General features: G+C 42.3%; 5 protein-coding genes and 1 long non-coding RNA gene across 9 annotated transcripts; 5 read left to right on the top strand and 1 right to left on the bottom strand.

Annotated features, from left to right (window-relative positions):
* On the top strand, nt 3,824–9,520 carry LOC8062831 (red chlorophyll catabolite reductase). The gene is made up of 2 exons (XM_002464937.2): nt 3,824–4,311; nt 8,819–9,520. The coding sequence occupies exons 1-2, from the start codon at nt 3,973–3,975 to the stop codon at nt 9,434–9,436; spliced, it is 957 nt and encodes a 318-aa protein (XP_002464982.1). The 5' UTR covers nt 3,824–3,972; the 3' UTR covers nt 9,437–9,520.
* LOC8062832 (pentatricopeptide repeat-containing protein At2g01860) lies at nt 12,128–14,022 on the top strand. The gene has a single exon (XM_002464938.2). The coding sequence runs from the start codon at nt 12,324–12,326 to the stop codon at nt 13,791–13,793; it is 1,470 nt and encodes a 489-aa protein (XP_002464983.2). The 5' UTR covers nt 12,128–12,323; the 3' UTR covers nt 13,794–14,022.
* LOC8062833 (protein trichome birefringence-like 12) lies at nt 14,223–25,491 on the top strand. 3 transcript variants are annotated; one of them, XM_021447815.1, is made up of 4 exons: nt 14,223–15,525; nt 24,146–24,312; nt 24,614–24,863; nt 24,952–25,491. In XM_021447815.1, the coding sequence occupies exons 1-4, from the start codon at nt 14,995–14,997 to the stop codon at nt 25,237–25,239; spliced, it is 1,236 nt and encodes a 411-aa protein (XP_021303490.1). In that variant the 5' UTR covers nt 14,223–14,994; the 3' UTR covers nt 25,240–25,491. The 3 variants fall into 3 exon arrangements, with proteins under 3 accessions (XP_021303490.1, XP_002464984.1, XP_021303498.1); XM_002464939.2 differs by having other exon boundaries at nt 14,224–15,521; nt 24,172–24,312; XM_021447823.1 differs by having other exon boundaries at nt 14,227–15,525; nt 24,172–24,312.
* Nucleotides 18,740–20,292, bottom strand: LOC110430314. The gene is made up of 4 exons (XR_002447654.1): nt 20,264–20,292; nt 19,699–19,758; nt 18,852–18,924; nt 18,740–18,771 (listed from the first exon to the last, which is right to left on the bottom strand). It is a non-coding gene; the product is annotated as an uncharacterized LOC110430314 (long non-coding RNA).
* On the top strand, nt 30,860–41,389 carry LOC8062834 (tetratricopeptide repeat protein SKI3). The gene is made up of 23 exons (XM_002464940.2): nt 30,860–30,994; nt 31,075–31,155; nt 31,247–31,480; nt 31,583–31,705; nt 32,871–32,954; nt 33,059–33,109; nt 33,203–33,295; nt 33,460–33,600; nt 33,686–33,766; nt 33,867–34,114; nt 34,213–34,384; nt 34,455–34,576; nt 34,675–34,732; nt 34,847–34,912; nt 35,156–35,374; nt 35,486–35,537; nt 35,678–36,051; nt 36,152–36,246; nt 36,351–36,593; nt 36,672–37,318; nt 38,325–38,528; nt 38,614–38,795; nt 40,496–41,389. Exons 1-23 carry the CDS (start codon nt 30,983–30,985, stop codon nt 41,183–41,185), a joined length of 4,272 nt encoding a protein of 1,423 aa, XP_002464985.2. The 5' UTR covers nt 30,860–30,982; the 3' UTR covers nt 41,186–41,389.
* LOC8062836 (protein NEN1) lies at nt 49,217–51,908 on the top strand. Of its 2 annotated transcripts, XM_021456026.1 has the most exons (7): nt 49,217–49,679; nt 49,765–49,922; nt 50,136–50,182; nt 50,285–50,348; nt 50,675–50,869; nt 50,951–51,186; nt 51,280–51,908. In XM_021456026.1, the coding sequence occupies exons 1-7, from the start codon at nt 49,382–49,384 to the stop codon at nt 51,506–51,508; spliced, it is 1,227 nt and encodes a 408-aa protein (XP_021311701.1). In that variant the 5' UTR covers nt 49,217–49,381; the 3' UTR covers nt 51,509–51,908. The 2 variants fall into 2 exon arrangements, with proteins under 2 accessions (XP_021311701.1, XP_002464987.1); XM_002464942.2 differs by having other exon boundaries at nt 50,675–51,186.

Raw genomic sequence — 70,848 nt, forward strand, 5'->3', positions numbered from 1 at the left:
AATTTGTTCATGTTCTCATTTATATTTTTTCAGAAAATATCAAATAATGTTGATTCTTCGTAATTTTAAAATAAATTAATCTTAACTTTAAAAATTCTTCAAATTTTTAGGTAGCCTCCATATCATGTGTAGTAAGTTGAAAATAATTTTAAACTTCAAATTTGAATTGTTTTTGTTAGAGATAAAATTACATCTTTTGATAGAAAAATGCAAATTTCATGATTTTGCTATGATTTTAAAAACGTCCAAAAATTATGAAATTTATTCTTGTACTGTTTTATGAAATGATGAACTTCTTATAAAATTTTGAGCTCAATTAGACAAGGTCATGCCGCGCTCAACCTTGTGCTCTCTTTTATCAAGCAGGACTTTTAATTATGTGATGCTATATAATGCAGACGGCTATTGGATGTACAATACTGATCGCCTCTCCACAGAGTTCATTAAGGGCATGGTTTTATGTGATGTCCATGTGCCATGTGTATGAATTTGAAAGAATTTTGTAGCTCAAGAAGTATTCACTTGTACTTGTTCAAGTCAGGTTTCATGCCAAACTACATTTGTTGGACCAAGCACGGAGAGACCGGGGTTATGATGGAAGAAGGTGAAGAAGAACAAGCAGACCCTGACGATGTTTTTGCTCAATACGTGACTTCGCGATGGAGGAAGGTGAAGAAGAGGCGGATGGAGAAAACACTATCGCTGAAGATGACGATGCTCTTGGTGATGTCATTCACGACGCACAGAGAGATTGTGAAAGTGAAATAGAGAAGGCTAAGTTTGACCAAATGCTAGAGGATCACAAGAAGTTACTATACCTATCCGCCGAAGATGGGCAGAAAAAGCTAGATACAACACTAGAGTTGTTATAGTGGAAGGCAGAGAATGGTATATCTGACAAGGCATTTGGAAAATTACTGAAGATCCAAAGATGCTTCCTAAGCCTAACGAATTGCCCACCACTACATACGAAGCAAAAAAGATCGTCTACCCTCTAGGATTACAAATCGAGAAGATACATGCATGTCCTAATGATTGCATCATGTACCGTGGCCAGCACGAGAATTTAGATGAATGCCCTGTTTGCAATGCGTCACGGTACAAGATCTTGCTAGATGACCCTGGCGTGGAGATGACATCAGAGACGGTGACTACTTCCGTGGAGATGACATCATGTGGGTCCAGTTTAGTGAAGTACACCAACTTGTCTATATGGATGCTCTAGACAAGTCTCTCATAAGCTGCTACCGTCTGTAAGTGATTCTTTCTTTTAATCAATAATCTCACTCTAGCATATGTATGTATTCGTAATAACTATGCTCATGATGTGTAGACACATGATGAGAGAACTCAGATTGAAAGGGGACGATCGGATTGGTTTTATTGATCTGTATGACGTGTACAAGGACATAAAGACTAAAGATCAATTCGATCTGAGACCCAAGGAAATGGAGAGGAACCACCAGAGGTGCTTTTTTAACCAAAGGCATAAAGAGTTGATACTCTACCCTTACAATATGGGGTAAAGTGTTGTGTTATATCATGTCTTAGTCAATCTAGCACTAAGATATATATATATATATAAGTTGAGTCTATAAACAAATACAGGGATCACTAGATACTCATTGAGATTAAGATCAAGGAACAATGTATATGTGTCTGGGACTCAATGAGAAAAGAGCTAACAATGTACCAAGACATAATAGACATGATCCAGAGGTAAGTTCTATCATTCTTTAATAAATATCGATGCCTACTCTTCTACTTTAGTATTCTATACCTAATCAACGACCGATTTATTGGGCAGGACTTGGGCTTGGTTAAAACAAAGATATCATATGGATCTGAAAGCGCCACTTCCCGCTCCTATTCTATATAGGTGGGTGGCCAGGAAGCCCTATGGAACCAATTTATGTGGATACTACGTTTGCGAGCATACAGGATTGCCAATTTACTACTTGCAAAGAGGTGCTCAAAGTAAGTAACATGTGTATATAGTAAATTTATATCTTATTTATTTATTGAAACTAAATAAATCTTATGTGTATTAATGTCTTTTTCTTTAATTAATGCAAATGGAAGGAGTGGGAATTGAAAGAACAAGTTTTGGAGGACACAATACTCACCGTAGTCTACGAGACGATCGCAGGTTTTATCAACGATCATGCCATCCCGGAAGACGCCGACTTCCACTACAACCCTAGGTTGGGATTGAAGAGTCCAAACAAGGACAAACATGTGTATGACCTTTGAGTGGCAGGTAAACATTTGTATAACCTTTAACCGGCGGCCGAACACTTGCTTACTTGTATATTATTGTAAATGCAATGTGTGTGTATATATATATATATATATATATATATTCATACTTTATTTGTGTGCAATAACGCTCACGTATAGGTGTAATGTATACGGATAATAGCAGCGAAAAATAAATTGGAAAACGTATATAATTGAAAACCGAAATCAATAATGAATTGAAAAGAAAAATAAAAAACTTTTAGTCCCGGTTGATAATACTAACCGGGACTAAAAGGAGCTTCACCCTGTGTCGACGTCTGGCGAACCCTTTAGTCCCTGTTGATATTATCAACCCGGGTTAAGTGAAATCCCAACTCGCAGTGCGGAACTAAAGGTTCTTTTCGCCCGGGACAAAAGGCCTATCGTATAGCAGTGACCGTATACGTGGCTGAAAATAACAACTTTATCTATAAATATATTTGTAGAGACTACTCGCTTCCAGACCGATTTGTTGAGACAGCTTTCTCTATTAAAAAAAGTGGTGTTTGCTAAAAAATCAAATCTGTAGTAGTACAAACGGCACCGTATATTACTGGAAACTTGAATATTTATATGTGTGCCGAAATTTTCTCGCAAACACAGAAGAATTCGAGTTTCACTGTAGCCCAGCCTGGCAACTGGCATAGACTGTCGTTCGTCAAATCCCTATTTTGGAGTCTGCCTGCGCGGAGTGTGTTGGCCCGTAGCTATCGTGCTGCTTCTCCTTTGAAGCCGTCGCCTTATTTAGGGAGAATTGTGTGGAAGAGAGTTCTTTTGAACGAATATATATGTTGTGCAAGAGTTTGGAAAAAGTGTGCAAGACCTCGCAACCGATCAGTCGTGCTCCTGCGCACAGCATATATATTGTTTACACTTGTGCAAAGTCGTCACCACCTGTATGGCTGTTTGTATCTCCAGTATGTGCGGGCTTTTGTCTTCATTGAGAAAATGAATTAAACCACGCAGGCAGCATAGAAAAAGCCTGCCTCCACTTGGAAAATTCGTACACATATATGAAAACAGGAAACAGTAGTGAAGTGACGGCCAATGGACGCTAGCTAGCTATGGCCTTGTTTAGTTTTAAAAAAATTTTAAGATTCTCCATAATATTAAATCTTTAAATACATACGTAGAGTATTAAATATAGATAAAAACTAATTAATTATATAATTTTATATGTAATTTGTGAAACAAACTTTTTGTACTTAGTTAGTCTATGATTAGACAATAATTATTAAATACAAACAAAAATGATATGATGTCTAAATTTAAAAAAAATAGATCTAAACAAGACCTATGTATATGGAAACAGTAGTGCGTCAAGTTGATGCATTGCTGCTGACTATGAGGAAATGAAGAGACGTGCGCCATGCATGCGTGAGACATGTGGTCTTGCGCAGCACGGCTGAGAGCCGACAGCGACTCGGTTCGCGCGCGGAGGCTGCTGCTGCACGCCAGTGCTTTGCTCGCAACGCGTGGTACATGTGCCGCCCCTGCTATATATACTCATATGTCCACCTCGCGAGTGTAGTGTAGGCACCACTTTTGTTGTTGTAGCTAGCAGCGGCGCGCGGCGGCCGCGCCGGGTGCCGTCGTCGTCCTTGGGCGCGCACGCAGCCACCCGTGTGCCGTGACACGACTATATCATATATACTCCACACGTACGGCCACACGGCGGTGCGCGTATACTATATGGCTACGCTTCCCGCGCCGTGCATCATCAACAGCCACCAAGGCCGCCGCTGCCGCCGGTTCTCGTCGCCGGCGGCAACCCCCCATGGCCATTCCACCCATCTCCGCCGCAAGGTGTGCGCGGCGACGGCGTCCAGGAGGGAGGCTGCGGTGGCCCGGATGCCGCGGCTGGCGCACAGGGAGGTGATGCTGGAACTAGCGCACCAGATGGAGGCTCGTCTCGGCCCGTGGCTGCTGCCCTCGGAGGTGCCCGCGGACGTGGCCTGCTTCGGGGATGCCGCCGTGCCGGGGGCCGCGCTCGGATCCGTCGACGTTCACCGGGGCGCGCCTGGCTCCTCGGTACGCTTAATTGCTTGACAACCTGCCGCTCTCGCCTGCTTTCCCAGTTCCCAGTGTGGTTGTATTCCAAAGAGAGAAAAAAAAACTATTCAGCTCACTAGCTCATTCCAATATTACTATGGTTATACTCCCTCCGTCCCTAAATAATGCTATTTTTAGGAGAAAAATTTGTCCATAAATACTGCTATTTCTACTAGCATACTCAGTCCACCGGTCCATTTAATTCTCCTCGGAACTTGCGTGGTCCACCAACTCATTTAATTTCTTCTAGGGAGTAGTACTTTGGCGCATGATAATTGTTTGAGTCTATTCAGTTGACATTAAATGCAGCTCGTTGGAACCAGAGAACCATGGCTTAACGTGCATGATTAAATGGTGGAACCTAAATTAATTGAGGGTAGAATGATTTTTTGTTTGTCACATTAATCTGTCTGAAATCTGCTAGAAATAGCAGTATTTGGGGACGGAGGGAGTATTCATTTGTATTTCAAAAAATAGTAGACTTTAAATATTTAACTTTAACTCGTTTATTTTTAAATTAGATTTGAAAGAGTCTATAATAAATAAGAATGTATCCATTGCCGAAATCTTGCCTTCATACATGCATAGACATTGATGTACGACGATTGAACATATTTTTGTGTGGGGTTAGAGATGTCAATCAAGAATTCCTGTCACCATTAGGCTTCTATCCCTGATCCTGTGGGGGAGGGGCCCTATCTGCACGATTGTCTTCGAGCTCACTTCTTCCCCATCTCCATCTCGGTCAGCGAATTAATCTTTTAGAATTCTTGGTCCCCACTTAAATCTCTTACCAATTCCAATAGCCAATAGGATAAGACCATCAACTCATCGTCAAAACTCATTAAATTCTCAATATATCTGCATAAGACCACTCAGGCCTTGTTTAGCTCAAAAAATTTGCAAAATGAACACGGTAACATTTTTGTTTGTATTTGGCAAATATCATCCAATCATGGACTAACTAGATTTAAAAGATTCGTCTCGCAAATTATAAGTAAATTATGCAATTAGTTATTTCTTTTATCTATATTTAATACTTCATGCATGTGCTGCAAGATTCGATGGGACGGAGAATCTGAAAAATTTTGCAAAACTTTTTGGGAACTAAACAAGGCCTCAATGGTGTTTCATTAGAGTTTTATGAGCATTAAATTTGCTGATGTGGCACTGTATTAATGAAGAGAGAGGTGATAAGAGTTTTATGGGAGTAGAGAGGGTTTTATGGGGATGAAACTCTTCTGCACTATTTTCAAAATATAGATGCTTTGAAAATTGGGTCATAAAACCCCACTGGAGATGGCCTAAGTCTTGTACTAGCTACACACAAATATATCATTCATAAGAATAATATATCAACAACACTAGATTGCGTAGCCATAGAAAACGGTTTGCATGGTGGGTACATGGATACAGGAATATATTCCCATCCCTATCCCCACGAAATGGATGACAAAGAGTAGGGATAGGGAACTGATATATTTTCAAAGTTTGTGGCCCTACGCAACCCTCTTTTATTTACAAGTTTAGAAGTAGCTCATGCATTCAACTCTTTTATTATTTTAAAGTTGGGCAAAGCCCAATTAATTCCCACAAAAACAAGTCCCGATCATTACGCAACAAATTGTATATGTCGTTGCAATGTGTGGAAATGTTGCCACAATCTATCTATAGTTGTATTTAATATTAAAGAGCACATATTTCTTGCTTGATCGCTTCTAAAAAATCATCTTGGGTCCTCCACATGTCAATAAATCTAACCTAAATCTAATACGATAACCCTGCTCTTATCTCATCCATATCTCGTATGTGACATGAACTCACGATTTATGGTTATACGAGTTGAAACAACTCCTCAAGTCCAACATACGATTCCTAGACGTATTGAATTCCGTTGCAAACATATTGCATTTACTAGTCTATACCTATCTATAAAAAGCTAAAATTTCAGTCTGCCCCTGGTATTTTCTTCTGCTCCCGTCCGTTTTCGGTTTCCTTAGCCTCCTCCGTCTAACGTTTATAGAAGAGAAAAAGAAAATAAAAAACTTTCTAGGTTCCCAATGCAAAATATCCTATTACTTTGCCGCTCCCGTCGGTCAGCCCCCATGCAAAATCTGTACGATGGACGGAATAAAAAATTTTCTAGGATTGCCAATGTAAAATCTCCAATTTACTTTAAATTTATTCTTTAAATCGGCTAAAAATTGATAAATACGTAGTAATTCATAGAAAAATCTAAAAATTATAAAATAAATTTTATTCAGCTCCACATATGTAGATCCATACAGTAAATAAAAAATCATAAATTTTAGTACACTTTTTTTTTTGTTAGAAATGCTTGCCTATGCTTTTTAGTGTAAAATTAAAATTATAGTTATCTTGCTCCAATTATTATAAAAATTTTATGGTAGCCTATTTAATGTGATGCTTGATTCATATTTCATAGCAATCCTAATCTAAATAAAAAAATAATGCTAGCATCAAACTTCTCATGTTTTAATATAATACTGAGGTATATTAAAAGGTAATATTAGAGTGAGATAAGGTTTAATTAATTTCTATTTTTATTATTAAATAAATATGTCTTCAAGCTACGTATTATTGTAAATATTAACTATCTAATACCATAGATGTTATGGTATAACATCATATCATCACTTTCTAGGGTCATTTGATGTTTTTCTTCCGTTGCAACACACGGGCATATTTGAGGGAAAATTTCAGTCTGCCAATATTTTTCTGGTGCCCTGTTCGTCTTCCGTTGCCCGGAAACCTCCGCTCGTGCCCTGTCCGTCTTCCGTTTCCAACGCTGGTAAGAGAGAAAAGGATAATAGAATATTTTCTAGGTTCCCAATGCAAAATCTTCTATTACTGTCGCGGGAAGAATCGCTAGCCTCTGTGTCCCCGGAAGAACCGCTAGCCTCTGCCGTCCGCTTGTAGAAAAGAAAAAGAAAATAAATTTTCTTTCAAGGTTTCAAATACAAAATCTTCTATATCCTATTAGTTTAGTTTAGCTGAAAATTAATAAATACGTAATAATTCATAGAAAAATCTAAAAATTACTAAAAAATTTTTTGTTCAGCTCCACATATGTAAATCTATGTAATAAATAAAAAATAGATGCAAAATGTCCGTCCTATTAATTTGTTTTTCTTTTATTCTTTAATTCAGTTGAAAATTGGTAAATGCGTAAAAATTCATAGAAAAATTTAAAAATTACAAAACAAATTTTGTTCAGCTCCACATATGTAGATCCGTATAGTAAACAAAAATATCACAAATTTTAGTATATTTTTTTGTTGGAGATGCTTGCCTATGCTTTTTAGTGCAAAATTGAAATTGTAGTTATCTTGCTCCAATTATTATAAAAATTTTATGGTAGCCTATTTAATGTGATGCTTGGTTTGTGGTAAAAGTTTTAGCACCATTCCTGCATATCTCACTGATTTACTAATTTACCTAAATTTATGCTTGCTAAATAGTTTACAATCAATTTAAGTATGTAAAAATATAAAAAAGATGTTTCCACTACTTTTGCACGATGTGTTGTTACGTTATATGAACACTTCATAAGCCTATGTGTTCATAATATACATACATGTAACTTGTATATCATATTTTATAGAAATCATAATCTAAATAAAAAACTAAAGCTAGCAACAAACTTCTCATGTTTTAATATAATACTGAAGTATATTAAGAGATAATACTAGAGTAAGATAAAATTTGCCTAATTTCTATTTTTATTATTAAATAAATATGTCTCCAAGCTATATATTATTGTAAATATTAACTATCTAATACCATAGATGTCATGGTTATCAATAAAATAAATTATGGAATTTAAATTTTATAAAAAGGATAAATATAAATAGATTGATGTTTTTCTTCCGTTGCAACGCACGGGCATATTTGCTAGTAATATTAAAGAGCGAATGCATTCTTCTGTTCATCTTTCTTAGCTTTGTGTCTTTTCTTGTCTTGTCTAGGATCCCAACTCATGATTCGTGCTCATGTAAGTGAGAACTATGCATCCAGCAATGGTGTGAAGTCTGATTCCAATGCATATTGTAGTAGATGGTGCAGGCGCTACGTAAACCTCCAAGACACGAGACATTAAGATCACCGTGCAATAAGATATATGTTCTGATGAATATGTTTACTTATTTTGTGTAGAAATACAAATTTATCATAATTGTGTCGATGCTTACCCTGTAGCGGGGTGTTGGTTTTGGGCTCAGGAAACTTGTGGGAATTTAACTAACGATGTTATAATAAATCAGCAGACTGCAGAAAATTTATAAGTATATGTTCATGAGGTACTTGCTCCCTTAGGCCTCGTTCGGTTGAAGGGGAATGTGCTCTTTGGAAATATTCCAGCAGAATTCGTTATACAATTTGAATACGCTTCAGTGAGGAATTCCTGGCCGGGATTCAACTGAAACGAACGAGCCCTTATTAAAGTCGTTGATGGTTTTCTGTGCAGATCGACTTCATGCTGGAGGCCTGGTTCCACCGTGCGCTCCCGACCGGAGGCGCCATCGACATCACCTCTCTCGTCGTGTTCCTCAACGGCACCACCGACGCGCCCCATTTCCTCATGGAGCTCATCCAGGGCGGCCCGTCCTCCCTCGTCGTCCTCCTCGATCTCTTCCCGCGCAGAGACCTCCCGGTCCACCCGGACTACATCGACAAGTACTATGGCGCGACCAGCGTCGACGCTCATCGCATCAACATCGAGAAGATCCCTCAGGTCCGGCCGTATGTCTCGCCGTCGCTGCTGGTCCGGAGCCTGTGGTCACCGACGGCGGTCGTCGTCGACATCCAGTGCGGGGAGCAGGGTAAGGAGGCCGCGCTTGAGGAGATCGTGCGTGGCCAGCTTGCACACTCCGCCGCCGAGCTTCTTCATGTGTGGCTCAACAAGTGTGCGGGGAGTGTCGAGGAGATGGAAGAGACGGAGAAGGAGATCTTGGTGGCGAGGGACAAGATGATCTCAACCACATCGGTCAAGCTTAACCTGTCTGCCAACCTGCCCAAGATATTTGACAAGCATGTGTCCGATAGGGTAGTGGCTGAAATCGACAAGGCCTTTCGTGGGCCATAATGTAATACTGTAACTTCTTATATTGGTACCTAGACTCATCCGCCAGCCCAGCGAGCCACAATCTCTATTTTTCTTTTTCGCGCACGTTTTTTTCGTCCAGATTTTGACGCCTATGAGTTTTTTTTAAACAATAGCTATAGTCCACTAACACAAAAGCTGTCCTTATAAACTACTTAGCCTATATTCATTATGGTTGCTCTTGATATGTATAGTAAATATATGCATAATAGAGAATTCATCCAATCAAGTCTCCCTTCGATCTAACTCGCACGCATAGAGACATCGGACGCGCCGATGCAACGTGTCGATCGCAGAGCCTCAACGTCAGACGCTACTCAGAGAGGTCTTGAACTTGGTTACGCACCATCGGATGCGCCCCAGTGTCTGACGCGTACACCTCACGAAGCCCTGAGAAAAAACAAATTCGTCGGACGCCTGAGCGTGGGACGCATCGACGACTCACGAGGAACGTGCACACCCTTTAAACTCCTCCTCCTTTGTAAATGTTCCAACATCACTAAGTGTATACCGCACGTGCATGTGTGTTAGCATTTCAGAAACATTTTTCAAAGGAGATAGTCTCTCAAACTTGTCACGCCACTCGATCCTAACACATATGCAAAGTTAGATCGCTCAAGCGGCACTAGATGATCGATATGCAAACAAGTTTTCCCCTCTTGATAGTACGGCCATATATCCTAAATCCGGTCATAAACTTCTCTACACACCTATGACCGATAAAATAGAAAAGCCCTAGGTTATACCTTTGTCTTGCGCTTTCCATTCCATCTCCTCCAATGTTGATGCAATACATGCACCAACCAATTACCAAATGATATGATCTACTTCATATCATCACATGATTGTATTAGTTCATCGATCTTGACCTCACTTGCTCTTCACCGTTGTCAAGGTCCATCAGCGCCAAGTCTTGCTCAAGCTTCACCCATCACATGTTGTCCCTCGCTTCAAAGCCTCTGACTTGCCATTCACACTTGTAACCGGTCCGTTAAGCCAAGCCTCATCTTGATCTTCTCCACCTTGGTCACGTGACTCCATGTCATGTCTCATATGCAATGAGCTCCTTCATCATCACATAATCATATGTGGACTAATCTCATGTGTATCTCACATAAACACCATTAGTCCATCTAAATTGTCACTCAATTACCAAAACCATAAAAGGACCTTTCACATTGACCGAGCGATTGGTGGCATCGTCGTTCAATACAACCTCTATGGTTCCACCTCGCCCGTTGCACGTGCGGCGAGGGCTTAGGACCGGTGGAGCAGGGAGACAAGGAGGGCGAGGTCAGGGGCCTTAATTAGTGTAGGCAGTGGCATGGCGAGGCCTGGTGGAATGGTGAGGTGAGCGATGGGCGCATATGAAGCAGGGAGACGGGAACGGGGAGGTCATGGCGGTGGAGTGATGGTGTGGAGCGTTGCTAGTCGGAAGGGGCCATGTGCGTCGTCACCAGCTGTCGAGGAGTGTCTCTCCATCCGCGTCCTCATGTGGAAGAAACTTCCTCCATCCCCGTCCCCGCCAAATGTCACGGGGGAGATTTTTCCCCATCCCCATCCCCATCCCCGTGCAGGGAAGGGAATAATCCTGTGGGGTTCCCCGTACCCACGTTACTTCATATCAGTTTATTGATGTCAACTATTCACATATTCATGAATTCACATTAATGGTATACAAACAAATCCGCGTTCTACAAAGATTCACATTTGAGACTGATGAGAAAGTGAAGTATTAGGTTTTCAACTTTGCTTATATATCACAGTTATTTGACCTTGCAAGTATATGGGTCTTCGGAGTCGGGTCCCCACGGGGAGTGGGGACGGGGGCCTGCATACCATCTCCGGCCCCGTGAACCACGATATAGACAACTTTAGCCCCGTTTAATTTCTCATAGGGGCAAAATTTGTACCATCTCTGTCCCCTAATGGGTGAATTCTTCACGGGGAACCGGAGAACATGGCCCAGTTGACATCTCGAGCTGCTACCATTGTTATCACGAATGGCAAGGTGAGAAGAGGGTTACAGCTAGGGACTGAGGGAGGTAAGGCGCTGGCCGAGGATTGTGTGCCAAGGCCCGAGGGGCAGGTCGCTTGTCGTATGCGGTCCATGAGTTTCCTACTAAGGGTGACGTCGATTGCATGACTTCCGTGACTTTTCTTCTCACATCGATTGCGAGGAGGCGATTGCATGGAAGAAAAAGGATGATCTCAAGACAAATATCGCACCAAAAATTATTCATACTTATTTTTTTAGTTGTAGGAGATCTCTCATACTATGAATTTGAGATAGTCTTGTATGTGAACTTAAGAAAATTATAGAATCCCACCTATGAATTTGAGATAGCCTCATGTGCTAACTTAGAAAAGTTATAGAATCCCAAAGATAAAGGCCAAAAGACCAAATAGCCCCTTGCCTTATCTTCCGCTTCTCATCAGCCAGAAGCAAAAACGCACGGGTCGTGGGCAGCGGGCTCGCAGCTGCAACTAGGTCTAGGATAGAGCGAGGATAAAAAAAAAAAAAAACTAGGATAGAGCGGGGCGTCGGGGCGCATCCGCCGCCGCCGGCGTCGGCAGTACACGCGCGCAGGGGGCAGAGGGGATTCGGGGGCTCGTTGCGTGGGGCGGCGGGGCGCATCCGGCGGCGGCGCGGGGGCGGCTGCGGCTCCCGGCCGCGGGGCTCGGCGCGCGCGGGGCGGCGGCGGCGGCGCCCTCCGCCCCTCCCCAATCCTGCCCCAGGCCCCAGCCATCCGGCGGCTGCGGATCCTCGGCTTTGCAAAGGTGGCCGGCGGCTGGGCCCCCAGCGACTCAGGGCGGATCCATTTGAAGTTTCAATTACCCCAGCTCTGTTCTGGATTATCCACTGCTGATGCCCCAAGTGAAGGCCGCCCCTACGCTGGTGAGCTGGCTGCTCCCGGCAGCGCCTGCCATTTGCCCCGCATTGGTGAAGCTCAGAGCCCGGGGATTCTGCAGCCATGTCTCTTTCCGCTCGGTGTCTCAGATTTCTTGCTCGTCAGAGTTATCTGGTACTGATAGAGGTCATGGCAAGGAGATGGAGGAGTCAGAATTCAGTGACGAGATATATGCCGAGAATGGCGCTGAAGAGGACGATGAGACAGAGGATTTAATTTGGAGCAAAGAAGAGATTGATGCTATTTCGGCGCTCTTCGACCGGCCGATGCGCCAGAAGCCCCTGAAGCCGCCAAACCCCGCGAGGCAGAGGGCGCTCCCATTGCCACTGCCGCACAAGACGAGGCTGCCCGTCGCTCCTGCGCCGAAGCAGCACGTCCGCCTCGCTGCAAGAGCGGGGCTCTCTTCTCGCGCTTCCGTCAGCGACCAGGTGCGCAAGAACCCGGAGTTCCTCCTCGGGATTTCCCGGGAGATCGCCGTGCTTCCTCCAGAGCACGATGTCTCCACGGTGCTCGACCGGTGGGCGAGGTTCCTCCGGAAAGGCTCCTTGTCACTTACCATTCGTGAGCTTGGGCACATGGGGCTCCCAGAGCGCGCGCTGCAGACATTGTGCTGGGCTCAGAGGCAGAAAGCTGTGCCATTGTTCCCTGACGACCGGGTTCTTGCTTCGGCCATCGAAGTTTTGGCACGCTTTGACCAGCTCAGAGTGGACTCTGCGCTGGAGCAATGTGTCCCCACGGCCAGCCGTGCCGTTCTTGAGGCCATGGCGAGCGGGTTCATCAGGGCAGGGAAAGTAGATCGTGTGCGCAAACTCCTGGAACTTGCAAGGATCAATAACAGGACGCTGCACCCCAGCATCTACGTGAAGTTGATGTTGGAAGCCACCCGGACACCTGAAGGCTATGGGCTTGCATCGGCATTGGTCGATGAGCTCGGCGAGAGACCGGACTTGGAGCTGCGTCCGCAGGACTGCACGGCTGTCATGAAGGTCTGCATAAAGCTCCGACGGTACGCAGCTGTCGAGAGCCTGTTCAGCTGGTTCAGGGAGTCCACTGGTAGCCCCACAGTGGTGATGTACACGACAGTGATCCACAGCCGCTGCCGTGACGGGAGGCACCGCGAGGCGCTGTCCCTGGTGTGGGAAATGGAGCAGGCAGGCTGCCTGCTTGATCTGCCGGCCTACCGAGTTATTGTCAAGTTGTGCGTGGCATTGCAGGATCCAGAAAGGGCTCTCCGCTATTTGTCAAGGATGAAGGAGGCTGGGTTCATTCCAACCGGCGACATGTACGACAGTCTGATCGAGGGCTATTTGGCAGATGGAAGGCTGGCCAAGTGCCGACAGCTGATCAAAGATGCCGAGTCGGCCGGCGTGAAGCTGGACAGGAGGCTGCTTTCGCAGTTGTCGGGAATCGGAGGCAGACATCCTTAGTTGACTCTGATGAGTGTTGTTGACATGTGTTATGCACGGGTAGAATCAGGACAGGAACACCAAACTGTGTAGAAGCAAATTATCTGTAGCATTTATTGTAGAGTAATAGCAAGTGTAACTTGACAGAAGATTGTGAGCTATTCTTTTGGTTGTTGCCCAGTTACCCTTGTACTTTCCAGTAAAAATCCTGAAACTGCTAATGCATGCATGCAAGTTCCTCTTCTGACCATGCCATAAACAGTCTCTTTTAAGCTCTTAATCGATGCAAGAACTGGGTTTCTGAAGCTGTAGCTTCAAGACTGCCCAGTCAGCAGTGATGAATTTGTGTAGTTCGATGCCAGGAGCCCAGGAGACTGCTCAATGCTGAATTTGTGTTCATCCTTGAAGAGAAAGCCTTGGAGTCCTGACAAAATTTTTGGGCATACTTAGAGACACCAGTGTTCACTGTGACTATGATCACAGCATCAGTGCATCGAACCGTAGAAAAGATTTGTAATTATACCTAGTGCTTTTATTTGTGCTGTAACATTTGTTACCCTCATTGTTGAAGGAAGCACCAGATTGCAGAAGCAGGTTTTCTTGTCGTTGCTGCCGAGTTCCGCCTGTACTTCTCAAGCAAGCGATGATTTCGTGACAAGGATGAATTTGGTTGCTGCCATGAGCTTAAGCTGAAATCCTGAAACTGCTAATATGCCTGCCTGCAAGTTAAACCTTTTGCTGCATTCTTCCTTCTAACCTTACAAAGTTACAGCGAACAAGTATTTGTCTCTTGTAAGCTTTTTTATCACTCGCAGCAAGTAATGAACATCTGAAGCTGCACCTTCAAGATTGATCACTGCTGAATTCGTCTACTTTTATTTATGCCAGTGGACTGATCAATGCTGGATTGGTGTTCATCCATGGATCCGGAGAGGTCTGATAATGTTGGCATACTTTGGTTTGGTGACCTATTACCATAACTCTATGAGCACGGCATCACTGCATCGATCGTATCTGGGAAATAGTCTTGACACAAGAAATTTGCTTTACGCCACTTGCAAATTGCAAAAGCTGCAGAAAGCCAAACCAGCAAGGGTACCCAAACGGCAAGAACATAGAAAACGTTTAGATCGAGAGACCAGAGGGAGGGGAAGGGGAGGGAAAAGGAAAACTGAGCAGGAGGCCGGTGTCTGGGTGCCCGCCGTCGCCAGAGGCGGGCACAATGCCGCGTCTCCGCCTCCCTCTGGTCCTCCTCCTCCCCATAGCCCTCACCCTCCTGCTCTTCCTCCTCTTCCCATCTTCCCCACGCCCGCGCTCGCCCCCGCCGCAGCCGCTCCCCTGCGGCGCCGCGCTCTCCGATGCGGCCGACGGCCGGTGGGTGCCGACCCCGTCGCCCGCGCCGCCGCCACTCTATTCTCCGTCCTGCCCCTTCCACCGCAATGCCTGGAACTGCCTCCGCAACGGCAGGCCCCAGCTCCCGGCGCTCTCCTGGGCGCCCACCCGCTGCGGTGGCGCCGTCGTACCGAGGATCGACGCCGCGGGGTTCCTGGCCGCGGCCAGGGGGCGACGGATTGGGCTCGTGGGTGACTCACTGTCTGAGAACCTCGTTGTCGCGCTCCTCTGCGCGCTCCGCTCGGCGGACGACGGCGCCCGCAAGTGGAAGCGGCGTGGCGCGTGGCGCGGAGGGTACTTCCCGAAGGAGGACGTCGTCGTTGCTTACCACCGCGCCGTCCTGCTCGCCAAGTACACGTCAGTGAGTGCTCTATGCTACTGATAGCTGCTGCTTTACCTGTTTGTTTAGTTTTTAACATAGCAATAATTAAAAGAGCAATCCTTCTAGTACTTCTCTGAGATTACCATGAATGGTACCTAGACTAGATAAGAGGTGTTAGCATCCTCTCATTAATGCATTGCCTTGGATGCAGAGAGCGCAGTTGCAAATTTGTGAGTAAGGAGGGCAGATAGAAAATATGAGTTTATCTATCTACTACGTTTGCAGTAGTTGTAGTTTTCTACATTGCAGCAGTAGTTATATCTGAGATGAGATGTTTCAGTTGCTTGGCTTGTTTAGGATACAAACATGCGTCCGAGAAGAGTTCTTAGAAATTGGAACAACTATTGAAACATTTAAAAATGTAAGACTGCAGTGCGGTGCCATTACATGAGGTAGAGGGCACGATCTGAGTCATGTGGGGAATTCTATAAAAAATGATCTTCAAGGAAGATGCACATGCAACAAACACGTACTGCATTCCCATAGATGACTAGAAAGCACAAAAACAACACACACATTTTACAATTCAAATTGTTCATGTTTTTAAAAGGGGCTAATTGTTGATGATCGGTAAACCATAATTCTATTTCTAGATGTATAGGAAAGATACTCCACTAGTGGTGCATGCTGCAACACAGTTCACTAAAAAAATTATTTTACACATTAGCCAGCCTGTGTTTTCAACTTTCTCACCATAATTAAACTGTTCTGATCCATAAGCATGCAAAATGTCTGTTTTATCTTTTTTTGCCTTTTTTCTCGAACGACACAGAAGAGCTGTGTGGCATTTCATTAAGAAGAGAAAGAATACAAGGAGAGGCCAGCAGCCAAGTCCCAAGGATATCTAGTTACAGATGCACCACTTACAATAGAGACTCAACCTCGACCAAGCAGGCCTTGATCTAGATGTCAAGGTTAAGTGACCTGATGAGTAGTTAGTGGAGGTTAAGTGACCTGATGAGTAGTTAGTGGAGAGCTGATGCACCAGCCAAAGACCACAAGTTACTTCCATTTGCCACTGCCTGTAATACTACCGAAATACAAGGCCTTGCACCCTCAAACAACACAAGCATTGTGATGTTTCCATATCTCCCTAGACAGAAGGATGATGAGGGAATTCTTCTCTTTCTTGATATCCTTAGGAACAGTTTTGACCCAATTTTAGGAACACCATGGCACCAATTGGCAGCAGGTTGAGGAGCAAGGGCAGCCAGGCCCAATTTTTGGATGATAAACAACCAAACCTGCCTTGTAAAAAAGACATAGGAGACTAGAATATGTTGAATTGTCTCATCTTTATCACAAAGGGACAAGCACTGGGATGCGGCAGCCCTTAGCCAAATGATCTGACGTCCAGTATGTATTCTTGATCACCAACCAGAAAAAGAAACTTGCAGCGGAGCTGGGCCCATGATTTCCAGATGCATTTTCATTGCACAAACTTGATGGAACCGAGAAAATATGCATTGTAAGCTGGCTTACTATTATAGGACCCTGATTGGGTTAGCGCCATATGTTTTGGTCTGGCACTTTTTGCTGCAAAGCAAAGTTATCTAGCAGATCCCACAGGACTTGTACAGTCAGTGCTCCCTTAATGTCTGCCACCCATCTCCTGCCATCAACAGCTTGGGAGACTGTCCACTGCTTAATTGCTTGTTTAGAGATTATCTTGATCAGGTTTGGAGCAAGCTCTGCCACTGTTTTTCCTTGCGACCAGTGATCAATCGAGAACCTGCTATCAAGATCTCCTGCAAACTAGGCTTGAGCATTACATGGCCATGAATTGGTAAACCAGCCCATGGCCAATCATCCTCAATTTTCTGTAACTAGAGCCAACATATGCACAAAGCCCATCCCATGATCTTGAAGTTTGTTATGCCTAAGCCACCATACTTGAGGGGTCGCTCAACGTGCTCCCAGGAGACAAGAAATTACATCCATTTACTTGCTCCCTACCTTTCCAGAGAAAGCCCCTTTCTCTCTTGTCAATAGCTTTGATAACCCACTTACGTAAGGCCTTGTTTAGTTCCCAAAGGAAAAAATTTCACGACACTGTAGCAGTTTCGTTTGTTTGTAGTAATTATTGTCTAACCATGGACTGACTAGGCTCAAAAGATTCATCTCATCAATTCCGACCAAACTGTGCAATTAGTTTTTATTTTTGTCTATATTTAATACTCCATGCATGCGTTGAAAGATTTGATGTGACGGAGAATATTGAAAAATTTTGAGTTTTTGGGTGGAAGTAAACAAGGCCTAAATCCATGGAAATCATTGGGTAAATAGGGATGGAAGTCAACACTACACAAACAATAATTAATTGTCCCACTTCATTCATGAGAGAGGCTTTCGAGCCCAGGAGGCTGTCAGCCACCTTGTCATTGATAGGTTGGATCTCAGTTTTAGTGGGTTTGCGGACTGTTAGGTGAAGGCCAAGGTAGGTGCATGGGAATTCTTTGATCTGGCAAGGTATAACTTCAGAGATGACTGCTAGCTCATCATCAGACCATCCAATAGGAGTTAGAACTTTTTTGCATACTAGGTAGCGTGCCCGTGCGTTGCTACGGGATATCTAAAATTTTATATTAAAAAACACAAATCATCGCACGATATGATAGCAATACTGTAAAATTAAATATTAATGTTAAAGTGATATTTTTAATTAATTCAAAAGGTAAAGTTTGCCCATGTGTTGATCCAAAAAAAAATATATAACACCATGATAATTAGAGTTCACCCATGTGTTGTAGTATTACTAAAAACAATGTGTAACCATGGACTCTTTACCGTCTTTATTTTTTAGCCTTTTTGACTTGCGTACGCACTGCTGTGTAACCATGGCCGCCTCCACCTTCTCGCTTGTGGGGCAGTCCACTCGATGTTTTGTATTGGATCTCTGATGTTGCAAGCCTGAAGGTATAGTGAACAAATAATTTAGGTTAAATGGCCAGCCGCCAGGGGCTAAAAGGGTAAAAGTTTCTCTAGAAAGGAAGTGCAAGTACTAATAAGATAAAACTCATCGCCATCAAGATCACAGGAAATAGTTGTGATTATCCAACCAAGAAACAACATCAAAACATACTCTGATTCGTGAGATATCTTAGCAGCGGCCATGTCCATTTGTGCATAGGATAATTATTGATATGAAAAGATCTATTCCATCCATATCAAAGTCAATGGAGACAAAAAATTATTTCCAGCCATTGCAAACCTTCGATCAAAATGCTTGATACATAAAAACTAAGGATATCGAATTTTGTGCACATATCTAGGTGAATGAAAAATCTCACACAACAAAAAAATACCTTACAACGAAGACAATTCTGATTTTTTGTGAAGCTTTGCGCCTTTGTGTCACCTTTCTCATCAAAAACACATCTGCTTGAAAACAGGCATAACCAATAGTGATCAGCAAATCCTTGGCTACTGAGCATTTTAGCATCATGGGACTAACAGGAATTCAACAAGAATTTTATCATACAAGCATGTGAAGATATCATATGTGCAGTAAACTATCCACCGGTTGGAAAAGGCTATCCCAATATTCACCAATCACAAAAAAGGAAAGAGGTTTTCATTCCTCAAGATAAGGCCACATATAAGAAGGGATAGATGAAGTTAAAGTCATTCTAGAATAAAAGATGACCCCTGGTATTTCAAACCAATAAAAGATGACCCTAAGTATTCTGGAATAAATGCCTGATTATGGAGAATCAAAGCAAAGATCAAACATCCAACCATCCTATTATATTTCTTCTGCCTTTTTACCACCTCCATATGCCATCAGCAATAAGTCTATCGAGTTCATCTTTAATAAATGTTCTCTTTTGAACAGGTAAATGTTGTGCCTAACCATAAATTCTCATTAGGTGAACATGTCAATTCAAGGTTTCATATTTAAAAATCATCTCTACCAAACTATTTTAGCTTAAGACTGTAAAATAGTGAAATGTTTTGTTCTATAACATTCAAAATGCCAAACAAATTGCTTGAGTTTGAAATGCTTGAGCAGCATGGCCAGCATAAGTGCAGTGTGATCTTCATAGTAAGGAAAAACATAACCAGAAATATATTTGAATATGCTGCTGGCATGAAGCAAATCCAGTTTTTTAGGAATACCGGTCTGATGGCAATAATAATCTAGTGGCAAACCTTGTAGAGGATTTTAATTGTGGCAGCGGTATTTTCTTGTATCCGATTAGATAGAGACCCCTGCAACAATACAAATAACAAGCGTGAGAATATAAATCTTAATCTGTGGACATGAACTGAACAAATCGCCAACAGTGCCCATGTAGTTATATATGTTCCGCAAATAGGCAAACGTGCTAACCACAGACATACAGACTGTGACAGAACGATAAATTCTCAACAGGTGACATCAATCTAACCATAACCCTCACAGAAAATTAGATTAGGCATTAATGCAACATGGATCAAATTGTGTTCTTTACCCAGAAAATAATGTAACCAAAAGACTATCTATACGACAACAATGCAAACGCTTGACATAAAAGCCAGCAGACCAAAAATAATGGATCCCCGTCAGTTAAAATTTTATACTAAAATACACCGATCACACGATAAGATAACAATACTGTGAAATTAAATATCAATATGAAATGATATTTAACCTAAAAGGAAAAGTTCGTGAAATTAACACGGTCACGGAGAGGACAGCACCACAGTCTCTTAAACTTTACTGTATAGACCTTACCATGATGCAGGTAATATAACTTTTTATATCACAGCCTCCAAATGTATTTGAGAAAAACCAAATACTTAAAATAGCTCAGATCATTATGTAGAAGCATCCAAGCCATGACATACAAATTTCACAAGATTGCATGAACAAATAATTGGTGTTAGCAAAATTAACATTAAAGCCTTGAGGGTAAAAAATAAAAACAAAAACAAAAAAGGATAATCCTTACCTACAGCATGTTAAACTTGACCTAATGCTGAATGTGCAAGACATTGATTTAATATTCCTTGCCTTTTAGAATGGCATTGTTGTTATGCAGAAAAAAGTTTCAGAAATACATATCATAACTCTCGCAGCAGCAAGAAGCCACTCGCTCCCATGATCCAAGGACAATGGCAGCAGCTAACACATCACCTCTTGCCCTGCTGCTATCGATCCACACACGCAACCACCTAAGCCATCGCCATCTCCGTCCGTGAGCACAAATCTGCAGCAAGCTGCAGATTTTCTTTCTTCTCAAGCTCCTAATTTCTCTCTCAAATTCGAGCACCAAATCACACCCTGTCTTAGTTGAATAACCAAAACCAACACCATGGGCCACTGCTCAACTCAATCCAAGGCATGGCCTGCATTCTCTGTTCCACCAACAGCAGCGGGCTACTTCTACACATCTATATATTCAGAACACAATAACTTATGCTCAATTAAAAAGATCAGAAACTAATCCATGAAACCCAAGAAACTCGGCAACCAGCAAAATCCACTCCCATTTTCAGATTATCAACATGCCAGTTCAGAACTTGATTAGATATATGACTAAATAAACAATTAGTATGCATACATAAGTAATCTGAGCACTAAAATTCAGATCTTCCAAAAAATCATCGCATGGCAGTTGCATTCCCTCTCCGTTTCTCAAAACAAAGGTATATAGGTTCATCAGTTAGAGGGGAATTTCATGTCAGATTCAAAGTTTTGCCCAAATTTCGAACCCCTAACATCAGTGGTGATCAGAAAACTCACGGCCGAGTCAACGTCGTTGCCACGGCGGCGCCACGACCGAACCCCTCAGTGCAGTCGCCTCGCCTTGGCACTGTTTGCCTTGTGTGAGATCGCCATTGCCCCTTGATGCTGTGCCCCACCGGTACCAAGTGCACCATCGTTGTGCATGTTGCTTCAAGTGCGTGGCTGTCTCCATCACCGGGCTAACTCAGATCTGCACACCAATGGAACTCATGTGGGGGTGCTGCCACTCCTCACTCCGGGCACATCGGCTAGCGCTGCCGGCCGCTGCGCCACAGCCATGAGCACGCCTTCTTCGCCCACTGCATAGGCCACGCCTCGCTTGCCCGCGGACCGCCGTGGCATCCATCGCGCCTGCGGTGATCAAGGTTGGAGCTCGCCCGCAACAGGGCAGCGCCGCCAGGACCAGACCTCGTCCGAGCCAAGGCCCTGCTGATGAACCAAGGCCAGACCTTGTCCGAGCCAAGGCCGGTCTCGAGGCGGGGCGAGAGTGGCGGACGGCGCTGGCGGGCGAGGCGAGGCGAGGCGACGCTCGGCGGGCGAGGCGAGAGCGGCGGACGGCGCTGGCGGGCGAGGCTCGCGGGGGCGGGCGAGGCGAGGCGAGGCGACGCCCGGCGGGCGAGGCGAGAGCGGCGGACGGCGCTGGCGGGCGAGGCGAGGCGAGGCGGCGGACATCGCTCAGTGGGCGAGGTGAGGAGGAGAGGCGCGTGCGTTCGCAGGAAGGTGGAGGGGATCGAGGAGGGGATGTCGGTCTCTGTTTGTTTCCAAGTACGGTCTCCGTTTATTTCCAAGTGGAGGGGATCGAGGAAGATGAGGCTCGCGGACGCACGGTAGGGCGGCAGGACGAAACCAAAACCGCACCAAAAAAATGTTCATCTTCTAGTCTTTTTAGTTGTAGGAGATTAGTATTCAACCCAGAAGCATGACCAAAGACCTCAAGCTCCCTTATGAGACAAAGGTCGTTTCTTGTTGTTGGACGGATGAACAGCCATACATCATCCCAAAGCTACATTTTTTTTGTTCATTTTCTTGGTATATGTTGTTTTGATTTTTTCCTACTAGTTTTTCGTTTATACCCATGAAAAGTTGTATCTGACTCTGACATAACTAGCTCACTTAGACCATGCTTACACTAAACATTGATGTTCTTGCTAAGCTAACTGTATATACATCCCCTCTCAATATCTTTCAATCAAAAACACTGCTACCAAGGCACAATGCAGGCCATATTCACCTGTAGAGATCATTGAGTGCCTGCTTCTTGCCTTCATGATCATCGCCAATCATGGTACCATATCATTATCTCAAACCTTTGTCTAGAAGGATGAAGTTTTGCATGATTTTAATGTCATTAATTCATTAGATATGGAGGATCTCCATTGTAAATATAGTTGCACAAAAAAAGAGTTTTCTTATATGCTTAGGGTGTCTCTTTGGATGATTAATAACTTTAGCCCACCACAATGTCATAATTTTTTATAACTTCATACAAGCATAGTCAGCAAACTGGTGTGAGCATGCTTGACCATTGCAAGTAGATGCATTTAGGGAGGATTCAAAATTGAAATTAGATTCAAATACGCTTTGAACTAGAATTGATAGAAGAAAAGCTATTGCTAAATGCTTTGTTAATCTCTTCTGATGCCCATTGCATACAGATCACAATCAGAACCTTCACCACACGTCTTTGTATCTATAAGGGGCACACTGTTTTTTTTACCGGGGGTACTAATGGTGCTTAGAGGGCCTTGAGCTGGCAGCTTGTGTGGGGGCCTGGACCCCTGCTCAGCTTAGCATAGGTCAACGGTCCGGCCCTGACATGAGGGTGTGATGGCAGGAGTTGGTAGTATTCCAGTGGGAGTTGGGATGATGCTAAGGGCTTGTTTGTCACAGCTCAACTTCACTAGTGAAGCAGTTTTTTTAGAAAATAACTTCATGAGCAACTTTATAGGTGAAGCTGAGCTATTTTGGAAAAAAAATGTTTGGTAAAATAGCTTCACCAACTACTTTATGCATAGATGAGAGAGAGAAATGGGGGGGAGAGAGCTGCAATAAGCTATTTTTTTTAGCTTCATCCCAACTCATGTCTTTGTGAGAGGAGAAGAAAAATAGCTTCACCCATGAAGCTGTTTTAGAAATAAGTGTTTGGCAAAAAAACAGCTCATGAAGCTGCTGTGAGCTGTACCAAACAGGCCCTAAGTAGGCCCTGTTTAGATTGAGGCTGCTAAACTTTAGCCAGCTAAACCGGTTGCTAAACTTTAGCCACCCCTGTTTAGTTTGGTGCACTAAAAGAGCCTTTTAGTCCCTTTTAGTCAGGGTGTTTAGATCCAAACGGACTAGAAGGTGAGGCAGTCTGGGCTTTTAGTCCATTTAGCAACCCCTTGGTGACTAATGGCTAAATGCCCATTTAGTCCTAGTGTTTAGGTAAAAATGGACTAAAAGGGACTAAACTTTAGCAGCTCAATCTGGATCAGTTGCATTTGTGGTTATCTGTTCTGGAAGATCTTTTCTCGATTTCAGGTATTTTTGATGTGCAAGGGACTAAACTCCTATGGTAGTGTTGTTCCCTTGAAGAAACTAAGGATGATATGTGGCAAATATTGTTCTATGCTGTATGGTTAAGTTGTGTATATTGTTTGCTCAAACGTGAGTAATTGTGCCGTTGTTTTGCTCTTCATTGTACATCTCTATGTATGTAAATCAGCATGTACTGTAACACCCCAGGAGGCAAATGATATTACTTATATTTGCCACATAAAGTTCATATTTCTTAAACATGCGGCACTTGGACATTTCTATTTCTTGCACCTGTGTTTTTTTAGAATAACAGGATTGCATTTTTTTTATACTTCACATAACGAAATCATGAAGCTTACTTGGTGGTTAATGATGCAAAGGTGGCATCCTGTGGAGAATTCAGAAGAAGATAGGAAGGATGGAATAAAAGGAACATACAGAGTGGATGTTGACATTCCTGCTAATGATTGGATAAATGTCACCAAGTTCTATGATGTGCTAATTTTCAACACCGGACACTGGTGAGTTCGTTTTCCCCAAATGAAGTCTTTCTCTCTGCATACTAGTAAAGTGAAAAGACCATTCCTTGTTTATTTGGAGGCAATGGGATTGTTCAAATGTTTCTTATAGTAGTATGGTTGCGGCTCTCAGCTTCATATCGATGTCATGTTCATTCATAAAAGGGTCTTTCTTGAACAAGAACAGCCTTCAGTTATTTTCACCTTTTATTGTTAATTTTCTTGACAAATATGTTTGTTCATGAATATACTAATATGTTATTATTGTCCCTGTTGTAATGATTTACACATTTCTCCATATCAGGTGGGATAGATATAAATTCCCAAAAGATACTCCCCTTGTTTTCTACAAAGGAGGAAAGCCAATTGAACCTCCACTTGACATACACAGCGGACTGAAAGTAGTCCTCAAAAGTATTGCTTCTTACATCGAAAGGGAGGTTCCTAGGAAAACACTGAAGCTGTGGCGGACGCAGTCACCTAGGCACTTCTATGGAGGTGAGTGGGATCACAATGGCAGCTGTGTATCTGATAGACTTCTTGAAGAGCATGAGGTGTGGTTCTGACGTTCAAACTGTTTAAATTCAGGTTATGCATTTCAAAGTTATGAATTGTTTATTCCTTTTCACAAATCTTGCGCAGCTCAATTCTTGGTTTGATCCCCGGTTTGGGGGAGTGAATAAAGAAGCGAGAATGGTGAATTTAGCAATTCAGGAAGCCCTAGCTGGCTCAGAAATCCCGTTCCTCAACCTCACTTACATGAGCGAGTTCCGTGCTGACGCCCATCCAGCTATCTGGCTCGGCAAGAAGGACGCGGTGGCTGTCTATGGACAGGACTGCATGCATTGGTGCCTGCCTGGCGTGCCGGACACATGGGTCGACATCTTGGCTGCACAGATCTTGCATCACTTCAAGCAAGGGAAAGGCTAATCACTTTTGTTTTCTTAATCTGTAGTTATGTGATAACTACAGCACATATTATAGATATATGTAGTTTTGTGATACAACTCTTTAGATTTGTAATTTTAGTTCCAAACTACAAGTTAATTTAGTTTTGTAGTCAAACTGATAGCCTTTTGAAACAAAGTAATTTCATTAGGTCTTGCATAATGTGATAGTGATGCCACAAAATAAATGGACCCTACATTGGGTAATGCGCAGCCAAACCTCAGCGCTATTCTACACCGTAGGTGCCACAAGTCAAAACTAAGTAGAAAAAATACTGAGTAGTACTGAACAATGTTCAGTATTATCCGGTCGTAAATCCAGTACCACGAAATATTGAACAATACTGAAACACGAATAACAGTTTTGTGTAGAATAGTATTCTACACCTAGGGTGTGGAATAACGCTTTTTTATCTCTAAAAAATATTAAAAACATTTGTATCTTTAAATAAATTTACTAAATGGGACTAATTATACATCATAAATATCAATATTTTATTATATATAATTAGTCAAAGTTAAAAATATTTGACTTCTCGAGACGCGAGAATAACACTTTTATGTAATGGAAAGCATTAATTTTGAAATAAAACCCTGTTTGGTAGAGCTCCTTGGACGCTTAAGGTTGTAGTGTTTAAGGAGGTGTTTAGAACCACTCTACAAACTCTGCTCCATAAATTTCACCATGTACAAAAAAAACTAGAGTTTGTGAAGTATGTCTTTAAGTGTTCTCACAACTCCACCTTTTTTTTCTTGAACGGAGTGTGTGGAACTTAAATCATTTGACTCAAAAACATGGAGCAGAGCTGAAAAACGTGAAGCAGAGCATCCTAAACACTCACTAAATAAGGGTTTGGTAGAGTCTCTTGGTTTCGATTCTGTGTAGGTCCCAAAGCATATTCTTGCCATCTTATAATCCTTGTAGGCATAAGTTAGTGTTACTTGCCTAGCATGTAGCATGATGTAGTATACTCTTTTTGTCCCAAAATAAATCAACTTTTAGGGTTATTCTAAGTAAAACTATCTTAAGTTTGGTTAAATTTCTAGAAAAGAGTACCAATATTTATAACACTAAATTAATATAGCTATACACATCATGAAACATATTTTTATAATATACTTATTTGGTGTTACAACTGATGTTACCCTTTTTTTATAAAGTTTAGCAATTTATGATAGTTTGACTTTAGATAATTCTAAGGACTTATTTATTTTAGGGCGGAGGTAGAATGTTAATATACTTTCTATAAATTTGGCTGGGATTAGATAAGTGTGACTTTAGAAAAATTAAAGTGAACTTATAATTTAAATCGAAGGGGTTACTTTGTTTTTTGATTGGCAGAGCCATAAATATTCTTAAGCTCACTTATTTATTGCCAATTTGGTTCAGTGGGATAATGATCCGTGAACTAGTGAACCACGAAAATATTTACAAACTCTAAGAGTGGATCAGCCCAGACAACGGCATGAGCTGCCTTCCAACTTAAAACTAACACGAGCAAGTTCTTTATCAATGCACACATATTATAAGATTGAGTGAAATCGACATCAACTGACTAAAATAGGTCTTAGTGTGATTAGTGTTGAGTTTCTCCTTTTTTCGATTGTCTATGGGTATTTATAATAGAGTTTCTTCTGCTCTTGATTCCGTGTGGCATCCAAAATATAATTCTATGAGAAAAGAGATTTAATTGCCAAAAGAAATGGTGAATCTAAAATAATTAGAGGGGATGCATTTTGTTTTGTGGGTGTATAAACTTATGTCAAGGATTCATATATGGTGTGGTCAAAATCACTATTTTTTTTTTTACATTTTTAGGGGTGCATTTACACCCCCTAAACACTACATATCTTTAGCCTCGCACCTATAGCCAAATAAAGAGTGATTCTATGAGTAGAGTGGATGAAAAGAAGCTACTTTTCTAGCTCTCAGCTTCCAAGGTTATTTCAGAAATCACAAATTTTGTTTGATTTAGCTTTTTCTAGATTCAGTCCAAATTCTGTTGTGGGCGGTGCTTTGTCAGCGACGAAGTGGATCGAGAAGTGATTCTCTATGATTATTTAATTGAAGCGATTCTCTATGATAAAATTTTATGGAGAAAATGGTTTTGTGAAGCAAGGAAGCTGATTTTTTTTCTCAGCCCCTTAATTTTTTTAGAGAGACTTGTGTAACTTATACCACTATATTAAGAAGATAAAAGAAAGGACTATACCTATCGTTCTCATATCCATATCTCTTATAAAGATAAACTTCACTGGCCTAATTCTCTCGCACCTCCTTGAGCCACGTCATTATCCATTTCTCCTGTTGCCGCATACAAGTGCCCACTTATAAATGATTTCAGTAGTGAATGCAGTTACGTGCACATGACCATGCATGCATATATATACTGCTAGCATTATTCTCACGTGACTTCCTCTCTTCCTTCTCGAAAACTGACTACTATATTAATCAAGCTATATATAGATGACTCGATAGACTACAGAGGACATATTTATATTCCTCCTTTATACCCGCAGCAACGCGCATGAAATCCTCCTAGTTACATCAAAAATAGACACACAAACTTGGTGTGTGGAATGAGGAGATCTTTCTTAGTGAAAAAAAACTCAGATGTCACCAAAGGTGACTAGAAGAGCCGAGTGATGATAATAAGCCTTAGTGGCTTACAACAATTATCTTGGTTGGTGAGGGATTTGTGGCAAACTCAACAGTATGACCGAGAGCGTACTTGGTAGAGCTCTAAAATGGAATAGAGATTAGATTTTGATAATTGACGCCACGGGGTACATCATCTCATCTAGAAGATTTAAACCTCCTTACTTGAGTTCTTTACTTCTCTCATTTACATTATCTGCATGTGCTTGTATCATGTGCCTTCATCGTTCCTATATTAGAATAGACTAGCAAAACATGTTCGTGGTTGCAATGGGAGAAAAAACTATCACATGTTTTCATAAGCCTGTGCATTGGAACGCAAGAAAAAAATTATCAAAAGTTTAACCTATTTGCTTGAGCTCGCTGCACTGATTTATGTGGATAGCTTAGTGATTTGTATTGGCATGCATATAGCTTGAAGAAACATTTATTTTGATTAGATTGGATGGCAATTTGCTTATCGGCTACTTCATGTTATAATACTAATTTATTCATAATTAAAACTAATAATTTACTAATAAAATTATTTTATTTATTAAAGGTCAAGTTTGAAAGACATGTATACTGTATTTCTTATTTATCTTTATCTATATAAAAAACATAGTTCCCTTGTTAGAAGAGAAAAGGCAAAAAAATATTGAAAGAGCAGTATTTTTTTTTGGAAAAAAAGACACGAACATCACCTGACTGTCAAGAGTGGGCTGCACATCCGTGAGACCCTGACATAGGACTCATGCATTGCAAAGGGAGAAAAAAAACTATCACATGTTTTTATAAGCCTATGCATTGCAATGGAAGAAAATAAATTGTCAAAAATTTAACCTATTCGCTTCAGCTCACTGCATTGATATATGTGGATAGCTTAGATATTTGCATTGGTATGCATATAGCTTGAAGAAACATTTATTTTGATTAGATTGGATAACAATCTACTTAAGATTTTAGTTTACTATTTGATAATTTAGGCCATCGGCTAATTCATGTTATAGCAATAATTTATCCATAATTAAAACTAACAATTTACTTATAAAAATATTTTATTTATTAAAGATATAGAAAAGCCTGTGCAAAATACCCGCTACCGATTACCCGTACCTGATTACCCGAACCTAGATCTGAGGTATCCAATCCTAAATTTGGATAGCAATTTTGATTACCCGAGTAATTTGAGTAATATCCACGGTACCCAAACTACCTAAATTACCAAAACATTTGTCTATGTCTTTTGTATTTATCATGTGTTGTTAGTTAAATATTTCAACTTCTCAGTTTATTAGAATATAATTGTCTTTTTTTGAACAAGTTATTGTAATATATTATTTTCTACAAAATGCTATTGAAATTCTATAAAAATTGCTGCTGAAATTATATATAAATTGCTATTGAATTTTTGTGTAGTTTGTTGTTTTCTATAAATTCATGTATATCGGGAATACTCAAACCCGAATTATCGGGTAACCAAAATTGCGGTAGTATTTTTTGGACTAATATCGGGTAGCAGTTTTCATTTCCTGAATTATCTAAGCTGAAAAAAAAATCAGGTAACCCAAATGCCTAGACTTAGATATAGATATTCATATTCATATTGATAATATAGATAGAAATATTAATTTTTGCCCTTATTACACCGACCTCGTCGGCTGCAGACCTACCTTGCTTTGTGCGTGGACCAGTCACGGACTCGCGGCCCATGGTCAAGGGGTCGGCTCAAGCCTGTTTTGATTCTGAAGGCAAGGACGCATACACGACGGTGAGGAGCCAACCCAACGGCGACAAGTCGGAAAGGACATACAAAAATAGTCTAGACCAAAAATATTTACAAGAAGCCAAATAACAATATTTTATTCGAAACCGAAAGCCCCACATGTATCTCATATCCCAATTCCCAAGGCCTTGTTCAGTTCTCAAAATTTTTTAAGATTCTCCGCATATCAAGTCTTTAGAAGTATGCATAAAACATTAAATATAGACGAAAATAAAAACCAATTGTATGGCATGACGGGCTGCATGGTCACGGTACAGACGAAGAAAACAACTAGACCAAAAATTAGGCTGAAATTTTACCTCTTTAGTATTAGGTATAAACTAATTAATAATTAATAAATATATTTATTTAGTGTTAGATTGCAAAACTCTTGGTAGGTATGAATAAATAGAGAACACTAGATAAACTTCAAGTACAAATCTTGCTAATTAGTTTTGTTTATTTAACATGAAATCAAGCAAAAGCCCTATATTTAGTTTTACAGCCGAATTCACGAATTCACCCCTTCCCTCTGGAGTTGGCTACTCGCATTTTTTTTTCAGTGCCTGGTGCCCCGTTACCTCTCTTCTTCTTAGATATATGCACTTTGACCTTGTTTGTTTAAACTTTTGGTCACTTTTAAAATTTAAACTAGTTTTGGACTTTCCAAAACTAAACGGCTCCCAAAAACCAAAGGCGTTAGAGCTCACCAGCTTTAGGCTTTCAGGAGCTTTTTGGCTTTTTAAATAAATATTCAAAATACGAGATTTAAAAGCTTTTTAAAAAAAACCCAAACACACGTGTTTTATGTTTAGATATTCGTAAATGTATCTAGAAAGGTGAAAATATTTTATATTCAAAACGAATGGAGTAATATAGTTTTATGGTGTGTCTATTGACACTAATATTTATATTTATATAAATTAAATTAAAATGTAGATAATTTATGTAAGACATAATTATAAGTGCATTTTCTTTTGATGAGGCCGTGGGAGACTCGAGGGCTGTTTATTTGGTGAATTTTTTAATTTTAGTTATTATAATATTTTTGTTTGTATTTGATAATTATTATTTAATTATAAATTAATTGGATCTAAAAATTAATCTCATAAATTATAATGAACTATTTAATTAGTTTTTTTATCAATATTTAATATATATGTCGTAAAACTTGATGTTGGGAGAAACTTTTGACGAACAGCCCCTCGACACGAGCCAATTTATCGCCCTTCCGTCGCTTCGGCGGTTCAGCCCCTTTCCCCCACGCTCCGTTTCGCCGGCCGCCGCCGCCGCCGTCTCCCGCCGCGCTACCTCGCCGACGACATGCCCGAAACCGTACTCTGCTATATCTCTCTCACACTCTCCCGCCCCCCTCGCCTCACTTCTTACTGACCTGGTCTTCTATCACCTCGCAGGCGGCGGAGACCAACCTCCGTAGGCAACTGGAGCAAACCCTCGCCGCCGAACCCTCCAGCCCGCTCCACCAGTACAACCTTGTAGGTTTCGTTTTCCACTGCATTGAGCCCGTGGTCGCGCCCGCGCGTCTCCGTTGCCCCTAATTCCTGCTGGTTGGTCCTGTGCCTGCAGGGCGTCTTCCTATGGGACCGCGCCGAGGCAGAGCAGGAGGGTGACGGGGAAGAGGCGCGGAAGCTCCGCGCGGCAGCGTCGGAGCATTTTCTGGCGGCGGCCAAGCTGAACCCCAACGATGGCGTCCCCTTCAGATTCCTGGGCCACCACTACGCCCACGGCGGAGACAATCAACGAGCGGCCAAGTGCTACCAGCGTGCGGTGACCCTCAACCCTGATGATGCTGAGGCTGGGGTATGTGTGGGAATGTGTATATTCATACGCCCAATGTATTCGTCCGTTTGCTTGTGCTGGGTTCTAATGTGTTTCCCCCTTTATTTCTGGGGTATGGTGCAGGAGACGCTCTGTGACTTGCTAGATGTTGAAGGGAAGGAGAGCTTGGAGCTTGCTGTGTGCAAGGAGGCAGCTGGCAAGTCACCGCGTGCGTTCTGGGCTTTTCGGAGACTTGGCTACTTACAGGTAACTTGTATAGCAATTTTTTGAGTGGACTATCTGTTGAAGTATGAATTCCAATAGTATATGTCATTAACAGAGGTCCTGACTAGATGTATTATGTTAATGACTCTTACGGCTTCATTTTGGATTGGGTCGGAATCTACAGGTCCAAACCTGTCCAAGCCTAAACCCAATGATATTGGTTAAGGGCAACATTGGTTTGCAGTAATTAGTTAGATTTGACATGGTTATGCAGAATGATGAAAATGATTGAAATTTTACCTAATCTAGCCCCTTCAATATTTAAATCTTATAGCAATCTCATCCATTGTCATTGATGTTTCTTGTTGTTTATACAGAGGCAGTGTTCACTTCCATTCATTGTGGCATTGATATCACCACCCCACAAAACCTTTATGTTAAGTTGTTAATGTTAGGGCGTGTTTGGTTGCCCGCATCCACCCTGTCCAGGCTCCGCTGATGTGAGCTGTGCCTGATTGGTTTCATGGGCGAGGTAGCCAGCCAGGCTGAAGCGGTGCAAAGGCAGCCATCGGGCCTGGCTCTGCTCATACGCAGATTTTCTTTGTTCCTCTCTAGCCAGGCTGGGACCGTGCGAGAGGGACGGACTGCTTGCATCAGATGAGAGCAGCGTGCAGGACAAGGACCTCCATCAAGCCAACCAATCACCTTCTCTTGTAGACCTGGCTGAAAGGGCACGACAACCAATCAAGCAGCTCTGGCACCCGTCAAGCCTGGCCAGAGCAGGCCTGTCCGTGGCATGCGAGCCAGGCTCTGCCCATCCACAAACCAAACGCCCCCTTAGTGACTTTTAATAACTCAATTCTGTGGCTATCCTTTTAGATTAGCTGACAGATGAAATTAGATTGTGCAGGATAACATGACTCAGTTGGTCATTCACCATTAGTATAGCATCATTAAGTTAAAATCTGGACTGTGCTGATCTTGAAATATTTGAAAGGTTTACACGCCTGGAGCAATATCTCTTATTATAACTTCTACTTGAGAAGTTGATCACTTATTTTCTTTAAAAATTGCAAAGTTTTTTCTGTTGGAAGGACTAAGGAGATACTACTGCTAATATTTTAGGTGTGCAATTTGCTTTTGTTTGTGATAAGGCATTACAAAATTTGTATATAATGTGTATTGACATGAGTTGGTGAAAGGTTAGGTTCATCAGAGGAAATGGTCAGAGGCTATACAAAGCCTTCAGAATGCAATCCGAGGTTACCCAACATGTGCAGATTTATGGGAGGTGGGTGTTTTCCCTCTTGCCAAGGTTTCTTAGTGTAACTTATATGTGATGTGTAAATGTGTTATCAATTATTGAATTTGAACATTCCATATTTATGGCTACAGGCACTTGGTCTGGCATACCACCGTTTGGGCATGTTCACTGCAGCAGTAAAGGTTTGCAGTTTTCAGTTTTGAGCATACTTAATAACTGTTGCAGTGCGCTGTATTGAGCCTTCTCAATATGCTTAAATCAGTTTTTGCCGGCAGTCATATGGACGTGCTATTGAACTTGATAGTTCCAGGGTCTTTGCATTGATAGAAAGTGGAAACATCCAGTTAATGCTTGGTTACTTTAGAAAGGTAGGAAGTTTTCTGCTTGCTTTTTTAACTATCTATCATTCTGCTGGTATACACGATTTAATCAGCCAATGCTAATCTAACAGTGCATCCATTCAAAAATCTATTTAGCCCTTATCTCTTTCATTGTTAATACTATTTAATTTCTCTCAAATACACAACACCAGGGAGTGGAGCAGTTTCGTTCTGCTTTGGAAATGGCTCCATGTAATCATTCGGCATACTTTGGCCTTGCTTCTGCATTGCTTGCATGGGCAAGGAATTGTATAACTATTGGGGCCTTTGGTTGGGCTGCTAGCCTCTTGAAGGTATTTTGATCAGATACTAGCTTTTTAAATATCATTGAATAGGCCATAGCTGTATAGCTTCACCATATAGATTGTTTTCTCATAGGAAGCTTCAGAAGCTTCCAGAATTTGTACTTCTTTCACTGGAAACCTTTCCTGCGTCTGGAAATTGCACGGAGATGTTCAGGTATTTGATTTTTCATCATTCAAGTCTGCTTGTCATCTACTTATAATGTGAAGAGTTATAATATTATATTCTACCATATACCTTGCCGGCTTGGTGTCAGCTCACACTTGCGAGATGCTTTCCATGGGTGGATGGGAAGATCAAAAGGGGCATGGATGCACAGATGTTCAAAGATTCGGTTAAAGAGTGGAGAAATACATGTTTGTCAGCAGCGAATGGTGCAAAACTCTCATATCAACGTGCTTTGCATCTTACTCCCTGGGAAGCTAATGTTCACAATGATATGGCTATTTGTCTTGATCTAATTTGTTCCATGGATGACAGCAACATACTCAACCCCAATGTTTGGTAGGTTTCTTTGTTGCATAGGCTAAAACCATATTACTTTTCAGATGGTGTTTTGTGAGTTGTGTAAGAGTATTATATTTTTCCTTTTTGTGCAACAGGGAGCTGCCAGAGAAAATGTCACTGGGTGCCTTGATGTTGGAACCAGTTAATAAGGATTTTTGGGTTACTTTGGGTTCAATGTCAAGTTATCTGGCTTTGAAGCAGCATTCTTTTATTAGGGCACTTCATCTCGATATGTCGTTGTCTGAAGCTTGGGCATGCCTTGGAAAGGTACTGCTCTTAAGCAACAGCTGATTTATATCTGCTACTAGTAGGGGGTATCTAATAGTTTGGCCTTCAGATTTACAGACAGTCTGGTGATAAGCAATTGGCAAAACAAGCATTTGATCGAGCTCGAAGCATTGATCCTTCGTTGGCCTTGCCATGGGCTGGAATGTCGGCGGAAAATTATCACCAATCTGGGTACCTCTCACCCCTCATTTCATGGAAAAGATTCCTATGCTGTGCTCTGAAAAATTAGTTACTCAAGCTGTTTTTTTCTATTTCATGTGATTTTATAGGAGCAGTCCTGTAAATGAATCTTTTGAAAGCTGCTTGAGGGCTGTGCAGATCCTACCTGTAAGTGCAATTTTTTTAACATTAATAATGTCTTCAGTTGTCAGTATAACAATTTTCTGTTTTTTCTTCTCCAAGCTAGCCCTGATTTCATTCTATTATATGTTCTTGCATTAGCTGCCAGAGTTCCAGATTGGTCTTGGAACAATTGCTGCCCGTTCTAGTAATCTTCTTTCACCTCAGGTATATATCCAGTTCTATATTCATGGCCGAGGCTCTTTTATGTGGCAAAAGTCTATTCAACTCGATGGCATTTTTTTAGTTGGCCTTCATTGTTATATTCTAAATTATTTAACTGGTTGACACTAAGAGATACATGATGATTCGCTAAGTCATAAAGATATTTCTATTGCATAATCTGCTACCTAACACCTTGGTGCCTATGCTTAACAAATCAATTTCTTTTTACTTGATTCCATTATGTAGGTATTGATGGCTGTAAGACAGGCTGTTCAGCGAGCACCTCATTACCCAGAGTCTCACAATTTAAATGGCTTGATTTCTGAAGTGCGATTAGATTTCCAGTCTGCAATCACATTTTACTTGCAAGCGAGATTTGCTTTAGGCATGATGTACAATTCCAAGTCAGACAATAGACAAGCTTTTGCTGATGTTTCAGTGAATCTTGCCCGTGCACTATGCAAGGTAATAGTGTTAACGGTTACTTTACATCTGGTTTGATGAAGTTAAATATACTAATCAATCATGGTATTTTAGATGATACATCTGAGATTCTAATCATTGCACTAATTGCAGGCTGGTTTTGCAACTGATGCAGTGCGGGAGTGTGAAGAGCTGAGATCTCAAGGTATATTGTTTTTATTCGACTTAAGCAATGAAAGGGTTCCGTTCCCTAATTTGCCAGATAGCATTGACAGTAGACCCTTTCAAAATATTTTCCACATGCTATACAACATATAAACTAACAAGTAATCCTAAATTTTCTAGGACTGTTGAGTGTTGATGGATTGCAGATATATGCTCTGGCATTGTGGAAAACTGGACAAAGCAAGGAAGCTCTTTCTGTATCTAGAAGCTTGGCTGAAAATTTAAGTGGTATAAAGGCGGAGAGTGCAACTGCAGCTTGGGGATTCATATGCACCTTAATGTATGGAATTTCTGGGAAGGACTCTGCAGCTGCCATCATTCACAAGCTTCCTGGTCAACTCAATTATAACTCACAGTTGAAATTCATTGTCTCTGCATTGGATGCTTTGCATCCAACCAAGCGTCTCCAGCTGCCTCAGTTGAATATGCCTCCTAAGCATACAGCTTATGAAGTGATGAGTGAAGTACACTCGAATATTGCTCTTGGGAAGGCTGTAAGTATTCTGAAATACTGGTGTTCTATGTTTCTATGGAAAACTAGTTTATTTTGAGTACATGCTTGATGTACTAATATATATAAAAAAATCCTTTTAGATTGGTGCGGACTTTGACAAGCCTCTGAGGGTTGATGGTAGTTTGTCTTACCTGAAAAAAGTTCTGCACATGTATCCCGACTGCAGTTTAGTGAGGTAATTTTCTTGCTTGGAATGGTCATATCGGGTGTTCAAAAGGTTACTAAACTTGAGGCTTGAGTCAAAATATTACTCACCATTCTCTTTTCTACATGCTGCAGGAACCAACTTGGATCCCTGCTGCTGTGGAGTGGAGATTGGATGGCTTCTCATAAAGCAATAAGGGTTACCACTCTGTTGTCACATGGACACGCATCCAGTATGGGCCTAAGATCACCACATCATGTTCAAGCCTGTGCAATGGTTTCTTGCTATGCTACCTGCCCAAATTACGCAAAGTTCTCTTTCGCAACATGTGAACACCAATACCTAAGTGGACCTGATGCAATACACCACCTGCAAAGGTATATCTTCTATTTGTTGCATTGATAATGTATGCCTTTGGTAGCAGAGCTATTCATGTTCTTTTTTGCCCTCTCAAGGTGGGTTCATTGTGAACCATGGAACCAAGATGCACGCTACCTGCTTGTGCTTGCCATTTTCCAAAAAGCACGGGAAGAGAGGTACCCCAAACATATCTGTGTTATTCTGAAGAAGCTCATTATGCAAGTGCTGTCCAATATTAGCAATCCACATGAGAAAGAAGCTATGCAGTATGAGGTGTTCTTGCTACTTCTTTTGTCATCAGAGGTCTGTTTGCAATCTTTAGACTATGAAAATTGCATTGCCCAAGCTAAAGAAGCCCTAAGAACCACCCCGTCGAGCCGTGTGGATACTTTTTTTGCACACTTGCAACTGTGTCGGGCCTATGCGGTACAAGGGGATCTTTTGAACTCCAGGAATGAGTACATGAAATGCTTGAGAAACCATACAAATACTGAGATTGGCTGGGTAATGCTGAAGCAACTTGAATCTGCATGTTCATTGGAGGGCTCTTCTGATGAAATAGATATAAATCTGCGTGAATGCATTAAAAGGAATGGTAGTGACTCATCGAAATGGGCATCCCTTTTCAATCTGGCGTGTGCTCAGTGCTTTCTGTGGGATGGAAACTTCGAAAGCGCTGAAAAAGCTCTTGCTCAGGCATGCACTCAAGTAGATCCGGATAGCTGCATCTTGTTCCTTAATGGTTAGCCACTTTCTTCTCACATAGCTCATTACTCATCAAGGATTCTCTAAAACCCTTTGCTGTTTATGGTATGAGGTTGCACCGTGCACCTGGTTTTCTTCCCTCCAGTAGAATCCAGGAATAAACTTGGTTGCTTTCTTCCCTCCAGTATTATCCAGGAATAAACTTGGTTGTTTTCTTCTCTCCAGTAGAATCCAGGAATAAACTTGGTCAGATCAACAAATTTTCTGCCAGTCTTATTCATGTTGATATGTAGGCCCTGTTTGGTTCCACCAACTAAATTTTAGCTAGCTAAACTTTAGTCACTTTAGTAGCTAAAGTTCCAAACACACTGACTAAAAGGAGCTAAAATAGTTTAGTTCCATTAGTCACCCAAGAGTAGCTAAAATAATTTTAGCTAGCTAAAATTTAGCAAGGGGAACCAAACAGGCCCGTAGTACATTCCTTGCACTAGTTATTGAGTGGTACTAACTGTTAACTATGCTAATAGTGAATTAAGGAAAAAATGTGCTTAGATGGTACTACTTGATAATTTATTTTGTGGAATTAAATTGATCCAATCTTTTAAGGATGCCGTGTGAAGAACGCCACTTCTGATTTTAGACTGTTTCCATGCATGGTCTGAGAATACTAGTCTATAATAGGCCTGATTAATTACTAATTATGAAATATGAAATATTCCTGTTTTATGTAATATTGAGTTCCATGCACCAATCAGTTTAACCCAAAAGCTTAAGCTGATGGGGAGAGGTGGGCAATTCACTTATATTCCAACACTCCCCCTCACGTGGAGGCTCCTCAGACCTCAGACGTGGAGTAGGAGCGAGCATCAATTATTTTATTTAATTGCGCTAATCAGGATTCAAACTCAAGACTCTAATACCATATTGAGTTGTATGCACCAACCAATTCAACCCAAAAGCTTAAGCTGATGTGGAGAGGTGGGCAGTTCACTTATATTCCACTATGTAATTTGATTTTGTACTGAATGAAACATCACTGATAGGTGCAACCTGTATGGAGATTGCCCGGAAGTTTGTAGCTCCTCAATTTATATCCCGCGCAGCATCCAGCCTCAGAAAGGCCCAGCAGAAATCACATGCTTCATTACCTCTCGTGTCACTGCTACTGGCTCAAGCCGAGGGCAGTCTTGGCTCCAAAACCAAGTGGGAGAAAAACCTTCGCCTGGAATGGTTCTCGTGGCCCCCAGGTGCGAATTGAACCAAAGTTGGAATGGACACTGTTTGGTTTCAGTCTGAATGCCTTTTTGTTCTTTTTCCCGTTTGGTTGTGCAGAACTGAGGCCTGCGGAGGTGTACTTCCAAATGCATCTGCTGGCGAGGCAGTCGGCTGCAGCGGTTTCTCAGCAGAACCAGCTGGTGGAGACGATGCAGAGCCCCGAGTTGTGGTTGCTTCGGGCGATTCACCTGAACCCGTCCTGCCCCAGGTATTGGAAGGCTCTGCTGCAGCAAATTTATGTGTAGCCTTTTGTATCACAGTCACAGGTATCATCCAGGTGCATTCTATCGGGCGATTTATTTGGCTGAGATTGCTGGGACACCGGCTATAAGTTTGTGACTCGTCGTAAGGCTTTGCGTTTGGAACTTAGGATAGTTTGAATGTGCCCTGTGCGTTGTCCTTTTTGAAATGATATTACTGGAGCTTGTAGGATTATTTTGTCGCGATGTGTCTGTTAATTGTTGTGACCTTCAGTTTGCTGGAACCATTACACCTGTATCTCTTGCTAGCTACTCCCTCCGTCCCAAAATAGGTGTCGTTTTCGCTTTCCGAGAAATAACTTTAACTAAATATATATTAAAAAATATTAATATTTATAGTACATAATTAGTATCATTGGAAAGATCTTTAAGTCTAGTTTTTTAACAAATTTATTTAGAGATAAAAATATTGCATGTATTTTCTACAAATCGAGTTAAAATTGTGGCACACAGAAATCTAAAACGACATTCGGACGGAAGGAGTACTCGTTAATTGGTAGTGAGCCGGAGAGGGGAAGTTCCATGTGCGTATCGCCCATGCCATGCATAACTCTAATTAATTAATTAATTAAATTGCGCCCCAAAAATACTCTATTTAATGTCAATCTAGCTCCATCCTTCCATCCCAAATAAAAGTTCTTGATTTCTCTAATAATATATTAGCTTAAACGAAAGTAATTATGCATATTTTTTCACGGTGAGTATAGCAATGCTAATCTTGTGTTGCTAGTTTTCTTGGGGTAACCTAAATTTGCTTTTATGTTAGAGAGGAAGCCATATCAAATTGGAATTGAACACTTAAAAGTCTGTTCGTTTGAGCTTATTTACTGAATCTATCAGCTATTTAATAGTGTTTTTTTTACAATAAATCAGCGAATCAGTGCTTTCGTTCATAGTTTTTTAGACGCGAACAGCTTCATAGGCGCGTTTGTTTGGAGAAATTATTATATAGTTTATTTATAATTTACGAGATAAATTTATTAAGCTTAGCTAATCTATAGTTAAATAATAATTACTAAATATAAACGAAAGTGATACTGCAGTGACTAAATAAGGCCTCAAGGGGTGAATTTATGTATCGAAAAAGATGAACCTGAGCGGCGCCCAACCACAGCAAAACACGCCTATAAACACGTAGCCTGTTTGTCAGTTTTAGGCGACGGCGTGGAGCTCTGCACTGCAGCTCACACAACTCTCAACATGTGTCATCCAAAAATTTCAAGGAGGTGCCCACGTCAGGCCACTTGCAGATCAGCTCTCGCGCCCGCTGTTGCGCTGTTCTCCCAGGCCGGTAAAATAATGGAGCCCAAATCGGCACTCAGCCCACGCGGCACTCCGCGGCTTGCCCGGCCACCCCGGCGCGCCACACGTCCTCCGCTCCCGCGCCAGCCTCCTTCGTCTAAACATCACCGCTATCGCGAGCCCGAACGCCGCCGGCCGCCTCCTTCTCGCTCAACAGTCACCAGTCAGCCACCCACCGCTTCCATCTTCCAGCTTCCAGCATCCAGCCAAGCCTCAGCACCTCAGCTCCCCAGGTCATGTCAGGCGGCGTCGGCCCGACGGCGGGTGGCGGCATCACGCTGCCGTCCATGGGCGCGCCGCCGCCGCCGCTGCACCCGACGCCCACCTCGCCCACGGCGCGGCCGCACCACCACTACTACCTCTTCTCCATCAAGCAGCTCAACACGCTGGGCGCGGCGGCCGTGCTGGCCTTCTCCACCACGGTCCCGCTGTCGGATGTCGCCTTCGCGGTGCTGCTCCTCCCCTACCTCCTCCTCCTCGCCCGGCTCGCCTTCCCGCAGCGCCCGGGCAAGCCCAACCCGGCCGCGCCCGTCTTCCCGGGCGCCGGCGGGCGGCTCACCCTCGCCGTGCACACCGCGGTGGGCTTCGTCGTCGGCGCCGCGCTCCCGGCGCTCTACATCCTCGACGGCCTCCGGGCCGGGGACACGGCCGGCGTCGCCGCCGCGGCCCCGCACGCGTTCCTCCTCTCCGCGCAGGTGTTCACCGAGGGCATCGCCGCCGCGTGGCCCGGCACGTTCTCGCTCCCCGTCAGGGCCGCCGTGCCCGTGATGTACAGCGCGCGCAGGATGTTCGCGGCGTCCGAGTGGCTGCGCGAGGAGCTGCAGGAGCGCGACGACCTCGGGCGTGGCCCGCCCGTGCCGCAGCGGCGGGTGGTGGCCGGCAGGGCGCTCGCGGCCGCCAACCTGGCGTTCTGGGGGTTCAACCTCTTCGCGTTCCTGCTGCCCTTCTACCTGCCCAGGGCGCTCAGGAGATACTACCTCGGCAGCGACCATGAGGATGACGGCGGCGCACACGCACACTTGAAGCAGCAGCAGCAACCGCAGGATGAAGGGAAGAAGGATTCGTAGATCAGGTTAGACTACATGTGTGATTAGTAGCGGAACAAGCTGTACTACCTGTCTCTGTCTCTGTCTCTCTGCCATCATTATGTATGCCAGTAGTTATCTTGTTTGATGCATGCCAAACTTTTTTTTGCTCCATGTTATTACCAGACGAGCAACGCTTACAAACTGCTAATACTATCTTCTACTACTATCAACAATTTTATTCAATGAAACTATCTATAATTTGTTTTTTAAATCTCTTCTCTACCTAATACTAATCTCTACCTTATTATATTTAGCAAAATTTTAGCCACTTTTTTTATCTCGATCTTTTTTTGTCTGGCTACTTATAATCACTCACACACGTACATCGGCAAAGTCCGGTAGGGAGACCGGGGCCTTCGGCACAAAGGAAGTGGCTAATGCACGGCCGGCCATATTATAGTCTTCCCGCACGACCTTGCCATTTTTGGTTAAGTGTAATTATTAGATTTCTTTTTTTTTGTAAGATCTTGCCATTTTTGGTAAAGTGTAATTATTAGATTTCTTTTTTTTGTAAGATGCTAATTAACACTGGATTGTTAGCATGCACGATGGGAAAAAATTCCCGCCCTTGCAGTTTGTGTGGCCCAAGCCCACATATGGACTGCCCACATATGACTACGGTTTTGGAAAAAAAATGCAAATTAACCCTCAAATATATGCTTTAATTTTATTGTATGTATATGTTCACGAAAAGGACAATATATTCATAAAAAACATTTTGCATCTGCAGTTTTCTAGATCACATAACTATACATCTAGTCTCTAGAAAAACACATTTACACATCTTCTCTTCTCTGTACATGCATGGCTTGTATCTTGCTGCTCAGTATATGGCCTGCATCCTTCATGCTACAAAATAAGATAACATGTGTCATAATTTTGTTGTTGGGTGGAGATAAATATGTTGCCTATTTGAGAAGACAATTGTTCCCGGAGCCTCTATTGGTGATGAGCAGGTTGCTGTTGGTAAATGTTATAGTGGATTGCATTTTTTGGGGCAATTTAAGTGTCATTCCTTCCTTACGCAACAAATGTCTTCCTAGATAGGCAATTTATATATTCTGAAAAGTCAAGTATAGTGCCTATGTTCATTTGTAAGCCCCAGCCCCCATCCCCATCCCCAATTTGTTTGCAAAAAAAAAAAGAGATCCGATTAAAGACGCAAGTGCCTAAATGATATGGATCCAAAATCCAACCCAATCAACTCTCACCACATATGTACTTATTTACATTTACATATATTGCATACCTGCTTTGTGTTTTGTACTTAATGTCCCCCTGCTGTCCCCCTGCTAGATAACTTGAAACCTGCAATGTAAGAACAGAAAAAATAAAAAAAAGAGATTAGAGAAGAATGATATAAAAATTGTCTAATGATTTGCATTATTTTGTCTTGATCTTACCACAATATTGCCTTGTCACAGTACATTTAGTTGCCTATTTCTAATGAAGTTTAGTAACTAACCAATGCATATGTGACATGTAGTCATGTCAATTAGTAGTATCTTAACTACAATCCATGATACCCCCAACCGATCCAACTATCATTTGTCATACTCCTACATCGCAAAACATAAAAGAACCTAGCCAAAAGACCAAAAAGCATGATAGGCCCATTGCTTGTCATTAGATATGGAAAAATGCTTGTACTGTTGGTTGGAGAACTTGTAGTAAACTTTCCCCATGTAGAAATTACAGCCTGTGAGCATTTCAATTATATAATTTCAGCCTATGTAGAAATTACATGCATATGGGCTAATCTATTGGTTTGAACTGAGCAATTACACTAATTATGAGTATAAAGCTGTGGTGTCAAAAAAAGTATAGTAATCTTAATGGATAATAGCGAGAAACTCACTTTCTTAAAATGCCTTGTAGCTGGCAACAAATCAACTCCCCAACCCTCCCCCCACTTCCATACCCACAACATACATCCGTAATATAGAAAATTGATACATTTAAAACAACAAAGTAGGTTCTAGTTGAAAAACTCACCTCAAATTTGCAGTCAACAATAGGGCCGCACTCGTGCCACGGACAAGGGCACCACTGCAAGTTACACAATATGGGGCTATAAGGTGGAAGTTGGTCAGGATGAGGGTGAGGTGCAACACGGTTGTCACTGAGAAGCCTGCAAGTGAAATTAAACAAAGCAAGTATGCTAATTTAGTGTGTAAATTGGACAATCCAGTATTTCTATAGATGCTTAGAAATCAGAAACTCACATGAAGCAAATATGGTAATGCTGCATTGGATTGCATTTTCTTAGGCAATTTGAGTGTCGTTCATTAGGAAACAATATCTTTCTTAATAGACAATTTATGTATTCTGGAAAAGCAAGTATAGTGTCTATGTTCATTTGCATCCCAGAGTTCCCTATTTAAATATATGCTGGTAAGATAAATCAAATGTACTGAAGGTGGATAAAAATAAAACTGAGAAATCAAGTAGATACGAGAGCATGGTCTATCTTGGTTGTACAGAGGGCATGGCCTTGTGGCATGGAAATAAGAGCAAGGCAAGAAAGTATTACAATAGCGTACCTCTCAGTGATCGATTACTGTAAATTGCTGATACTGCTAGTAGCAAAAAGATTAATGTAGTTGAGCCACTGAACTAAAAATTAAATCGATTTGGAGCTGATGAAATATGAAAAGATGAAAGAGTGAGGACACAAGGCGATGATTTCTATTGGAGAAGGATAATTATATGATTTCTATCTCCACACACATAGGAGGAAGCCATACTTTTCCAAAAAATAAGTAAAAAGAAAAGAAGGATCAGATTGAGAAGGCTATCATTTAAATCAGGTTTGCATGTGCTATTTGCCTGAGAATTCAGGATACACAATTTAATATCTTGTTGCTACATTTGTCGTTGAACATTTGCTATCTACTGTTGTCGTCCATAGTAGAAAAGCCAAGCTCGAGTTATTGCTGCTGAAAAGAACAGTAGAGAAACCCATAAAAAAGAACATAGTGTTGCTGAAAATTGCAAAGTTGCACTAAATGCCTTACCTGTCGAACCGGTATTGCTGAACAGAGATAAGCCACTCACCTTATTACCCTGCAGTTGCTGCATTTACTGCTTTGGTGATACACTTGCCAATGGGATTCGCCAGCCCCGCACTTGCTATTGTGGTAATGCACTTGCGATCTCTAGAAGTGTTTACTTTACTTAATTATTATGTGACTTAAACCAAAATTGATAACAAGTAGAATGACATGCTAATTAACTGAAAGCAAGGAAAAAAATAAAAACAAAGAATGCGAGGAACCTGATTACTCAAATCATGCATGAGCTAACATGGACACCTTGTAACTAGATTTCATCTAATTCATTAACTACTACACTACTGAGTTACAATTTGCAAGTACTTGGTTCTGCAGCCGATTGCACTTATCATTCAACAAACTAGACTAGATAAGTATGGAACGATTCAACAACTGATAAACTTCGAGCTACACTAAAATAGTTCATGATACAAAGCTAAAATTGCCCATTTAAGAGCATATTATTGCCTAACAAAGGACAAGATGTGCTAAAATAGTACATGAATACATGATACAGAGCAAAAATTGCCCATTTAGAAACTTATTATTGCCTAACAAAGGACACTTAAGCTGCCTAACAAAAATTGCCCATTTACCAGCAGAAGTTGAGGCATCTGCAGCTAACTAGTGCAACATCAACTTATGTCTGTGTGTTGATGGTTCTAAACAATTTCTAAATGCCTACACTCATGAACCTAGAGTGACAATACATAAGTCAGGGGATCTTCCCTTTCACTTATCTTTGTAGTATGATACATCGGTTTCTTCTCATTCCAAATTAAGAATAACATTTCCACTTCACTTAAAAAACACAAAAGATAAGTTCCAGTTCAGTGATCTAGCTAGTACAACACATACTTGCATCTATGATCTCTATTTGGAGTCAAACAAAAAAATAGCCTGCTAGTAATCAGATCACGAAGCCGTGCTTGCCTCATTTCGGCCTGAACTTCCCCATGACATACCCTCTGCTGTCTCTGCGTACCAAAGAAAGCAAATCAGTGTATCAGTTCACGTGAAATCACAGTCACGATGCCGCAAACCTCCTATGGCACTAGCAAAATACCTTGACAGCGTCATCCGTGGCTCACTCCTAGGCACATGCAGTGGAGGCCACCGGTTGGCTAGGTCCAGCCTGAGGTGCATCCGCGCAGGAGGGAGCCCCAACCCCTAGGTGCAGGCAGTGGACGCTGGAGGGCCGCAGACAGTCACACGGAGGCGGAGGCAGCCGCATCATCACGGTCACGGCAAAGGGCGGCGCAGCGTGGTTTGGCACGACGAACGGGGTTGCAATGTCGCAGGGCCTGGGTCGCGACAAGGCAGGATGGACGGACGGGGTTACAGTAGCCGCTGTGGCTCGCCCACGCCCTGAGTCCGCTCGGATGCCATTTGATTTTGTGGCCGTCATGGTTGCGAGACGAAGCTTCTTGGGACAGTTCCCACCAGACTCAGGGCAAGTTTAATTCACCCAAAAAACTAAAAAGTTTTCAAGTTTCTCTGTCACATCGAATCTTACGGCACATGCATGAAGCATTAAATATAGATAAAAACAAAAGCTAATTATAAATTAATTATACAGTTTGCCTGTAAATCGCGAGATGAATCTTTTGACTCTAATTAATCTATAATTGGATAATATTTGCCATAAACAAACGAAAGTGCTACAGTAGCGAAATCTAAATTTTTTTCACATCTAAACAAGGCCTCAAAATATTCTTACGAATTGTCCACAAACCTCACATAATGACAGAAAACATAGTAATATATCGAGCTTTTGAAGGAAGCCAAAGATGAAAGACCTCTTGAATAATGTTCTTAGGTATTTTATCCGATCGATCCTAAAGCCTCTTTAAAGCATGTCCAAATGATTCTAGCCACCCTGCAGTTAAAGAAAATATGGTCTGTGGTTTCAGGGACCCTGCAGTGACAGCAATCTATTCCTATTCCCCTTCTATTTCTTTTTCTTCAAAATTACCCCCGTTTGTAATTTGTCTTGGATAGCTAACCATATAAAGATTCTAATTTCCATAGGCTTTATTCTTCCACAAATTTGTTATCCTTTCATTAGTTGTTATTATTATGCCCTTGAATACTTCCTAGATTCTTCAAAAAGCCAGGTATATTCATCTTCAACTCCCTAGTCTGGATCTGGAAGGAGTCTAAAACCTCTGTAAACCTTTCCCATCATTCACACAGAGCATCTTCAAAAGATACTCTGGGTACATGTATGTACCAAAACATGCAGTTTTTTTGGTATATACGTGTTCAACATATCTTTACCGTCCAATATTGCATTGAGATATGTGTAATCTAAATTGGTAGTGTGAAGCAGCAGTGAGAAAGTGTGAAGTAGTAGTAGGAGAGTAAAAATGCACGAATCTCAAAGCATTTTTGGATGGTGTAGATAGTACATGTCGAGCATGTACATGCTACATCACATTATTGCTTGCACGAACGCAGTTTTTTGGTACATAAATGTTCAATATGTGCTATCTTTACCATCCAACATTACATCGAGATATGTCCAATCTAAATTGGTAGTGTGAAGCGCAGTAGGGAAGTGTGAAGTAGCAGTACTTGGACGTACTTGGAAGCCCATCGCGTAGCCCAACTGGAAGCCCATGAACCATCGGCCCAGTCCCTGACAACACCGTCCAGGGAAGCAGACACTGGCCGCTGCCGCTCGCCCGCGCCCTCCTAGGAGTCCGCTCGGGGAGGCCGGCGATAGCTTGCTGTTGTCTAGGAGTCTGTGGTGGGAGCCGTCCCGAGAAGCGGTGGTCGAGAGCATGAAAAGCCCCATCTCTTGTAGGTAATTGTTGCCGCTGCCTCAGCAACTCGCCATGCCGAATGTGCTCTCCGGTGAACACGCGGCGAGGGAAGATGGCATCGACGAGCTGCTGGGTGTGAGTGGCGGGTGGCAGGCGATGATGCTTGTGGCCAAGAAGCTCGACGCCGTCCTAGGGATCCGTGGGCAGGCTGCTCGGGCACGAAAGTGGGCCACGTGCGCGGGGAGGGGCCGCGCTGAGCTTGTCGGAAGCCCCGATATGGCGAGCGGGTCTACCATTCCATCTCTGGCGAGTGAATTTTCCAGGTTGGAGAGCCACTAAATCTGAAGATGCACTTAGTCTTGGAGATGTGTTTTACATAATAAGGTTTTAAACTTCTAACTATAGTTGTCGCTATAGCCAGCTGTAGCTATTTGAGGCTGATCAAGCTATTTGTGTTTGTGTACAACTTAGCGGCTATAACCTGTTATAGCTCATATTAAGCCTCCGATATACTCCCTCTATACCCATAAAGAAAGTCATTTTGGACAAAATTTGGGTCAAACATTGAAAATATAAATCATGAATAACTTTTAAGTTATTGAATTTGAAAATGTGAAAATTATATGAATAGATTTTTCTTGAAAAATATTTTCAATAAAAGTATACATATACCACTTTTTGATAAATATTTTTATAAAAATAAAAAATCAAAGTTAGACTTTGGAGACCGTATCGTTGTTCTAAACGACTTCCTTTATGGGTATGAGGGGAGTAGCTTTCTAGAGGTCATCCGCCAAATACCTTATAGCCGAAAATTTAAGACCTTGCCTGACAATAGCCATACTTAGCTTTAAAAAACGATTTATCTAAACACTTGCAGATGCTCTCACCTCGCCCCAAAGATCTTGTAAATCTCACATTCCATCCATCCCCGGTCGGCACAATAGTATGCTACTAAGCATTTTTGCTGTGACGTATATATGAAGAACATGCAAGCTAGGGCAAATGCGGAGTATTAAGGATCCGTTTGACAAGACTCACGCTCTGAAGTGTGGTATAAAGTTTTTTTATTGTGACACAGAGTGGTATAAAGTTTGTAATAAACTTGTGGACGAATCAGCAAAGCAATATGTATTAAAAAAAACGAAAAGAAGAAGCAATCTACTTCATGTGCGCCGAGTTGGACTAAACCTGTTCACCCAGGCACCCAGCTGAGCCCGGCCACCGGCCCAGGGTGGCCGGACCTTGGCTCCGCCAGTGAGCTAGGGAATTCCAATTTCAAAGGTATATCACCGGCCCAAATATCCTTCCCAAACAAAGTATTATTACCATTATTGACCTTATAAATTAAACTCCATTTTACAAAGTTTTTTTTTGCTTGTATCACCCCTTTCCAGAATTTGTGATCCAGTACCCTCTTCAGATTGTAGATTAAAATCCTCATTTTATCTACCATTTTAAAGTTCACATAGTCACAAAGTAAGTCTGTTCTCTTAGTAGTGATTTGTTGGTGCATCCTCTCTTTTTTTTTTTGAGGGAAATGGTGTATCCCCTCTTTTAACCTATACATCCCCATTGTGTATATAGGTAAGCTACTCAAGATGAGTTAGTCAAAATTAGTCTCCTCCCTAATGTCATATTCTTCTCTTTCTAATTTCCTCATTTTATCTACCATTTTACTAAAACCCTTTATTTCCACATGACTCTCAGAAATAGGGATGCCCATATATGTTATAGAAAATTTCCCAACCTGATAGTTCAGCTGCTTTTTACTCTTTGTTTTATTATTACTAATTTCACATCCACCACTTGTACCTTAATTTTTGAGACACTTTGCTTTATTCATAATTTCACATATTGTGTGAAATGGAAGCCTTCATGTAGTCGTGAAAAGGGAAAATATGGAGCCTAGCTTGATGAGGAGCCTGTTAGAGTTTTGGACGCTTTATGGGTGCGAAAAATAATCCATCGCTTACTTTGTGACTGTGTGAACTTTAATTTTCTTTCTGAAGAAAAAGATGACGACACAGCATGCTTTAGTTGCTTTGTGAGTCAGGAACTCAGGATAGCTAATGTGACTTTTGTTTTTCTTTTCTAAAAGCAAAGATACCTAGTACCAGCTTGCTTCAATCGTAAGATATCACTTCTATAAAGCGCACTGCGGTGGTGGCGTTTTCACGATCGAGCACCAAGCAGTTGCGCAGTGACGACACACCTGCTAACGCTTCCACTATTCGTCGTTGCTAATACTCGCTGTCGTCACGTACGCCTCGATCCAGTGACACTGCTGTTCGTCCAGCCTGAGCGCTGAGAGATACGAGTACGACACTCGAATCGATCGGTAAATAATACCAATGGCGGCGGCGCCGGCGTCCTCCTCTGCCGCTTCCGCGGCGGACAGCAGGGAGGAGATCGTCTTCTTGGACGTGGAGACGTCGACCCCGCCGCGCGTGCTACTCGAGTTCGGCGCCGTAGTCGTCTGCTCGCGCAGGCTCGTCGACGTCTCCTCCTACGCCACGCTCGTCCGCCCCGCCGACCCTGACGCTGCTGTCCCGGACCCGACCGCGCGGTGCAGCGGCATCACGCGCGACGCCGTCGCCGACGCGCCGCCGTTCAGGGACGTCGCCGATAAAGTCTACGACGTCCTGCACGGTGAGTTCCGCGCATCGTCTCGATCGTCTCCTGCCGCGCGCGGCGCCCCATTGACATCAACTCATGACATGACAATCTTGAACAGGGAGAGTGTGGGCTGGGCACAACATCGTGAAGTTCGATTCAGTGATAATAAGGGACGCGTTCGCGGAGATCGGGCGACCCCCTCCTGAACCCAAGGGCATGGTCGACACCCTTCCCCTGCTTACCCAGTGGTTTGGACCGAGAGCCGGGGACATGAAGGTATACAACAATCTGATTTCCTACATACTGATGATTGCTGACACGTGGATCATTACCAATTGTTCTGAGTTTGAATATATAGTAAGATTTGGATAAACTGATAAAGATTAAAAGATGAAACAGGGTTCTTGTTTTTCAATAGGACAGCTGCATATATATGTCTGACGTTCATCCATTCCCATTTCTCTATCTGTTTTCAACTTCTAACTGCAGCTGGCAAGCTTGGCGAATTATTTTGGACTTGGGAAGCAAAGGCACAGGTAAGAGGTGTACTCTCTGTTGACTTGACACCTGCCTGTACTTTTGTTTGTTAGCACGAAATGCATGACCTTCCTCTAATTTGGTTTCCAACTCATCTGCAGGAGCCTTGATGATGTGAAAATGAATATCGACGTGCTCAAGAACTGTGCTACAGTCTTGTTCCTGGTATTTTCACACCTTCAATTTTCCCATGAATTTCATCTGAGCAATTCGGTGGATGAAGGATCAAATAGTCAACCGAAGATGCTATTGTAGGATGTTTTCTTATTAAAAAATGCTTATCTTTAGCAAATTATTTTGCCACTCAAATAGAAAATTATGTAGTTGGTAGTTGCGAATTAACATTTTTACTTTCACCATAATACTTGAAGGACAATTGAAAAATTCAAAGATGCTGAGCAATGGTCATAATGTTATGTTTGTAGCATTCATTTTTTTTATTTTCATACTGTACAAATTAATTTTTAAACCCCCAAAAATTCTTCTCACAGGAGGAAAGTCTTCGAGGGGTGCTTCCTGTTCAGAACATGTTGGAGGGTGCAACAATCAGAACCCAAGGAACAAGTGATCCTGCCACAAACAGAGATTCCAACGAGTTGGTGGGATCCCATGTTGAGGAAATGGTGTTAGACACCACTACGCAGATGGATGCAAGAAGTTCCATTGGTTTTTCTGGGTTTGTTGAGGTAGATGACGTTTCAATAGAGAGTATAAAAATCTCAGTTATGCTATTACAACACCGATCTGGACCGAGAACAATTTTGCAGCACAAGGGTGCCCAACTTCATCTAAGTTGTGCAGATCTGGAAGTCCGTTGGGTCAGCTCAAAGGTTCTACGACCACAGCTGAGCATAAGGGTTGACATACCTGATAATCTTAGTAAGGTATTAGTGTTTTGCGACAATCTAGCACAAAGTTCATCTCCGGAAGGCCGCAGTAGTTCTCCATGGAAACCCCTTATTAAGAGATATGGAAACGCCAATCGTCCAACGGTCCGGCTGAAGTGAGTTGTAATCTATCCTTCCATTCTAATCTTGAGATGATGACCCTGCTCATTGAGTACTAGCTATGCACTAATACTGACCTTTTGTTGCAGCATCCCTACCGTTGTCAGTGGCAACACTGCAATGTACTCGACACAAATATACCAAAAGGATTGCAATGGTGTCATTCCAAAGCTTGCTTCCAGAAAGATAGATGCAGCGAATCTGGAATCCATGCTTCAAGGGAAAAAGGTGGATGCGTTCTTCTCACTGGAAATATATGGCTACCAGCAAAATGCTGGTATTCGATTGGTTGCTAAGAGGCTAGACGTTCACTTCTGAAGGGACCATGCCAAGTTCTATCCTCCTATCACTATAAAACAGGCTCTTGTCCCCACTTTAGCCACCTTAGCCTCTATCAATAGTAGCAGGTCGTGTGTTAGTGTGTACAACATGTGGCCATATATCTACACAAGATATTAAGATGTAGCATGTTCTTGATATATGTTTGGTCAGAGATAGATCCTTTTTTGCGGAGTAATAGATGAAAATGTGTGGGAGGAGATGATGGAGAGGAGATGTCAGATTGTAGCCCTATGAGACGCAGGTGTTTTAGGTGCATGAGGTAGTCAATTATTAGCTGTAGGGGAACACTAAAGCTAAGTTCATTAAATAAAAGAGCCTGAACTTTCACGGCTTGTAGTGTGGCAGCAGTAAAAGAAGAACGTGCAGATTCTGAGAATTTGCGGGTTGCAAACCGTCAATGGTAGTGGTCAGGTTCCTTGGCCGCTGACAGTATGTGCATGCAAGATCTCGTACGTGGCACTAGAACGGTCCCATAGTTTCTTTTGTGGTGTGCTAGAAATACAGTCACGATGCCTTCAAGTTTCAGAAGAATACAGAGTTAGTGGAGCTGTAGTGTGCGGCCTCATTAGGCAAGTTTGGCACCACCGTACCAAAATGCAGTGAAGAATGTGAATGTCGAATTGATAGATCAGTTGGTTGGGTTTTATATGCGGTATTGCTAGCGCCCGGACGTTCGGCACTAGCAGCGCGTCCGGACGCTGAGGCTCCCACCCGCACCACACGGGAAAAAAGAAGTAGGCAGCGTCCGTACGCACGGCCTAGGTAGCGCTCCCTTATCGTGTCCCGTTCCTCCACCGCATCCCGTTTTCCACCTGCCTCTTGACTTTGTTCCCCACGGCGTCCTTATTTCCGTTCTCCACCGCGCTCTCTCTCCCCGTTCTCCCCACTGCACCCAGTTCCTCCATGACACCCCATCCTCCACCGTGCTTTGTTCCCCCATTGGGTCCCGTTCTCCATCGCGCCCCTGTCCCCCGTCCCTAACGTAACCCGTTCACAAGTGCAACATCAAAATATAAAAACTGCAACATTGCTAAAATATGTAGTGCAACATCAAAAAACATATACAACAACATTGAAAAAATATGTACTGCAACATCAAAAATTATATGCTGCAATATTGAAAACAGAGCACTGCAACATTGAAAAAAGCATATACTGCAACATCGAATAAACATGTACTGCAACATAAAAATTATATGTTGCACCATCCAAAATTATGTGTTGCACCATCTCAAATGGTAGTATTACAACATCACAAAAATTAACCATGAAACATAGAGAAGAAATATTCGAAAAGTCATCTGTTGCAACAACCCAAGAATCTCATTGCAACATTCAAGAATCATCTATAGCAACATCCAAAAGAACTATTGCGACATGGAGAAACAAACAAAAAAGGATGTGCAAAAGTAGCAAGGGGATGGGCTCTGCTCCAACCCTGACCCATCACCTTCGAGCTCATTGGAGGAAGTAGGAGTTCACTAGACCCATAGCCACCACTGTGTCCCTCAGATCTAGAAGAGGAGGATGAAGATGATGACGATAGGGGCTCAGATCCATAAGAAGAGGAGGAGGAGGAGGAGGAGTGTCCCTTAGATCTAGAGAATGAGGATGAGGAGGACAGGGGCTGAGATCCATATGAGGAGGAGGAGGAGGAGGCTCAGATCTAGAGAAGAACCGACCTACCTCGTCGGAGCCGCCGCCGTCGTCCTCGTCTCCGGGGAGCAGGGAGGTTGCTGAGAGGAGGAGGAAGGGAGGGAGTGCAAACAGGGGGTGTGTGCAGCAAGCTCGATGCGAGGGTGGCGTCTGTCCTAGAGAGCAGCAGCGAGCGCAGGAGCAAGCATAAGCAGTGAGACCAGCGGCGAGTACAGCAGCGAGCGGCAATGTATGCAGAGGCGGACGGAAATGACGAGGCGTTGATGGCATGTTCTAGTTTAATTGGACTGCAGGTCCGTGTGTGCGGTGTCCGGATAGGACGGACGCCCGTATAGTATCATTACCGTTTTATATGGTATGTAACATATCCACCGGGTTTAAAGTTCTCGATTTGACATGAGTGCTTGTATTTTTCTGAATTTATTCTAGGATTCAATGATACTATACTTTCAATGGTAGCCTATAGGCGAGGTCTCCATCGAAAACAAAACCAGTGGATTACGAGATTCATGAAGTCACCACAAGTGAGCATAATGTTAAACTGTGTACATCTTTTAGTGTCTAGGTTCATGTTATTGACTAGATATATTAGTTGGCTATGACCCTAGATTGTAGGACAAGTAGATGTCTACCATGTAGGCTGCTGTAACAACATCATCTTGAGGTGTAAGCCATCAGTTGTAGTGGTATAAACCCATATACCCTTATGGCTCGACATGGGCCACACCAGTGGAGGTGGCCCGGTCCACAAGATGAAGACATACGATGTTCACTACAATGCTACAAGAAGATATTGTACCAAATAGGATACTTTACTTGTAACTCCATCCCTTTACAGTATATAAGGAAGGGGTATAGGTCCCCTAGAGGATAGGTCATACAGATCACATCTCATCATACAGGATATTACAATCTGACGCAAGATGTAGGTATTACGCTCTCGTAGTGGCCAAACTAGGATAAATCATTGTGTTTATCTTGCATCACCATCTAGTATTTCGTCGACAGTGGCATCCTAGATAGGGGATGTGCGTATAGCTTCTTAGGCAAACCAGATGGTCATCATCTCTGAGTTTGCGGCTGTGGTGGACGGCCTCACGTTCGCCGTCGGCCAAATCACCTGGACCATAGGCCTCAGTGGCCTCACCGCCATGACCATTGTTGACGGTTCTTAAGTATCAATTTTAATTATCAAATAAACAAGAGAAAGGACCAATACGCAACCAACACCTAGAATTAGGGTTTGATCTGACAGAATTCCACGAGTTTTGTTGTTTATCTGTTTCTGCAGGGGGTTATCAGGAAATAAGGAAGAAAGGCCCACATGTTGGGATTACATAGAGATATCAACGCACCGCACGATTTTACATCATCTAGAAGACTCCAGAAGCCACGAGACCGAAGCGGAGGCGAAACGGGGCCAGGCCCAGGGCGCCCGCCCTGGTAGCCTGGGCGCCCGCCCCCCTCTGGAGCCAGATCAGGACTCTCTTCGCTCGGGATATTCCACCGACCTATTGGATCAAGAAAAACATAGTACCACCTCGCCTATCGACCCAAAAACGCATAGAAGGGGAGGACTATATAAGCAAGGCCTCCCTGGCCCTGGAGAAGACATGAAGAAATTATCATAGAGACTGAGGGGTGCCCTCGAAGGAAAACCTCTTCTCTAATTAATATTTCTTTTTAGGCTTAGCAATCAATGTAAGGTAGAAATAGATCTTCTAGTTTCTACTAGATTGAGAGAGATAGAGTGGAGGTGTAGAGTGGAGGAAGCCCGGCCTGTCGGTGTCTACTCCAAGCTTATACCTGCGGGATCAAGTTCTCCTAACCCGAAGCTTGCTCCTAGGATTCTTCAGTAATTCAACTTCTAAATTCTAGTAAGTTCTTGTTTTATTGTTCTTATGGTTTATGAGTTTACTTTAATCTCTTCGCGTAGAGTTTAGAGTAATCATTGCTGGCATAAACGTGGTGTTTAGGCTGGGGTACTCATAGATATTCCCTGACTAGCTGGACCGTGGTAGTAGTGAGGAACGTGACAATTCCGAGCTACCTTTGTAGATCACATCTCGTTAGCAGGAAGGATAGGGTTTATAGGTGCGGGTCGAACATCCTTTGTGTTGTCTAGATTCCGTTAGCCTCCCCATTAGAACAGTCGATCATCCTTACCAAGGTTAGAAGGAGACTACGGTTGCAGTCTTCTCTATTTATCACTCATATCGAAAGACATTCTTTGTGCCTAAAGGTTAGTAGTAATAGACCGGTTAGTCAGATGCACTCTTTCTCCTAGTGGTAAAAAAATAAATACGATACTCTGGATAATTTCCCGGGTGAAGTGCTCACCGATATCCGTGCGCTTGCGGATCAATTCCTTATTGCATTCCCAAATATCAACAAGCATTTCTGGCGCCGTTGCCGGGGAGAAAGACGGTTGCTGAGATAACCTGAGTCTTGCTACTAGCTTGTATCTATACTTTTATCTTTTCTTATCTTTTATATTCTTTATTTTCTTTATTCTTACCTTATGGAAAACCAAAATTCTAAATCGATCCATGAGTCTGCAATCCCTTTAGCAACTGACCTTTTACCATGGGAATCATCACAGCCTATCCAAACATCCCAGTATAAGTTAAGTTCTAGGTTGATTACCATGATTCAAAACCTATCTTTTTCGGGAAAGGAAGACGAAAACCCTTACCTTCATATTAGAGATTTTGAGCAAACATGTGATTGTCTTCGCATTGAAGGCATTTCTGATAAGACTTTACGTTGGAAGCTTTTTCCTTTTTCTTTAAGGGGAGAAGCTAGACAATGGTACAGTCAGAAGGTAAGTCAACAACAAGGTGAATGGGGAGTTTTACGAGCCAACTTTTGTCTAGATTTTTATTCCCTTGACCGTATAGCCGACCTTAGACTCGAAGTCCTATCTTTTAAACAAAAAGATAATGAAACTTTGGGAAAATCCTGGAAACGTTTTTCTGATCTTTTAGAATCTGGTCCAAACCTTAATCTTGAAGACCCTGTTCTTTTATTTCACTTCTTTCGAGGTCTTCAGAAAAATCACAAACAAATGCTACACACAATGTCTAGAGGTTCTTTCTTTCGCATCCCTGCTGATGAAGCTAGAGTGATCCTAGATAGAATCCTAGAAGCTGAGATGGATAATACCCTTCATGATGAAACCTACGAAGCCGAAGTAGACACTCTGCCAAATTCTTCATCTACTTTAGCTATCCCAAGTTTTGAGCCACAAGAGGAAGAAATTTCACCACCGGACTTCATGCTGGATATAGAATCCGATCTTTTTGCCGATTTTGGAAATATTTCAAACTACCATTCTATTGACAAACCCCAAAACGGTCAGTTTAGCATTTATTTGCCAAGTGAATATCAATTGAGAGAGCTTATCTCAGTAATGAGTAGTGAATGGTTGGAGGAATCAGAGCTTTCCTCTGATGTGATCCGTTTGGACACACCCTCTATAACTATACACTGTGCTTATGATTCTGATCGATTTAATGCTCTTTATAATCCTGTTGTGGGGATCAACATTATGTCTGAATCCTTTGCACTTAAACTATTTAAAAATCTTGTCTTAACCCCCACAACAAAGGTCATAAAGGAATCTTCAGGACGATTAGTCCCCAGTCTTGGAATTATTAATGTCCTACCTCTTACGGTAGAAGGCTCCATGGTTCATTTGAACTTCTATATCTTTGATACATGGGACTTCGACCTGTTGATAGGACAACCTTTTAGAAGACTCCTTTATGAAGGTCATACTGGAAAGCTACACATTTCTTTTGGAAAAGCCTTTAAAATCCCAATAACAATTTCACACTCCTTAAATAATAAGGCCGAGTCATATCTTTTGCCTGATCCTATGGAGGAGGTAAAGGCTGCATCTCTAGAGCTTTTAGATAAACCAGACTTAGAAGACGAAACTCCTTTCTTCACAGAAGAAGAAGACGAACCTTTCGAGCCGGAACCCTTAGATGAGTTTGCAGAAACACCTAGACCTCCCATAGAGCTTAAAACTTTACCACCCGGTCTTACCTATGCTTTCCTAAACAATAATCCAGAGTTCCCTGTGATCATTAGCGATAAACTCACTCAGGATCAAACTCTGCGATTAATGACCATTCTTGAGAAACATCACTCGGTTTTTGGCTACTCACTTCAAGATCTTACAGGAATCAGTCCTATGATTTGTACCCATCGTATTCCAACAGATCCTTCTGTTACACCCTCTCGAGAACCCCAACGTAGACTTAACAACACTATGAGAGAGGTAGTTAAAAAGGAAGTTATAAAGTTGCTGCATGCAGGGATTATATATCCTGTGCCGCATAGTGAGTGGGTGAGCCCAATACAAGTTGTGCCTAAAAAGGGAGGCATGACAGTTATTATGAATGAAAAGAACGAGCTAATTCCGCAACGCACCGTCACAGGATGGCGGATGTGCATAGACTATAGAAAACTAAACAAAGCCACGAGAAAGGATCACTTTCCTTTACCTTTTATAGATGAGATGCTAGAGCGGTTAGCAAACCATTCGTTCTTCTGTTTCTTAGATGGATATTCAGGGTATCATCAGATCCCGATCCATCCTGATGATCAAAGCAAAACCACTTTTACATGCCCATATGGAACTTGTACTTATCGTAGAATGTCTTTTGGGTTATGTAATGCACCAGCTTCTTTTCAAAGATGCATGATGTCTATATTTTCTGATATGATTGAAGAGATTATGGAAGTTTTCATGGATGATTTCTCTGTTTATGGAAAAACTTTTAATAGTTGTCTTGAAAACTTAGATAAGGTTTTGCAAAGATGTGAAGAAAAGCACTTAATCCTTAATTGGGAAAATGTCATTTTATGGTTAGAGAAGGAATAGTGCTGGGACACTTAGTGTCTGAAAGAGGTATTGAGGTAGATAAAGCTAAAATTGAAGTAATTGAACAACTACCTCCACCTGTGAACATAAAAGGAATTCGAAGCTTTCTTGGCCATGCTGGTTTTTATCGTCGATTCATAAAAGATTTTTCATTTATTGCTAGACCACTTACTCTTTTGCTAGCCAAGGATGCTCTTTTCGAATTTGATGATGCATGTCTAACATCTTTCAATTTATTAAAGAAAGCACTCATCTCTGCACCAATCATTCAACCCCCTGATTGGTCGTTGCCTTTTGAAATTATGTGTGATGCTAGTGATTATGCTGTGGGGGCAGTATTAGGACAAACTAAAAATAAGAAGCATCATGCAATTGCTTATGCCAGTAAAACTTTGACAGGAGCTCAACTTAACTATGCAACCACTGAAAAAGAGCTTCTGGCTATTGTCTTTGCCATAGATAAATTTAGATCTTATTTAGTTGGAGCTAAAATAATTGTTTACACTGATCATGCTGCATTAAAATATTTGCTCACTAAAAAAGATGCTAAACCTCGCCTGATTAGATGGATCTTATTACTCTAAGAATTTGACTTAGAAATAAAAGATAAAAAAGGAGTAGAAAATTCTGTCGCTGATCACTTGTCTAGAATGTATTTTAAGAGTCCACAGGAAACCCCCATCAATGATTCACTCCGGGACGACATGCTCTACGGGATTAACAGGTCTGACCCCTGGTATGCAGATATTGTTAATTTTATGGTTTCAGGGTATGTACCACCAGGAGCAAACAAGAAGAAGCTTATTCAAGAAAGTCGTTCACATATATGGGATGAGCCATACCTCTTCCGAGTATGCTCTGACGGCTTACTCAGGAGATGTGTGACCACTGAGGAAGGATGGAAGATCATTGACAGATGTCATTCATCACCATATGGAGGTCACTATGGAGCATTCCGTACACATTCAAAGATCTGGCAGTGTGGATTCTACTGGCCTACAATGTATGAAGACACGAAGCAATATATCAGAAGATGTGGGCCATGTCAAAGACACGAAAACATAAATACAAGGAATGCAATGCCACTCACCAACAACCTTCAGATTGAGCTCTTTGATGTCTGGGGAATAGACTACATGGGTCCATTTCCTCCATCAAAGAAGTGCGAGTACATCTTGGTGGCAGTGGACTATGTCTCCAAGTGGGTAGAGGCATTACCTTGCAAGCATGCCGACAACGTCAGTTCAAAGAGGATGTTCGAAGAAATTATATTTCCAAGATTTGGAGTCCCCAGAGTAGTGATAAGTGATGGAGGAGCACACTTCATCGACAAACGCTTCAAGCACTATCTATCAAGACATGGAATTCGTCACAACGTCGCTACCCCCTATCATCCTCAGACAAGTGGCCAAGCAGAGACTTCCAACAAACAAATCAAGAATATTCTTCAGAAGACAGTAAATGAAATGGGAACGGCATGGAAAGACAAGTTACCCAATGCACTCTGGGCATACCGGACAGCATACAAGACCCCAATTGGAATGTCTCCATACCAATTGGTATACGGGAAGACTTGCCATCTACCTGTTGAACTAGAGTTCAAAGCACACTGGGCCATAAAGAAATAGAATATGGACCTAGATATTGCTGGAGATTATAGAAGAATGCAACTATCAGAATTGGAAGAATGGCGAGAGAAGGCATATCACAATTCAAAGATCTACAAAGAAAGAGTCAAGAGGTGGCATGACAAGAGAATCAAGAAGAAGGAGTTCACACCCGAAGATAAGGTATTACTTTTTAATTCCAGGGTGAAGCTTTTCGGGCATGGAAAACTCCGGAGCAAATGGGAAGGACCATTCAAGGTAATCAATTCATCATCCCACGGAGCTATCACACTTCAAACTAGCGAAGGTACGTTATTCAAGGTAAATGGTCAACGTCTTAAATTATTTTTAGAGCCCAATGAGGAATTTGAAGAAATAGACGTAATCCATTTCTACCTTCCCATGGAGAATTAGAGCCCGACACTTTTGGTCTGATGGTTTTGGGTCATATATATATTTTTCTAAATAATTTTGCATCTAGAAACGCGCTCGGAGAAGTGGGCCCACAGAGGGGCCAGAAAGAGGGCGGGCGCCCAGGTCAAGTGGGCGGGCGCCCAGCCCCTGTTCCCCCTCGGTCCCAACTTTCTCTGTTATGGAAAATGCACTTAGGGTGATCCGAAAAATCCCTCCGATGGAAAGTTTAGCACGCACATCAACGGGAGCAACCCGAACAACCCATAGAGGCACCCTTTTGACCCCTATATAAACAGACCCCTGACCTCAGTTTTCAAACATCAAGCCACCAAGCTTTCTCTCCTTCAATTAGAGCTTGATTAGCTCTCCTTCAATTAGAGCTTGATTAGCTCTCCTTCAATTAAAGTTTTATTAGTTCCTTACTTACTGTTCCAATGGCCGAGAAGTACCACGATGATTGGGAAGTCGTCCCCTTCAACCTCAACATGGAGCCCGTAGAAGACCCCGATGCCCGTGCTCTCGTCCCGGCCAACACAGAGCGTCAGCTAGAAGCCATGCCATTATGCCAACGCAGCTCCGCCCAATCTTACCGTGCTCAACCAGTTCTCACCGCACCACCACAACCCCTACTCCTTAAAGGATCATCATCCAAGACGAAGACTATTATCAAGGTGCCAACCGGCACAAGGATCCTTCCACCTAGACCCAATGAGAGGGTCGTTGGAGTCAAGACCAACCGGAGCGGCGAGATCAACAGCGTTCGCTACACTACAGAGGAGGAAAGACCTTACTTTGAAGGGATTAGAGCAGCCAAAGTCCGTTTCATCCCTCCAAAGGCAGCCTCGAAGCACTCTCTCAATGCTTTTGAGACACCTCCCAAGCGTCGCAAGACTATAATGGATATTGATGAGGAAGTTCGCAGGCTAGATAGAGTTATCATAGACCTCCAGTCCTCGATTAATTCCCTCACTAGGCAGCTCTCTAACCACAACACCATTATACTAGGCCTTAGGCAAGATCTTGCCAGTGCCAACAAGAAGATCAAAGAATTAGAGCGCCGCTAAGTTATCTAGATTAGACCTTGAGGCAATGCATCTTAGTTATCTATCTTTAAAATTCGATTTAGGTTTACTATCAATTTGCTACTAGTCTTTTGTAATAAATGCCTCAAGATTAATAAAGAGCATTATTATTATTATTATGTCTAGTGTGTCTCTACTTTATTTTTGTGCAAGAAAGTAGAAAACAAGTATGGGGGAGACCCCTCAACATGCCAAACACACTCCGACTACACTACTCCACAATTCAGGTACACACTTTGCGCACTTTACTTTACACATACATATATTTTGATTTATGCAGATTACTGTTTCCGACATGATAAAATAAAAAGATTAAAATATTTAATCATGATTAATCTCACTCTGAGATATTTTCTGAAAACTTGCAACTATTATAAAATCATTTTAAAACCCTGTGTTACTTAAGTCAATATGGAATATGTGATGGTAGAGTATGAGTTTCTTATTCTTGATATCATAGTTGCTTGGAGAATTTATTTCAAAATATTCAAAACTCTAGCTACCATCCTCCGTGTTTTATATGCCTGATAAAATTGAAAATATTAATTATGATTATAAAAGCTATCTGCTCTGTATTGAGTTTGTTCAAAATGAGTTAGACCCTTGTTGAGAGATTTATCATGCTCCTAAGATCAAGACATTTATTTCAGTAAGATTCACTCTTCCGAAGTATTATTGCATTAGAGGCATGGGCTATGCAAAAATAAAGATAATTTCGAGGAAATAAAAAGGAGCAAGTGCTCGACAACCTCGCAGAAAAAATGGACAAGTGTCCGGCAGTAGAATTAGGGGTACCTCGGTATCCACTTAAAAAAAAGAGAGAAAAAAAATGATAGCCCATGGTCCCTCTAATAAGCAATATGCCAGCAAGAGTTGACAAAGATTTTAACTTCCAAAGTCTTTGATCTAAGAGTATGACATTCCTTCCTCGGATCCCGTTTTGATCAGACAATAAATGCAAAGTAAGTATGCTTGAGAATTTTAGCAAAATAAAACAGCCTCAATGAGATATATATAAAAGATAATGAGTGATCTGAGAGAACCTATGAGGATAAAAAGGTATGCTAACTTTCTTTCAAAAATATACAAAAACTCCAAGTGACAGGATTGAGAAGAAAGGATCTTTACTCTTAACCATATACTTCCTGACTATGGTACACAGTGGATTTTTAACACCCTGCAAATATAAAGAATGTTTTTAAATGTTTACCCCAGATATTATTCTTAACCATCCTTTTCTCGAGGACGAGTAAAAGCCTAAGTATGGGGGTATTTGTTGACGGTTCTTAAGTATCAATTTTAATTATCAAATAAACAAGAGAATGGACCCATACGCAACCAACACCTAGAATTAGGGTTTGATCTGACAGAATTCCACGAGTTTTGTTGTTTATCTGTTTCTGCAGGGGGTTATCAGGAAATAAGGAAGAAAGGCCCACATGTCAGGATTACATAGAGATATCAAGGCACCGCACGATTTTACATCATCTAGAAGACTCCAGAAGCCACGAGACCGAAGCGGAGGCGAAACGGGGCCAGGCCCAGGGCGCCCGCCCTGGTAGCCTGGGCGCCCGCCCCCCTCTGGAGCCAGATCAAGACTCTCTTCGCTCGGGATATTCCACCGACCTATTGGATCAAGAAAAACATAGTACCACCTCGCCTATCGACCCAAAAACGCATAGAAGGGGAGGACTATATAAGCAAGGCCTCCCTAGCCCTGGAGAAGACATGAAGAAATTATCATAGAGACTGAGGGGTGCCCTCGAAGGAAAACCTCTTCTCTAATTAATATTTCTTTTTAGGCTTAGCAATCAATGTAAGGTAGAAATAGATCTTCTAGTTTCTACTAGATTGAGAGAGATAGAGTGGAGGTGTAGAGTGGAGGAAGCCCGGCCTGTCGGTGTCTACTCCAAGCTTATACCTGCGGGATCAAGTTCTCCTAACCCGAAGCTTGCTCCTAGGATTCTTCAGTAATTCGACTTCTAAATTCTAGTAAGTTCTTGTTTTATTGTTCTTATGGTTTATGAGTTTACTTTAATCTCTTCGCGTAGAGTTTAGAGTAATCATTGCTGGCATAAACGTGGTGTTTAGGCTGGGGTACTCATAGATATTCCCTGACTAGCTGGACCGTGGTAGTAGTGAGGAACGTGACAATTCCGAGCTACCTTTGTAGATCACATCTCGTTAGCAGGAAGGATAGGGTTTATAGGTGCGGGTCGAACATCCTTTGTGTTGTCTAGATTCCGTTAGCCTCCCCATTAGAACAGTCGATCATCCTTACCAAGGTTAGAAGGAGACTACGGTTGCAGTCTTCTCTATTTATCACTCATATCGAAAGACATTCTTTGTGCCTAAAGGTTAGTAGTAATAGACCGGTTAGTCAGATGCACTCTTTCTCCTAGTGGTAAAAAATAAATACGATACTCTGGATAACTTCCCATGTGAAGTGCTCACCGATATCCGTGCGCTTGCGGATCAATTCCTTATTGCGTTCCCAAATATCAACAACCATTGTAGAGGTACAGATCCAATCTGCGTCAATCACTTCTTCACCAGCATCGGCTACGGCTACGACCATACTGGCTATGGCTCCGACTACTCCAACAACATCTCCGACCATGCTGACAACATGTCGTCCGCTTTCCCACTATGAAGGGAGGCAGATCGGCAACACCGATCTGCTCGAGGCTATCGATCAAGTTGTCCACAAGCTTTTCGAAACCCTAGCTCTAGTAGATCAGATCTAGAATCAATCTGTCGAGCAGGGTTAGACAATTTCATCGTTGATGACCAAATTTTTATCCAAAGATAAGTACACATCCAATATTTATATTTGATACAGGTTTTGGCATGATGTTTCTCCATAATGTCCTTGATATGATTATTCTTTAAACAACTTTTTGCTTAATGGTTAGCAACCAGTTTTTTCTCCTACTTGAGTTTTCTAGAGCCGACACTGTCTCTGACTCCTCCCTTCACATGCACGAGATCCGCCCTCCGTGTTCTGAGTGGTCGGCAGTAGCTCTCTGGCAAAGTTGGCAATCCTACATGTGCCTGGACTCTGCGCCTTACACTCCAGATTGTTGGTCAGACCAGAGCTAGTGAAACTCTAAGATGAATTAACTATTCGTGCTAACTTTAGCATAACAAAAAAGTTAAAAGCAAAGTTTTTACTTAAAGTTACGACCGCATATTATACTAGTGTTGATTTTTTTCTTCAGAGTTTATTTGTACTACATATTCTCCATATTTATTTTTCAAGAGCTTGGTTAACGTCTGAACTTATCGAAACACTGCTGTAACTGGTCGGGTAACGTTTCTGCTGGTCGAAGACAACAAGGACTTAAGCCTCATTGGAACTGCATATGTTTGGTGTTTGGAGATTCTCTCGACCACTACTTGTGCATACTCGGGGACTTCCTCGACCACCAAGCACGTTTACATTTCCAACCATGCTCGGGGACTCGTGGACCACTCCCTACGCTGTGCTCGGGGATTGCTGAAAGGTCCTAATATGGCTAGAGGGGGGTGAATAGCCTATTTAAAAATTCTACAAACTCATTAGAGCAAGAGGTTAGTAAATAACAAATCAAAGCTTTTTGCTCTAGCTCTAATGGGGTGTTTGCAAGCCCCTATCCAACAATTCTAGTTGCTATAATCACTAGGCACACAAAAACTAAGTCTCTACAAGTTACACTAGTGAGCTTGACTACACAAAGCAAGACTAGCAACTAAACTAGTTATACTATTTTGCAATAAGTAAATGGAGAGGGAGAGATATTTATACCGCCGTGTAGGGGATAAACCAATCACCAATATATAAACAAATAAGCACCCAGAGAATGCCAATCAATCACAATTGAGACACCGATTTTTCTCCCGAGGTTCACGTGCTTGCCGGCACGCTACGTCCCCGTTGCGTCGACCAACACTTGGTGGTTCGGTGGCTAAGAGGTGTAGCATGAACCTCGTCCTCACTAGGACACCGCAAGAACCTATCCACAAGTGAGGTAGCTCAATGACACGAGTACTTTACTAGAGTTACCTTTTGGCTCTCCGCCAGGGAAGGTACAAAACCCCTCACAATCACCGGGAGATGGCCACGAACAATCACCATCTCATGCCAATACTCCTCCGCTGCTTCAAGCCGTCTAGGTGGCGGCAACCACCAAGAGTAACAAGAAAACCGCAGCCAAATGATCCCCAAGTGCCACTAGATGCAATCACTCAAGCAAATGCACTTAAAATCACTCCCAATCTCACAAAGATGGTTAATCTATGAAAGAGATGAGTGGGAGGTGTTTGCTTAGGCTCACAAGGATCTCAAGTATGCTAGAATGCCAAGAGAGTGAGCCCCAAGCCGGCCAACACGTATTTATAAGCCCCTCAAACAAATAGAGTCATTGGCTCTTTCGGACAAAACACGAGGCCACTGGACGCACAACCAGTGACCACCGGACGCTCAACCTATGCGTCCGGTGCTTGGAACAGAGCCACGTGTCCACTGCTTGAACCACGCGCGTTGATCCCTAACAGTCAAATATGAACCACCGGACGCGCTCAAGTGGGTACCGAACACATCCGGTGCACACCGGTCACGTGCGCAGAGAGGTCTGCAAATGCACGGGGTCACCGGACGCTGAGCACCGGACTCGTCCGGTGCTCACCAGTCTCATATGCAGGGAGGTTCGCAATTGGTTCGCACATCGGATGCGGAGCACCGGACTCACTCCGGTGCGTCCGGTGCCTTGTCAGAAAACTATGCAGTCTAGCGCACCGACCCTAAGATCTCCTGTGTCTGGTGCGGGGCGTCCGGTGTGCTCTGCACTCTCTAGTCAGACACCGACATAGCACCAGACGCGTCCGGTGCCTCTGTGCACTGCGTCTGGTGAATGTTTCTTAGCGAGAAACACTCCTGCGACTTCTCCAAACTTCCCACCAGCGCAATAGAAAATATGCATTTCATTTTTTCAAAAGCGCCGAATCCCGCCCAAACCCTCTCTACCATTCAAACTCCACCTCCTTCTCAAAGTGTGCCAGCACCACAATGTGTAAACCAACATGTGCACGTGTGTTAGCATTTTCACAATCATTTTTTTTGAAGGAGTTCAGTTAGCTCACTAGGTTCTAAATGCATGCACATGAACAATGACACCTAGTGGCACTTGATAACCTCTTAGCCAAGGAATTCCCCTCTTTATAGTACGGCTATCTATCCTAAATGTGATCACCCTCTATGGTGTCTTGATCACCAAAACCAAAACCCTAAGCAATACCTTTGCCTTGATCTCCATAGGGTTTTGTTTTTCTCTTTCTTTTTTTCCAAGTTGAGCACTTGATCATCTTATGGTCATCACCATCATCACATGCTCCATCACTTGGCATGTACCAACCTCATTAAGTCTACACACACTTAGTATAGAGGCTAGTACTAGGGTTTCATCAATTATCCAAAACCAAACTAGGGCTTTCAACTGCCCCGACCACTCTCTGACCAAAGCTCGGGGACTGCTCTCCTCGTTTAGATATGAATTGGACTCATATACAACTAAGGGTCACATTTTATTTTTAAGACCTTGCTATAAGGCTTATACTTTGTCTTTCAGCAAGCTCGGGGACTATATCGGTACGATGCACCAGCCGGTGTATCTTATATCGCTCATACAATGATTGAATTTCTCAACCATGTTGAGGATTCTTTCTCTTTAGACCATGGCACCATGTGCCTATGTCATCTACTACCAGGCTTGGAGACTAAGTGGGCACACTTCACTTTACAGTGATTGTGCGTGCTTTTTTTGAATCCTACGCTTCTAGTGATTAAAATCACACATGTACATGTTACCATTTCTTTTTATCTTAGAAAATAAAGTGGGCACACTTCACCAAAAAATATATCTTTTTCTTTTTTCTCAAGAGCACCATGCATTGTTTGGACAGTGTTGGGTATTTTAAACGCACACAAAAAAATCCGTAAACGCACGGATACCGATATAGCTTTCACCCAGGAGTATTCCAAGGTATCAATTTTGCACGGGGAACGTGAAGTGTACTAGTTGAGTTTTAGAATGCCCATCTATTACTATATATAATTTTATAGGGTACAGAGAAATTTTCCTAATAGTTCTATAGGTTGATCTAGGAATCAGGATTTACTCTAAGGTTACTTATCTTGAGACATTAGAACACTTACCACATAAAGAGATGAGATAGAGCTAGGAAGCTTTGACTACAGTCCTACAACACTAATCTGAACGTGGTGGAATACGTCGGCCGTTAGGACTGTCACGATCCTAGGGCTACCACAACAATACGCCAGATTGGGTGCTACTCTAGGTAATTACAAGACTAAGCACCACGCTTAACCTAATTACTACTCTAGCGTATCAAAGAACTAGAGCACTTGATACAAGCAGGAATCCAATAAATAACTTAAAAGTAAATATGAAAGTTAAATAAGAACTTAGGAATTATAGAATTGAAGTACTAGGAGATTAACCAAAGACGAACTGGTTGCTGCAAAAATACAATGTTGAGGAAGATCCGATAGACCCGGCTCCTCCTTGGCTCTCTCCTCTTCTCTCTCCCTCTAATCTAGATACAACTAGACAACTAGAACTAGAACTAGATGAACTAGGACTAGAACTAGATGAACTAGAACTAGAACAAGATGAACTAGAGGGACCTCTACTTCTCTACTTGATGAAACCCTAGTTTTTGCTCTAGATGTAGCTAATGAAGAAGATGAAGGAGATACCTCTAGGGGGGTCAGGGTTGTATTTATAGCCCCCTAGGAAGCACCACAGCTCTTGGATCAAACCGATTTAAACGTTCGCTCAAGATTACTCCACAAAGTCAGTGGAGGCAGGATCCGCGAGGTTCTCCCTAATTGGCTGAAATCTTCGGGCGGGCGCCCAAGGGTTCCGTGCGCTGCCCGGCACTCATGCCCGTTTTGCCTCCCGTTTGATCTAGAGCCTCCTCGAACCTTCTAGATTACAGAAAAGTTGACGTTCCCAGTATTCTCTCTATGTAAACCTGACATGTGGGCCATCTTTGGTTGTTTTCAGCTGACACCCTGCAAAAACAAATATTCACCAAAACTCATGAAATTCTGTTAGTGATAACCCTATATCTACTAGGTATTTCCATATAGGTCCATTTTCATGTTTAGTTGATGATTAAAATTAGGAGTTATCTACCGTCAACAGACAACCTACTTCTTTGGTGTTAATGGTGGTCGACTGTTTTCTGAGCTAGCTGGAATACTGTCACAACTACTCGGGCAACTTTCCTGTTGGTCGGAGACGTCAAGAACTCAAGCCTCATTAGTCAAAGAAGCTCAAGATGGTATATCGCATCACAATTCATGGAGCTCGGGGACTAGCTGTGGGGGTATAAACCCATATACCCTCATGGCTCGACATGGTCCACACCATCGGAGGTGGCCTGACCCACAAGATGAAGACATGATGTTGGTCAGCGTTCACCGTAAGGCTACAAGAAGATATTATACCAAGTAGGATACTTTACTTGTAACTCCATCCCTTCATAGTATATAAGAAGGGGTAGAGCTCCCCTAGAGGACAGGTCATATAGATCACATCTCATCATACAATATAATACAATCTAACACAACTTGTAGGTATTACGCTCTCGTAGCGGCCGAACTTGGATAAATCATTGTGTTTGTCTTACATCACCATCTAGTTCATAGCTTACGTACCTATCTACCGATAATCTACTACCTTGGGCATATCGCTAAGTAGACTGCTGACTATATTTCATTGACATCAACCCTGTGATCCATGCCGTTGTCACAATGATTCTTGCATCAATCTCAGGTGGGAGTGGGATTAGGTCTAGGGCTCAGGATCTTCTGCGGCTGCCTTCGGATTGCTCCACTCTAATGACACGCCTACAGATGCACGTGGAGATCCACAAGGAGACACACTAACAACCTCCATCGATGCTGCTCTTGATGTGGATTTGGGGACTAAATCTAGTGTGGCTTGGTCTAGATCTGGTGCGGTGTCATCTGATGCTCCTAGATGTATGGGAACTTCTTCATTGCCTTTGCATCAGCATGCAACTCACCTCCAGCAAGGTATTAGAAAACCAAAACAATTCACTAATGGCACTATTCATTGGTGTATGCACTCTCAGTCTTCAACAGAGGAGCCTACTACCATTGGTGATGCATTTCATGACCCAAATTGGGTTTTAGCGATGGATGTGGAGAATCAAGCACTGATTGGCAACATAATTTGGCATCTAGTTGCTCCTCTAAAAAGGAAAAATGTCATCAGCTGCAAACAGGTCTATAAGATGAAAAGAAAGGCAAATGGATCAATTGATCGCTTTAAAGCACATCTCGTTGCCAAAGGATTCAAGCAGAGGTATGATTTTGACTACGTGGATACATTTAATCCTATGGTCAATGCAGCGACTATACGACTTGTTCTAACTATTACATTCTCTAGAGGTTGGTCTTTGTCAACTCAATGTCCAAAATGCCTTTTTGCATGGAATATTAGAAGAAGACGTCTATATGCGCCAACTGCGAGGCTACGTTGACAAGTCATGCCCCAATTATGTGTGCAAGCTAGATAAGGCTTTATATGGATTAAAGCAAGATCCACGTGCATGGTATGCTAAATTGTGTGGAAAGCTAGAAGCATTGGGTTTTACTCCATCCAAGCTGATACTTCTTTGTTTACTATAACAAAAGGGGTGATGTCCTAATTGTGTTAGTCTATATGGATGATATATTGTTGCAAGTTCTTCATAGGAAGTCACTAATGCACTACTCCATGATCTACAACATGATTTTGCACTTAAAGATTTAGGAGATCTTCATTATTTTTTGAGTATAAAAGTCAAGAAGAAGCATGCTGGTTTGGTTCTATCTCAAGAATGATATGAATCTGATATTCTCTCATGGTCTAGAATGAATAGGTGTAAGCCGGTTGATACACCTTTACCTAGCACCAAAAGGCTCAATATAGAAGGAGGAACTAAGCTTGGTCCTAAAGATTTGTCTCGATACTGAAGCTTGGTTGGAGCTTTACAATACCTGACACTTACTAGACCTGACATCTCTTTTGCAGCGAATAAAGTATGTTAGCTTTTGCACGTCCCAACATCAATACATTGGAGTGCTGTAAAACAAAACATGAGGTATGTACAAGGCACCATTAGTCTTGGGATAAAAATTGGACCTTCAAGAAGTATGCTAGTTAGTGCTTTCTTGGATGCTGATTGGGTAGGCTGTGTTGATGATAGAAGATTAACAAGTGGTTTTTGTAGTGTTTCTTGGCAGTAATCTCATCCCATGGACTGCTAGGAAGCAACCGACTATGCCAGGGTCAAGCACAGAAGCTAAATAAAAGGATTTGGCAAATGCAACTGCATAAATAATTTGGGTTCAGGAATTATTGAATGAACTTCATGTTCAACATCCAACCATGGCACAGTTGTGGTGTGACGATCTAGTTGCTAAATATCTCTCGGCAAATCCAATCTTTCATGCAAGGACAAAACACATAGAAATTAATTTTCATTTTATCAGAAGAGAGAGAGAGAGTAGCACAAAAATTATTGGATATTAGATTCATTAACTCAGGTGATCAAGTCACTGATAGATTCACCAAGCCTATTGAAAGG

Source organism: Sorghum bicolor, chromosome 1 (genome assembly GCF_000003195.3).
Source record: "Sorghum bicolor cultivar BTx623 chromosome 1, Sorghum_bicolor_NCBIv3, whole genome shotgun sequence".
Taxonomy (NCBI): Eukaryota; Viridiplantae; Streptophyta; class Magnoliopsida; order Poales; family Poaceae; genus Sorghum; species Sorghum bicolor.

Bases quoted from the DNA above. Each gene is read 5' to 3' on its own strand.
- LOC8062834 (XM_002464940.2), top strand. The intron at 31,156-31,246 runs GTAGGTTTCGTT...CTGTGCCTGCAG, and splicing joins CGCTCCACCAGTACAACCTT to GGCGTCTTCCTATGGGACCG. The intron at 33,767-33,866 runs GTATTTGATTTT...GCTTGGTGTCAG, and splicing joins AATTGCACGGAGATGTTCAG to CTCACACTTGCGAGATGCTT.
- LOC8062833 (XM_021447815.1), top strand. From the start codon at position 14,995: ATGCCGCGTCTCCGCCTCCCTCTGGTCCTCCTCCTCCCCATAGCCCTC. The intron at 24,313-24,613 runs GTGAGTTCGTTT...TCTCCATATCAG, and splicing joins ATTTTCAACACCGGACACTG to GTGGGATAGATATAAATTCC. The intron at 24,864-24,951 runs GTGTGGTTCTGA...AATCTTGCGCAG, and splicing joins GACTTCTTGAAGAGCATGAG to CTCAATTCTTGGTTTGATCC.
- LOC8062836 (XM_002464942.2), top strand. From the start codon at position 49,382: ATGGCGGCGGCGCCGGCGTCCTCCTCTGCCGCTTCCGCGGCGGACAGC. The intron at 49,680-49,764 runs GTGAGTTCCGCG...AATCTTGAACAG, and splicing joins AGTCTACGACGTCCTGCACG to GGAGAGTGTGGGCTGGGCAC. The intron at 50,183-50,284 runs GTAAGAGGTGTA...ACTCATCTGCAG, and splicing joins CTTGGGAAGCAAAGGCACAG to GAGCCTTGATGATGTGAAAA.
- LOC8062832 (XM_002464938.2), top strand. From the start codon at position 12,324: ATGCCCCAAGTGAAGGCCGCCCCTACGCTGGTGAGCTGGCTGCTCCCG.
- LOC8062831 (XM_002464937.2), top strand. From the start codon at position 3,973: ATGGCTACGCTTCCCGCGCCGTGCATCATCAACAGCCACCAAGGCCGC. The intron at 4,312-8,818 runs GTACGCTTAATT...TTTTCTGTGCAG, and splicing joins GGGGCGCGCCTGGCTCCTCG to ATCGACTTCATGCTGGAGGC.